The following is a 72,089-nucleotide window of genomic DNA, read 5'->3' as shown; positions in this document are numbered from 1 at the left end:
ACAACTCTCACCTAGTTTCCTTTAAAAAGTAACCTTATATTACCATGAGGCATTTGTAAAACTAGGAAACCAAGATTTGTGTATATTAATTGTACTCTGGTATGTAGAGTTTTAAGTGTTTTAACAAATGAGTCTTGTATTCGCCAGCACTGTACCATTGCTTCTCGGCCTTTTGGCTAAGATCAAGTGTAGTACCAGCATTGTACCATGGAGAATACATTGTCATCCTAATATTTCTCTTTCGATTTCTGTTATAGACTATCAGTCCTTACTCCCTCATCTCTTGGAAATAATTGAGATTTTCTCCATCCCTATGTTATATGAATGGAATCTCATGATGCAGAGACTTGGGAAGGAATAAATAAAAACTATTTTTGTTCACAGGTAACATGAATGTCTGTGTAGAAAATATGAAAAAATAGGGAAAAATTAGTCCCTCCCAAGACTAATAAGTGATTATAGTATGATTTTTGGATGCAAGACTAATATACTAAATATGATCACTTTCTTATATACTGAAAATGAACAAGTGGAAATTGAAATTAAAAACATGAGCACTGGGTGTTATATGTAAACCAACTTAACAATAAACTATTTAAGAAAAAAAAACATGAAGTCTTTCATATTAGCACCCCCAAAATCAAATAGTTATAAATCTAACAGGATAACAAAATAAGAAACTACCAAAATTTAGGGTGGCTGGGTGGCTCATTCGGTTCACCAACTGACTCTTGATTTCAGCTCAGGTCATGATCTCACAGTTTGTGAGTTTGAGCCCTGCGTCGGACTCCATACACAAGGCACCAAGACTGCCTGGATTCTCTCTCTCCCTCTCTCTGTGTGCCCCTACCCTGCTAATGCTCTCTCTCAAAATAAATAAATAAACTTTTAAAAAACCCACAAACTGTGATGCTGATGGCGTTTTTTATTAATATGGCATTAGACATAGTTTTTCTCTGATGTATTTCAAAAGAAGAGATTGAACCAGGTAGTAGAGAAACTAATGGAAAATGGATTTTTCCTGAAAAGAAAAATCAGCGTCTCATAAATAAATATATCCCATCACCAGGATTGAGGGGCCTTCGAGATGTCAATTCCATAAGATTCCTAAATTGAAATTTGCGTGTCTTCCATTACTGTTCATTCTGAATGGGAGCTCCTTTTTTCCTGTTATCTTTACTCTAGTCCAATTTTATTTATTGGAAATGAATGTGGAATGAGCTAAGTTTTCCTTTTAGTGCATAAGCTACTAGGCAACAAGGAGCCACACATGGACTGGGTGGAGAAGATCTTTTAACCTCTTCAATAGCCTGGACATTGTGCTTCTATATTAATTAATTGGGATTTAGGTTGTCTCCCTGGTGGCGGTAAATAGTAAATTTTCCATATGGAAGGAAGGTAAAATGGATATTTGATGATCATAAGCATTATAATGGAAAAGAAAGGTTAGTTGTTGTCCTAAGCCATTTCTTTTTTACTCCTGGAAACATATGTAAGCTCAATTCCTCTGCCTTCATACAATTAATTTTAACCATGTGTTTGTGTTCTTGGCCATAGAATATGAGTACAGATCATATATGCCATTTCCAAGTCTGGATCACAAAACTCTCCAGGTGATGTTCTGTTCATTCCCTTTCTTTGTCACCAGCTGGGTGGAGTGGATTCAGACCACAAGAGATGACAAAACCACTAATTGAAAGAATCTGGGTCAACTGAATCTCTGTCCAGATTTCCACAGAACTAGTGGAACAATATGCAAGCAGGAAAGCCCTCTGCCTTTTGCAGTTTGCTTGCTTTGCAGCTAGTATTATTTACCCTAACAGATACAGAGAACTTCCCATAGGTTCATCTGGAGGATGTTGTGTTGGTGGGAAGGATTTATACCAGGAAAACTATCAAATTTCTCCAATATAACTTGATTCTACAAAGATTTCTTTGTTAAATTTTTTATTGTTTACTATTTTTGAGAGAGAGACAGTGCGAACAGGGGAGGGGCAGAGAGAGAGGGAGACCCAGAATCTGAAGCAAGCTCCAGGCTCTGAGCTGTCAGCACAGAGCCCGACGTGAGGCTAGAACTCACAAGCCATGAGATCATGACCTGAGCTAAAGTCTGATGTTTAACCGACTGAGCTAACCAGGCACCCCGTACAATGATTTCTTTTTAATCCTCACCAGCCTCCAAATCATAACCAAAATGGCTAGCACCAATAAACATCACAGGTTTCAGAGAGAGAACAAATCAATGTGAATTCCATTCCATCCAGAACTTTGTGATATGGGGCAAGTTATTTAAGGGTTCTGTGTTTCTAATGGGGAAACTACCGCGTCTCTCATGGACTAACGTTAAATGGGCACTGAATGAGCCAGACTGTAGCATAGTGCCTGGAACAGAGTAGATACTCAAAACATGTCAGCATCCTTTCCCTTCCCTTCCTATTTCTTATCTCTTTTTCATTCATCTAATTGGTCAACCTTCTCCATAGAACGATTACAGCAGTTAATCTGGTTAGATTAACCAATTTTAGATTGGTTTGATTTTATAGATTTAGCTATAGTACTGAATTGCAAGCCTTTTGAGCCCAAAGATGTTATCTCATTTAGATATGTATTCGCAGAGTCTAGACTAAGGTTTGTTCCATAGAACTCAAGAGAATCTCATGAAATGTGATTCTGTACAGGAACACACTTACATGGAAGAAGAAGGCACAAATATTTATCTCTATCATCTTCTTCATAATAGTGATCAAAATATTGTTTATTCATTTTTGTGTGTTGACTCTTTTCATCTGTTTTCTCTATTAAAATAAAAGTTCTATGCAGCTGGGAACAATTTCTGCTTTGTTCACTAACAAAGACTCTGGACAGTTCAGAGCTGAGGCTCAGTAAAAGATTCTGTGGAATGAATAACTGCATGATAAGAGGAACTGACACTGAACAGAAAAACTCATCATCTGTTTGTAAAAACAGAACACAGACGACACAACATGCTAGCTCATGCTGCAGTAACACATTAAATTGAATCCCCAGTGGTTTAACACAACAAAGATAATAAAGATTTTATGTTAGTTTCCTATGGCTGCTGCAACAAACTCCCACACTCTGGGGCCTTAAAACCACACACATTTGTCTTCTCACAGTTCTGGAGGCCAGTGGTTGGAAATCCGTTTCACTGGGATGAAACAAAGTCATTGGTCTCCAGTGTCACTAGGGGAGGCTTCGTCCCTGGTGTATTTCATCTGCAGGTGGCTGGCAGCATCCCTCCGTTGTATTTCCATCAGTCTCTGCCTTTGTGATCACATTTTCTCCTCCTATTGTCTGTTTAATTTCCCTCTGCCTGTTCTTTTTTAATGTATGTGAGATTAGCATAACAAAACCTACTATTTTAAATTGTGCAACTCACTAGTATTTAGCACATTAACAATGTTCTGCAACCATCACCTTGATTTAACTCCAAAAGATTTTTTTTTTTATTCATAGAGAAGATCCTGTACCCTTGAAGACCACTGATGGTGGGAACCAGTAACCTATGGATTTACCTATTATGGATATCTCAGGTAAGTAGAGTCATATAATATGTGATCTTTTATCTCTGACTTCTTCTACCCAATTTAACATTTTTGAGGCTCATCAAAAATGTTGAGGTTGTAGCATGTATCATGCTTCATTTCTTTTTATGGCTGAATAATACTCCTGTGTACATATATACCACATCTTTTCATCCGTTCTCAATTGGGGGACATTTGGATGATTTTCACCTACTGGCAATTGTTAATAATGCAGCAGAATATGTGTATCCATGCACAAGTGTTGTTTGAGGATCTATTTTCATTGTTTGATAATATTACCAGGAGCAGAATGGCTGGTTCATATGGTAATTCTATGTTTAACTTTTGAAGACCATCAAACTGTTTTTCACAGTAACTGTTCCATTTTTCGTTCCCACCAGTAATGTACAACTGTTCCCGTTTATCCACATTCTTGCTATGATTTGTTAGTTTCCATTTTGTTTCATACACCATCCTAATGGGTGTGAAATTGTATCTCGTGGTTTTGATTTACTTTTCCCTAATGTCTAATGATTTTGAGCATATTTCCACGTGCATTATTGGCTATGAGTAAATCTTCTTTGGAAAAATGTCTGTTCAAGTACTTAGCCCATTTTTCAAAGGGACTATTGGTTTTTCTGTTAAGTTGTATGAGTCCTTTATATAGCCTGCATATTATGTCCTTATCAGAATTGTGATTTGCAATTTTTTCTCCCATTCTAATGTTTTTCTTTTCATTTTCTTGAAAATGTACTTTGATGATATACAAAGGTTTGTAATTTTGAAGTTCAATTTATGTCTTTTTTTTTTCTCTTGTTGCTTGTGTTTTTGATATAATACATAAGAAACCATTGCCCAATCCAAGGCCTGGAAATTTTCTCACATTTTCTAATGGTTTTATGTTTTTAGCTCTCATATTTTGGTCATCAACCATTTTGTGTTGAGTTTTGTATATGCTGTGAGAAGGGGTTCAACTTCAGTTTGGCATGTGGATATCCACATTTGTTGAAGACTTCTTTTCCCATTGAATAAACTTGGCACCTTTGTAAAAAGTCAATTGACAATAGGTATATGGGCTTATGTCTTGTTTCTCAATTGTATTCAATTCATCTATGTCTCCATCCTTATGGCAGTATCAAACTGCTTTGATTAATTTAAATTTGTTTTGAAATCCAGAAGGGTGAGTCCTCCTACTTTGTTCTTCCTTCTCAATATTGTCTTGGCTATTGACGGTCCCTTGAAATTCCATTTGAATTTTAATAATAGCCTTTCTCTTTGTGGTCATTAGAATTATGAGAGGGATTGCATCAAAGCTGTAGATCACTTTGGAAAGTATTGCCAGTCAGCAGTATCATATCACCCAATCCATGAACATAGAATGCCTTTCTATTTATTTAGGCCTCCTTGAATTTCAGCAATTTATTCTGTAGTTTCAGTGTACAACACTTTCACCGTTGTTTAAAATTATTCCTCTGTATTTTAACATAAGGAGGCTATTGTAAGTGGAATTTTTTCCTTAATTTTCTCCTGGGATTGTTTATTGTCAGTGTATGTAAGCACTACTTATTTTTGTTTGGTGAATAAGTTTATTGGCAATAGTTTCTTGTACATTCTTTGGGATTTTCTCTATGTCTGGCATCTGAAAATCATACAGTTTTTCTTCTTCCTTTCCAATTTATATGCCTTCTAACTCTTATTTTTTATGTAATTACTCTAGATAGAACTTTCAGTACAACTTTGAATATGAGTAGTGAAAGCAGGCATTCTTGTCTAGTATGTGATCTTACAGGAAAGATTTCACTCTTTCACATTTGAGTTATGATGTTAGTTGTTGGCTTTTCATTAGTACTCTTTATACTCTTGAGGAAGTTCACTTCTATTAGATTTCTGGTTGCTTTTGTCATGAAGGTGCTGGAGATTTATTTAAATACTTTTTCTGAATGAATAAATCAGATAATTTTATATGTTTTTCTCCTCAATCTATTAAAGTGGTTAATTACCTTGAGTGATTTAAAATTGTGTTTTTTCTAGCCTTTTAAGATATAATTGACAAATCCCATTATATAAGTTTAAGATGTGTAACGTAATTATTTGAAATGATTGCAGCGATGTTTGATTAACATTTATGACATCACATAACTACCACTTTTTATCCTGTGATGAGAAATTTTAAGATCTAACATCTTAGAAACTTTCAAATATGTATATTAGTATTGTTAATGATAGTAATCATGGTGTATGTCATATTCCTAGTACTTATTAATCTTATAACTGTATATTTGTACCTTTAGCCACCTTCACCTGTTTTCTTGATTCCTCAGCTTCTACCTCTGGAGCCACATGAGTGCCTAGGGGATGTGAATAGAGCATCACCTGCATTGGCTACAACAGGGAAATTCAGGAAAGAAAAGAAACCCATCTGTCTGCAGACCAGAATCAAATTTTTGAATGAACTTAGTAGTATTAAAGCTGAATTTACTCTCCATATTTTTTGGCCTATGTGTCATATTGTTGGTTTGTTGTAAACACAAGAAGGAAAACAGGGATTTATTTATCAACCTCTAAAAATCCAATAGCCTATAATTTAATAATAACAAGTAAAATAATGGAAAGGAATAAAATAAATGGCAGATGGACAACAAAATAAAATTTTAGAACCTGTTATAAATATCAATAATGTAAAAAATGTGAATGTATTAAGCCCACTAGTTATGGACTGAGTAGCAAATTGATACAATTAGGGAAAGGAAAGAAAATTACCACAAATGCATCTATGTGCTACTCAACAGAAGAAACTATATCCCTGTATACAATTTAATTGCTTCTTCCCTAGATAGAAGTGATTGCCTTCACAGGGGCCTGTCCCCTAGGAATTTCACATCTACAAATTTTCTCCTGACTCTCATTCATTAGGGTTTGAATTCATATCATGACTCCACATGACAATATTGTAAAGGGACCAGATTCTGAGTAGACCTTTTGGTCACCATTTATCCAAGTGAATGTTAATTTTTTTTAGTACACACACCAGTGTTTCCCCAATCTGAGTGTTGGCAGTGGCTCTGCAACCACAGTCAGGTGAAGCACCCTAAGATAATAATTATATTATTTTATTTCCAAAGGATAACCTTTACTAAGGTCCTTAAAGACCCACCATCTTTCACAGACAAAATTCTGTGAAATCATGGGACAAGTAATTTTATTGTGTCTATACCACAAATAAGGAAACTGCACACTGTGAAAGGTAAATGACTTTTCTAAATACACAGAAGAATCCATGGTAGATGCAAGACATGAGCCTGGGCTTCCCAGCTCCATGTTTATGATACTTCTTCATCTCTCCATGAACCTTGGAACTTTGGGACCAATACCTGAGATATGCTTCAAAATTTTTATACATTCTTCTAGTTGAATTTCTGATTTCAGACTCAGTTCAGGATTGCCTTTTCTTTTTTTTTTCAAGAGCAAGGTAAGCTTCTCTATTTAATATATGCTTTTAGTGAAAAATGTAATTGATGCAGAAGCAGCGGGTCAGCTACCTCTTCTGAGTTTTTGAGCTCCTATCCAGTTGTTTGGACAATTTTTCTGAAACCTTGGCTTAAGTATAGGATTCAAATGTAAGAAAGAAATATGAGAAGAAAACCACTTTAAATAGCAGAAAGTAGGATAGTATTTATGAAATTTCATGCTGCTTTCCTTAAGAAGATGGCAAAAATCTATTGTTTTGTGCTGGTCCAAGTCTGTTGGTAACCAGATTTGTGGCTGAACTGATTCTTTAGGTTCTCATTATAATTGCAAAACCTGCTCAGCTGTAACCATCAGGAGACTTTAAAGAGACAAAGTTTATTATTCACGGGTCCTGAAAACCACATGGCATCTCTGGGGCCATACAGCAAGGTCATGGATAGGGAGAGAGAGCAGGTCTGCATTCTGTTTTTATTGGTGTGGAGGATGGAGACCTAAGGTTCTGGGATTCACATTTCAGTGGTGAATTTAAAACAAAAGAGAGGGAATTTAAAACATAGCAAGAGAAAAACAAGCAGCCTGAATGGTAGGTTATCTAAATCTACCAACATCTTTAAAACCAAGGAGTCTGGGAGGTGAGAAGTTAATTCTTTATTTAATGGCTGGCAATGTGTTTATCCAAGATAGACATCACCTAACAGGCTCAGTCAGTAGAGCATATGAGATAGACATATTTGGGGGGAGGGTAATGGATAGACATTTTTGAAGGGGTATCTCTCTGAGTGGATGCCTAGGCAATCAAACCATAAATCAGGCACTTGCATTAGAAAGAAAAGAAAACTTTCTGTCGAGGCTTAAACCGCAACTATGATAGATGGTACTCTGATTGGGTAGTTGGTAAGCTTCTCCTGTTTACTACATGTAGGCTTGTTACTGAAGGGATAACCAACCAAAAAGGGTGAAATGACACTTCTTTAGACTCCAGAAGGATCATCATGAAGCTACCAAGATCTTTATTCCATTTTTACTATAATTTTCCCTACAACCTGCCCTTTTATTACTGGATCATCTAGAAAATCTAACAATGCAATGTTTGAAGCCACAGGCATTAAAATCAGTGGGATATGGGTTTGTTTCTTAAATAACTCATACAAGGTGTAGAATTTTAAACAGGCATGTAACTTCCAAAGCCTTCATTTTCTTAACTGTAAATTGGGTTGTGTGTGTGTGTGTGTACACAATTTATATCTATTCCTCTTCTGTTATTTCTATCTATTCATCCATCCATCCATCCATCCATCCATCCATCCATCCACCATCTATCCCTTCTTGATCTATCCTCTATATTCCTCTTTGGTGTTTCTCTGCCTGCCTACTTATCTGTCGTTTCTGATTTCTGTTTATCTGTCAGATAAACTAGCACATAAACACTGGGTTAAAGCTGTTAGTAATTCCCAGAAATACGATTTGGGAATGGATTTACTCCAGATATGTGACCTTGGGTAAATTAATACCTTTTGGGCTGATTATTATACACAATCATAAAGTTGGCCATGAGACCTGTGAAGCTGTGAAGGTGTCTCAGCTTCAACAGTCTCTACTACTCTAGGTAGTTTATCTATTCTATATTCTCTTCATCCCCATTGTGCAAGTCAGAATAATGCTCTCTGGTATGCCCACATCCTAATCCTGGAAATCGTGATTATGTTCTCTTACATGAAAAGGTATTGTGCGCATATGAATAGGTTAAGGATTTTGAGGTAACAATTTTATATTGGACTCTCCATATGTGCCCAATAAGAACATTCCAGTCATCATAAAATATAACGAATGCTAAACAAGAAATTATAACTTTATACTATTATTGAGTGATGGGTTCACAAACACAAATACTGTAAATTCCAGACATGCAATGTGTAGAGGGGCCAGAAAGAAGATGGTGGCAAATAGTAGTTACCAGAAAATGGATGTCCCTCAAGGACTTCGAATGTAAATAAAAAGATTTAAACCATTGTGCTTGCCCAAAAACAATCTACAGACTTGAGTCAACTCCACAGTATTTTCAACCCTCAGTATTTATGATCCAACTATGGCTGACAATAAGAATGAGACTAAGATAAAATAGGAGTCTTTCAACCCAGGCTAAAGTGTGGACCAAAGGAAGAAATTAAACAAAAGAGGTCTGTGTGAGGGTCTTCACACAGAATGGATGACAAAGCCACTTACAAGGGGGGTGTAGGACAGAGTAAGAAACACTGGAAGAAACAAAAAATCTAGGTGGGCATAGGGTGTCAAAAAACTCACATCAGAGTAAAGCTGCCAGATGTCAAAACCCACTCGCACCTAGTTCCATTCGAATTATAAGATTATGAATAGAACGCATTGAGATGGTGCTGAACACCCACACTGTGTGAACTGTTTGTCATGATTATTTCATCTAACACTTACAGAGGTAGGTTCCAATATCACCTTCATTTTACTGATGGATAAAATGAGGCTCAGCAGGGGCGCCTGGGTGGCTTAGTCGGTTAAGCGTCCGACTTTCGCTTAGGTCATGATCTCGCGGTTCGTGGGTTCGAGCCCCGCGTCGGGCTCTGTGCTGACTGCAAGCTCAGAGCCTGGAGCCTGTTTCAGAGTCTGTATCTCCCTCTCTCTCTGACCCTCCCCTGCTCACGCTGTCTCTCTCTCTCTCTCCTAGAAATAAATAAAACATTAAAAATTTAAAAAAAAAAAATGAGGCTCAGCAAACTTTGCTGAGGACCAATATCTCCCAGGTGGTAAATGGGAGTTCTTCTGTGTGAATGCATATACACATTAGCCAAATATTTCACACCCAATTCTGTATCTTCTTTTGCCTTTGTTGACTGTATGTGTCTCTAATACATTAATGTGCATTAATCTCCCTGCGTATATTCGCATACATTTGTGGATTGCTCTGCTGTGCAACCCCAAGCATTAAGTTTGGAAGAATGGATACCATGATGAAGTATAAACTGAATGAGATGAAAGTAAATTCAAATTCATTGATGACATTTAGTTTGGGAGTCATTCTGAATGTGTCTAAAGCATGGCTCTGTCAATAACCAGGTAAACTTGAATACCCAATCTTTTTGTTGCTAAGTTATTTATGATATATATGAGCATAGTAACTAATCAATCTAATGGGGATGCAGAGAGGATTGAATAAATACACATAAGCACTACTGAAGTGGAAGTTATTAGTGAACCCAAAAGATCTGATTTGGGAGATCAATCATTTCTTGGCATGTGACCTTAGACAGCTCATTATCCTTTCCTGTGACTCAATTTACTCATATAAAAAAATAAGAAGTTGAGAAGACAATCTGTGATGAACCTTCCTTTACAAAAGTCTATTCTTTTATGGATAAGTTATCACTAAATTGCATTGTCATTCCCATGCTTAGAAATGGAGAATATTTACAAATAACCTATGGTTATAATCAAATAATGCTTATGCATTTCAATTTCTGTGCAACTTTTTTTTATTGATCATTCTTTGCCACAGAGCATCTAGTGATTCTCAAATCACATCCATGAAGAATAATACAGACGTGACTGATTTCATCCTGCTGGGACTAACCAATAACCCAGAGCTGCAGTTTCCTCTCTTTATAATGTTCACGCTCATCTACCTCATCACTCTGATTGGAAACCTGGGGATGATCATGCTGATCTTGCTGGACTCTCATCTCCACACTCCTATGTATTTCTTCCTCAGTAACCTGTCTCTGGTGGACTTTTGTTACTCCTCAACAGTCACTCCCAAGGTCATGGCTGGGCTCCTAATGGGAGACAAGGTCATCTCCTACAATGCATGTGCTGCCCAGATGTTCTTTTTTGCAGTCTTTGCCACTGTGGAAAACTACCTCTTGGCCTCAATGGCCTATGACCGTTACACAGCAGTGTGCAAACCCCTGCATTACACCACCACCATGACAATGCGTGTGTGTGCTCGTCTGGCCATGGGATCCTATGCTTGTGGTGTCTTAAATGCCTCTATAAACATTGGAGACACCTTTAGTCTCTCTTTCTGTATGTCCAGGGTGGTCCATCACTTTTTCTGTGATATTCCAGCTGTCATGAATCTGACTTGCTCTGATAAACACAACAGTGAGCTGATCCTCGTTTTTATCTCAAGCTTCAATGTCGTTTTTGCACTTTCTGTTATCTTTATTTCCTACCTGTTCATATTTACTACCATTCTGAAGATACACTCGGGTGAGGGATACCAGAAGGCTTTATCTACCTGTGCTTCTCACCTTGTTACAGTTTCCATATTCTATGGGACAGTCATCATCATGTACTTATAGCCAAGTTCCAGCCATTCCATGGACACAGACAAAATTGCATCCGTTTTCTACACTGTGCTCATCCCTATGCTGAACCCTGTGGTCTACAGCCTGAGGAACAAAGAAGTCAAGAATGCATTCAAAAAGGTTGTTGAAAAGGCAAAATTTTCTCTAGGTTTTGTCTCAATGAAGTAGAGTCCACAGAAAGCTACCTAGATTTACTCCCTGCTACAACTCAAATGTTAAGGACATTTGGGATATTAGAAAAAAATATTACTCTAATATTATTTATTTCTTTAGTTGAAGAATAGGTCCAATCCTCTAAAATGCAAAATTAAAAAAAAGTAATGGTTTTTAATGAAGTTTATTTAATTCATCATTAAATATGTGCTTTTGTTGGCATATTCCATCTGGAGCTAAATAATGATAACAGCTCAACAAATTAATGCCTCAGTCATTACTGAGTTATTTGGGGGAAAAAAGTGAATTCATGTGGAAGTTTGCCAAAGAAACAGCATATTAGAATAAAATATGTAATTACATTATCTGTACCTTTATCTTCTGAGTACCAACTCTTCACATTTTATTTTAAAAATTGCATTAAAGGGGCATCTGGGTGGCTAAGCATCCGACTTCAGCTAAGGTCATGAACTCATGGTTCATGGAGCCCACTTCGGAGCCCCATGGAGCTCCATGGTGAGCACAGAACCCACTTTGGATCTTCTGTCTCCCTCTCTTTCTGCACCTCCACCTGTGCTTGCTCTCTCTCAAAAATAAACACGTAAAAATAAAATTTTAAATGCATTAAAAATAATAATGGTACTTGAGGTTTTTTGGTAATAAATGTTTTGAAATGGTTAGAGCCACTCGTTAATTTATACTTTCGTGGAGTAACCATTCATCCACCTCATTCACCCTTGGTCCTGCAGTCCTGGACAGTCCCAATCTTGCCTTGTCTCAGTATTTGCTATTTCCTCCATATGGGCTATTTTTTACACTTATTTCAGAGTGCTGGTTAAATGTTACCCAAGGAGTCTGTAGATGCCTGCCATGACACCTTTACAAGATAGTCACTCCTTTTCCGTGGACTTTTCCCCTAAGCCTGCTCTATTTTTCATAGACATTATCAACATTCAGCTCTTCTGTTTACTTATTCATCTGTTCATTTGTTTCCCTTGAATGCATAGAAAGTCATTTCATGCAATAGCTTAGTGTGATGATTTCACTGAAAATGAAGCTTTGAGCCTTATTTAAAAATAACTTTCCTGAGCAGCAAAACAGCTCCAGAAATTCCAAGTTATATAGGTGAAAGTGAGTCACAAAAACTCACTTCAAGGGGAGAATACCACAAATATCAACCTCAACTCTTGCAGAAAATTAGCAGTCTCAAAAAAACCCGCCACTTCTGTGAATAATTCTTCCTCTTTTTTTTAAATGTCCCAAACTGCTCGCTTGCCTACTTGCAGTCAACCAATCAGTGACTAATGTGTCTGAAGACCAGTTAGAACATCTCGCCCACTTCCAAAAACCAGATCTTAGTAAAACACCTGCCAAATATACACTGGCTCGGTATTTCTTCATTCTACTCAATGAATTTACTCTTTTCTAATACCCTTGAACTCCTGCTGAAATGAAATTTACTGGAAATGGTTTTCTTTGATGCAAGTTCATGAATAAACTACTTTTGTTAATGTTGTGTGGGACATAGTTTTGTGTTCGATATACTTCCGAAGTGGCAATAAAGAATAATGAATAAGAAGAAAAAAACATTCAAGCGATTGGAACAAGGAGCCAAGGAAAACAGTGGAAAATTGAATTATGCCTAGAGAAAAAAAACCAAGTCTCATAAAAAAATATTCCCCATCACCAGGGCTGAGGGAGCCTTTTAATGTCAGTTCAGCAAGATTTGTGAACTGTCTGGTGTCTCTTCAATTACTCTCTGTTAGGAATGGTAGGGTGTTTTAAAACCTGGCCTAACATTATTTGCTGGATATGACTATAGAATGAGGTAAGTTTTCTTTTTATTTCCTAGGTTGTTAGATCATGAGGATCCATTTCTAGACTGGATGGAGAGACAATTTAATCAATCCGTTAGCCGGGATGTGGAACTTTTTTTTTTCATTAAAATTTTTTTAAATATAGTTTATTGTCAAGTTGGTGTCCCTGCAACACCCAGTGCTCATTCCAACAAGTGCCCTCCTCAATGCCCATCACTCATTTTCCCCTCTCCCCCATCAACCCGCAGTTTGTTCCAGTATTTAAGAGTCCTTTATGGTGTGGAACTTCAATGGCGATTAGTTGAATTTTAGATTGTCCCCCTGGTGGAGGTGCATAAAGCGTCCTCTGGATGGAGGAAATGTAAAATGGACATTTGCTGACCAAAACATTATAATGGAAAAGACAGTTCATTGTTTTCCCAGCTATTTCTCTTTTATTCCTGAGCATGTAGCTAGCAGGCTCCAACTTTTTAAATTTTTTTTTTAAAAAATTTATTTCTGAGAGAGAGAGAGAGGCAGCGTGAGCAGGGGAAGGTCGGGGGGGGGGGGGGACACAGAATCAGAAGTAGGCTTCAGGCTCTGAGCTAGCTGTCAGCACAGAGCCCGACGCGGGGCTGGAACCCACTAACCGCAGCTCATGACCTGAGCCGAAGCCAGACGCTTAGCCGGCTGAGCCACCCAGGCACCCCGCAGGCTCCATTTTTCAGCTCTCATGAAATTATTTGAGACCCTAAAACTGTGTTCTTGTGACTGGAACGTGAGTGTAAAGTCGTGTGCTACTTTCAAGTCTGTCTCCTGAAAAACCTTCCGTGTGATCTTCTGTTCATTGTCAGTCTTTGTCATGCCTAATAGAATTGATACCACAAAACATGGGAAAACCACGAATCAGAGAGACTTTGGGTCACTGAACCACAGGATTATTTCCCATAGAACGACTAACTGAACAGTATATAAGCATAAACCTCTTAAAACCATGGCACTGAAATACTGGAATCTCCTGGTAAGGCAGCTGGTATTATTCACACTAACTAATTCAGAAAATTTCCTATAAGTCGATCTACATGCTGTTTGGAGTAAGTCAGAAGTAAGGGTCTATATAATGAGGAAAACTGTCAACCTGCTATAACACAATATAATGCCACAATTGTTTATTTGTGAGCCCGCAGTCAACTTCACTCAATCTCCAAATCAAAACACAAATGGCTAGCACACATAAAATTAGCACAGGTTTTAGAGACAGAAAATAGCTCAACTTGAATTCTATTCCAACAAGCTTTTCAATACAGGTCAAGCTAATCAAATTTTCTGAGCTTCAATTGGGGAAAATAATGCCTGCCTCACAAAATTATAAGCTGATTAAGCCAGAACATAGTACAGTGTCATAACAGAACAGATGTTCAAGAAATGTTTCCTTTCCTTTCCATTCCATTCCCTGCCTTTCTTTTATTTCCTCCTCTATATTGTCAGTCCTCTCCATATTACTATTGAGACACTTATTATCGTATTGCTTTGTACTTACAATTTCTGACTTTTGTCTTTTGTTCTATCTATGTGATGTATCACACTTAATTTGTTTGTGTTGAACCATCCTTGGATCCTGGGAATAAATCCCACTTGATCATGGTTTATGATCCTTTTAATGTGCTGTTGAATTAGATTTACTAGTATTTTATTGAGAATTTTTGCATCTACATTCACCAGGGATAGTGCCCTGTAGTTTCTTGTTTTGTTTTGTTTACTTTGTAGAATGCATACCTGGCTTTGGCATCAGGGTAATGCTGGCCCTGTGAAATGAGTTTGGGAGTGTTCCCTTCCCTTCAGTTTTTGGGAAGAAGCTGAGAAGCGCTGGTGTTCATTTTTTAGTTAATTTAGTTAAATGTTTAGTAGAAATCACCCATGAAGCCATCTAGTCCTGAGCTTTTCTTTCTTAACAAGGTTTTGATTACTGACTCTTACTCATTATTGGTCTGTTCTGATTTTTAAAAATTTTCATGATTTAGTCTTGGAAGGTCATATATTTCTAGAAATTTATCCATTACATGCCCAATTTGTTGGCATATAGTTGTTCATAGTAGTCTTTTATTAGCCTTCATATTTCTATGACATCAGTTGTAATGTCATTTATGAATTTATTAACTTGACCTTTTCTCTTTTTTTCCTGGTAAGTCTAGCTAAAGGTTTGGCAATTTTGTGTATCTTTACAAAAAACCAACTTTGTAATTACATAGATTTTTTTAACTTTTAATTTTCTCTATTTTATTATTTTTGCTCTGATCTGTTATTTCCTTTCTTCTGCTAACTTTGGGCTTAGTTTGTTCTTGGTTTTCTATTTCTTTGAGTTATAAAGTTTTGTTGTTTATTTGAAAATTTTAAAATGTCAGTATATATTGTGAAGCTTCCCTCTTAAAATAACTTTTGCTGCAATCCATAAGTTTTCATATATTGTGTTTCCATTTTCATTTTTTCAAGATATTTTTTGATTTCCCATTTGACTTCATCTTTGACCCGTTAAATGTTCATGACTGTATTGTTTAATTTCTACATTTGTGAATTTTCCAGTTTTCTTCCTGTTATTGATTCCTAGTTTCATGCTATTGTCGTTGAAAAGATTTTTTGATCTGATTTCAATCTTTTTAACTTGCTAAAACTTGTTTGTGACCTAAGATAGCATCTATCCTGGAGAATGTTCAGTGTGCACTTGAGAAGAAGGCATATACTCTTGCTGTGGGATGTAGTGCTTTGTATATGCCCATTAGGTCCATTTGATCTACAGTATAGTTCAAATCCAAAATTTTCTTTTTGATTTTGTCTTGATATTTATTCAGTGTTGAAAGTAGGCTACTGAAGTCCTTTACTATCATTGTATCGATGTTTATTACTCCCTTCAAATTTATCAGTATTTACTATATTTCCTTAATTCTCTGATGTTGGAGATATATATATATATATATATATATATATACACACACACATATACACACAATCATTATATCCTCTTGATGAGTTAATGCTTCTATAATTATGTAATGGTCTTCTTGGTTTCTTATTACTGTTTTTGACATAAAACCTATTTTTTCTAATATAAGTATAGCTTCTTCTGCTCTCTTTAGTCTCCATTTACCTGGAATATCTTTTTGCATCCCTTCTCTTTGAATTTATGTGTGTCTTTGAAACTGATATGAATCTCTTGTAGGTAGCATAGGCTTGGGTCTTACGGAAATTTGTTTTATTCATTCAAACACACTATATATTTTGATCAGAGAATCTAATGCACTTATATTTAAAGGTAAGGACTTACTATTACCATCTTGTTATTTGCTGGTTGTTTTGTAATTTCTTTCTTCCTTTCTTCCTCTTATGTCTTCCTTTGTGAACTGATGATTTTTCTGTAGTGATATGTTTGATTCCTTGTTCATTTTCTAATTTGTTTCTACTATAAGTTTTTGTTTTGTGGTTACTCTGAGGCTGACTAGAACACCCTATAAGTACAATACTCTCTTTTAAGCTGGTTACAATTTAACTTCAATTGCACACAAAAAGTCTACTCTTTAATTCTCCCTTCTCATTTTATGTTTTTGATATCTCTCTTTATATCGTCTTATATTGTGTGCCTATTAAGAAATTATCATAGCAAGAGCACTTTTCATACTGTAAAGAGTTAAAGGGCACCTGTGTGGCTCAATTGGTTAAGCATCTGACTCTTGGTTTCTGCTCAGGTCATGTTCTCACCATTCATGAGTTTGAGCCCTATATCAGGCTCTGCGCTGACAGTGAGGAGCCTACTTGAGACTCTCTCTCTGTTTCTCTCTCCCTCTCTCTCTGCCTCTCCCCTGTTCATGCTCTCTCTCTCTCAAAATAAACAAATAAAATTAAAAATTAAAAATTAAAAAAAATAAATTTAAAGAGTTAAGTAGTTATTAATCTGAATTATATTCTAATATTCTGAATCTGACCATGTACTGGCCTTTATCAGTGCATAATTCCTTTTTCTCTGCTTTCATGTTACTAATTAGCACCTTTTTATTCCAGCTTGAAGAATTCCTTTCAGTATTTCCTGTAAGAAAGTTCTTATGGCTTTGTTTGTTCAGGGAAGACCTATCTCACCTTCATTTCTGAAGGACAACTTTATTGGGTAAAATATTCTTGGTTAGCTATTTCTTCTTTCAATGCTTTGAATATGTTATCCTACTCTCTCCTGGCCTGCAAGGTCTCTGCTGAAAATATCCCAATAGCCCTGTGGGGTTACCCTTCTATGAGATCATTTTTTTCCTCTTGTTGCTTTAAACGTTCTCTCTTTGTGATTTTAGGCAGGCTTACCAGCAAATGCTTGGAGAAGACTATTTTCGTTTGAAAATTTGAGGTGATCTGTAGCAGTGGAGGCTAGTGCCGGGAATCGGGCCAGCACTGTGTGGGTGCACAGCTGGAGGGGCTAGCCCACAGGGCACTCAAAGTTGTGTGGGTCAGCTTCGGGGGTCTTGCGTGGCCTCTTGCACTTGGCGTGGATGCAGAGGCCCCCATTGGCTGGCAGTACACGTTTCAGGCTTTGGCAAGGAGGTGGGGGAGTTAGATCCTCAAATCATGAATACAGAATGCCTTTCCATTTGTTGCTGTTCTTGGATTCTAACAATATTTTGTAGTTTTAGCGTGGATGTCTAACATCGCCTTGATTAAATTTATTCCTGGGGATTTTATTCTTTGAATGCTGTCATAAATGGATTATATTTTAATTTCCATTCAGTATTGCTAAATCCATAAATGGAATTATATTTTAATTTCTCTTTAGTATTGTAACTTTTTTGTTGATTTTGTGGCCTATAACTTTGCTAATATGTTTGTTAGCTCTAAATTTTTTTGTGCAGCCTTTAGAATTGTGTAGGAATACAATCAGGTTATCTGTAAATAAAGATAGTAATTCTTGGGACGCCTGGGTGGCTCAGTCGGTTAGGTGTCGAACTTCAGCTCAGGTCATGACCTCATAGTTCATGGATTTGGGCCCCGTGTCAGGCTCTGTGCTGACAGCTCAGAGCCTGGAATCTTCAGATTCTGTCTCCCTCTCTCTCTGCCCCTCCGCCGCTCATGCTCTCTCTCTCTCTCTCTCTCTCTCCCTCTCTCTCTCTCAGAAATAAATAAGCATTAAAAAAAGATAGTAATTCTTCTTTTTCATTTTGGATGCTTTTTATTTCTTTTTTCCCCCCTAATTGCTCCGGTTAGACCTGCCAGTACAATTTTTTATAGAAGTGGTGAAATCAATATCTTTATCTTGTATTTTAACTTAGGGGACATATTTCCACAGTTCATCTTTGAATAATATTATTAGCTGTAGTTTTCTTCATAAGTGCCCTTCATCAAGTTGAGGAATTTTCACACTGTTCTAGATTTCTGAGTTTTTCTTTTTATAATAAAAGTATGTAAGAGTTTGTCAAAAGCTTTTTTTTTTTACAGTTTATTTTGAAAGAGAGAGAGAAAGCAGAGGAGGTGAAGAGAGGGAGAATCCCAAGTTTGTGGGGCTCAAACTCACAAACCCATGAGATTATGACCTGAGCGGAAATCAAGAGTCAAAGGCTTAAACCACTGAGCCATTCAGGCACCCCTGTCAAAAGCTTTTTATAAATCAATGAGATAGACCATATTCTTTTTCCTTGAGTCTGTTTTAGTGGTTCATGACATTGATTGCTTTTCACATATTGAGCCATCCTTGTATTTCTAGGACAAATCCTATTAAGTCCAACTATACAATTATTTTATTACGTAGCTGGATTTGGTTTACTGACATTTTGTTGGTTATTGTTGCATCTATATTCATAAGGAATATTGGCCTGTAGTTTTTGTTTCTTATAATGTCTTTGCCTGGCTTCATATTGAGGTAATATCTACCTCAAAGAATGCGATTATGATCCTACTTGCTGTTTCATGGGCTACTTCAATGTGAAGATACATTTTTAAAATCAAATTTGAGGAAATTCTAGACTTTATTTCTTCAAATATTCTTTCTGCCTCTTCTTTCTCCTCTCCTTCTGGAACTGTCATTATGCAAATGTTGGTACACTTGATGGTGATACACAGGTCTCTTACACTCTGATCAGTTTATCTTCATTCTTTTTTCTTCTGTTCCTCACACTGATTAACTCATTTGAAATATTTTGAAATTTACTAATTCTTTTTTCTTCATGATGAAATACTATTCAAAACCCTCTAGTAAAATTTTCATTTCAGTTGTATTTTCAGCTCCAGAATTTATATCTAGTTCTTTAATGATCATTTCTATATTATTATTGATATTCTCTAATGCTGAGACATAATTATCCTGGTTTCTTTTACTTCCTTGAGCGTACTGAAGACAGTTGATTTAAAAATCTGTGTCCACAGAACAGATGAACATAAAGGAAGGGAAGCAAAAATAATATAAAAACAGGGAGGGGAAAAACATAAGAGACTTAAATATGGAGAACAAACAGAGGGTTACTTGAGGGGTTGTGGGAGGGGAGATGGGCTAAATGAGTAAGAACATTAAGGAATCTACTCCTAAAATCATTGTAGCACTATATGCTAACTAACTTGGATGTAAATTAAAAAAATAAATTAACTTTAAAAATTAAATAAATAAATAAATAAAAATCTGTGTCCAGTACAATTTTTACTGTGTCCAATAAGTGCAATGTCTATGCCTCTTCAGGAAGTTTTCTTTTAATTTCTTTTTTTCCCCCATGGATGGGACGTACTTTCTTGTTTCTCTTCATGTCTCAGTTTTTGTTGAAAATGGAATACTGTGCATATATAGTGTGCTAACCTTGGGAATTCAGATTCTTCCAACTCAGGTTTTTGTTATTATTGTTATTTTACTTATTGTGGGTTGTATTTGTTTGTTTCATTAGCTTTCTAAACTATTATTTTTGACTGATGGTTTGTGTGTGGTGTCTCATGCCTCTGTTGTGGTAACTGGAAGTCACTTACCTGTTTGACGTAATTTCCATAAACACTATAGCTTAGTCATTTTCATGATTTGACATTTATCTGGTTGTTATACCTTTTGGCATTTTCCATATACCTCAAACCAAGTTTATTCTGATAGTTTGGCTCATTTTTTGTTTTTTGTTTGTTTTGTTAGTGTTTCTATGGAGTTACAGGCCCTTCAAATCCTTAGACTTCCATTTTTGTGCCTTTCTCTTATAAAGACACTAGTATTGCCTTTAGGGTCCAAAAGTTAACCATGATTATATCCCAAGTTTATGCCCTTAAGTTAACCATAATTGCAAAGTCTTTGTTATATGGAAAGCATAACACATTCCAGTTGACAAGATCTGACATTTGGGGGTGATAATTCAGTGTATTACAGATTTGCTTCTCACATATGATAGTGCAAGTTCATAACACAGGTTGTCTGGGAAAGGGCAGGGCCTCTCCATGTGGTCGCTCAAAAACACAGTTAGACAGTTTCCACTTAGTTAAAAATATACTTACCATCTGACCCAGCAACCCAACTCAGAGATAATTACCCACTATGAGAACTGGGTGTTATATGGAAACCAACTTAACAATAAACTATTTTTTTTAAAAAAATCTAGTTCAAAAAAAATAAGCAAAAGTTTAGATACACTTTATTCTTAATTCTGAGACACTAGATGGGACACAGGTGTCCCCCAACTAGGAAATGCATAAACAACCTGTAGTGTCCATATAATGGAATAAAACCAGTAATGAAACAAATTTTACTGCTGCTATGTTATGGGCTGAATTGTGTCTCTAAATTTTATATGTTGAAGTCCTAACCCCCATTACCTCGAAAGATGATCTTGGTCAAAAACAGGGTCATTACAGATGTAATTATTAAGATAAGGACCTACTGGAGCAGAATGGGCTTCTAAGTCAATATGACTGGTGTCTTTATAAAAAGGGACAACTTGGAGAGACATACACACAAGGACAACACTATGTGAAGAGGGACACATCATGTGAACACAGAGAATGGGAAGTGATAGCAGAAGACAAAGAGTACCAAAGATGGCCAGCAAACCACCCAGCAGCGAAAAGAAAGCTATGAAACAGATACTCCCTTACAGCTTTCAGAGAGAACCAACAGAACCGCATTACTGGCAGCTTGATCTCAGATTTCTAGCCTCCAGAAACGTGAGATAAATAAATTTCTGTTATATAGGACATCCAGCTTGTGGTACCTTTTTAGGGCAGCTCTAGGAGATTAACATAGCTACCATTATGGATGGGTCTCAAATGCACCACGCTAACTGGAAGAAGCCAGAGTCAGAGGTTACATGTACTAAGATTCACTTTAAATCCTAGTACATGTTTAAATGATTCGCTTTAAATGACCCCCCTACAAAGGCAAAACAATATGGACAGAAAATGGTCTAGTGGTCACCATAGGGTAGGAAAAGGGTTGATGGCAAAGAAGCTCAGAGATTTTGTTTAGATGACGGAACTCTTCTATGTCGTGATTGTGTTGGCAGTGATGTGACCAGATAAATTTGACCCAGTTTCAACAGTTGTTCAAACTACAGTATTGAAAACTATAAATGTTACTGTTTGTAAATTACATGTTAATTAGAAAGCAGGGAGTAAAACAAAACAAGTAATACAAAAACATGTGTGCACCCTCAACATATCCAACCAAGTCCCCATAGGAAAATTAACTGATACTTTCCTAGGAAACTGAGATAAGAGCTACAGATGCCCTCCTGAGGGACATCCCCAGAGACTTTACATCTCTGTAACTGGTTCCTGATCGCTATGAAATAGCCTTTAAAACTCCCAGCATGTCTCAATATGATCTCATTTTAAAAGGACCCGACATATGCTGAGCCCCTTTGGCCATCATATATTCATTTGAATGTTAGTAGTCATTAGGACATGCAGCACTTTCTTCCCACCCCCAAATCCTCACCTGAGGATTTGTCATGAACTTCCAGTGATGGCCAGGGAAAACACCTCAAGATGAAAATTATATTCATTGACTTTAGAAAGATAACCCCTCTGACAGGTATATTAGAGAGCCTCCCTCATTTGCCATTCACAGAAGAATTTCTTATATTATGTGGGAGAAGTAATTTTCTGCTTCATTTTAGAGATAAGAAGACAAGAGAGAGCCCTCCAAAGGTACACAAAGATTGCATGGGGGATTCAGCTATTCAACATAAGTTCCTGGCTACATGTTGCATTCTTCCCTTCATCTTTATTTATATTAAACATCTTGGAACTATTTGATCAGCACCTGATAAAAACTATCTCTCACAGTATGTATACATCATCCCGTGGCTGAATTTCTGATTCCAATCTAACTCTTCAGGATTGACTGTTCCTTCTTTTCCAGCAGCAAGGTAAGCTTCTATGTTCTACATACACTTTTAGTGAGAAATGTAATTCAAGCAAAACCAATGGCGCATCTATACATACTATGAATTATTTAAATACAGAAATAAATTTCTAAAGCAGTGATATGAGGCTAGACACATGCATCAAAATTTCCATCAGTAAGTAGTTTACTGATCATTGTGAAACATTATCATGCTGCTCTTCCTATTTGAAAAATAGAGGCACCTGGGTGGCTCAGTTGGTTAAGTGTCCTACTTTGGCTCAGGTCATGATCTCATGGTTTGTGGGTTCAAGCCCCGCATCAGGCTCAGTGCTGACAGCTTGAAGCCTGGAGCCTGCTTCAGATTCTGTGTCCCCCCCCCCCCTTTGTCCCCCATACTCATGCTCTGTCTCTCTCTGTCTCAAAAAACAAATAAAACATTAAAAAACCTTATTTAAAAATAGATGGATATATGATGCTCTGATTGAGTAGGTGTTAATTTCATCTTATTCACTATCTGTTAAAAGAATTAAGGAGGGCATCAGTGATCTAGCGATTAGCAAGGGACAAATGTCCTTCTAAAGGCTTCCAAGTCCATTGAAAAGATTAAAAATATGATTCCTACACAAGATGACACTCAAGTAAACAGTTTGAAAACATGAAATTGGCCAAAACACAGATCTTCAGGCTAAAGACCAACAAATTAGGAACATCCACCCATTGATCCCTGTGATTCAACTGTGGGATAACCATAATGAAAGAAAGAATGAGTTTAAGGGGACACTTTCAACACAAACTAAAACATGGATTTTAAGAAAGAAATTAAGCAAAAGAGTGGCAGCCATGCAGCAGATGAAACAGCCACTCATGTAGGCAGAGGAAGAACAGACTGAGAAACACTGAGGACACAGAAGATTCCAGTAGAGCAACCAAGTGTGTGATATAAAGCATATTGAAGAGGGACACCAGCAGACTAAACACTCATCCACACTGAGTTTGTATGTCACTCCTGACCTTTTTTAAGCCAACATAGAGGCTATCATTCCATCCTACTAATAAGACCATACCTTACACTAATCAGGTTGTACTAAATACTCTGCATTTTGTTTATTTTGATTTTTATATATTATATACTATCTCATTTAATTCTTACAATATTCTTACAATAACACCTTGAGTGAAGTCTCGTTATTATTTTCATTTTGTAGATGAAGAAAAACAGGGAGTTAGGTTAGGACCAAAGACTCCTCAGTAGTGAATGCTAAGACTGACATGAGCCTGGTCCCAGAGCCCAAGTTTTATACTCAATGCCATGCCCTCCCCAGACTGTCTCTGCTGATTGTCCAATCCCCTACTGCTACAGTTATTATACCACATGCACCATGCACATGTCTCTCGATTACTTCACTGTGAAACCCCAAGCACTGAGTTCATGACACTGGAGATAGAGTGATCATGAACCGAGTTAAATTCAATGTGATTTAAATTCAGGTGAGACCAGCAGACTTGGTACTCACTCTGCCTGAGCACAAAGTTTGGCTTTGGTGAAAATAATTTTGCAAACTTAAAAATACATTACTCAAGCTCTGTGCTTCATACGTTAAATGGGGATAACAAGTAATCAATCTCATAGATTAGTTGAGAATAATAAATGAATATTCATAAAAAGTGTCTAGAGCTGTGTCTGACACATAAGAACCATAGATATGAGCATTTACTAGGCTCAGAAAAACTGAATTGACATATGGATTCATTCAAGATGATTCATCATAATCAAGATATTACATTTTCTACACCACTGTTTACAAATTCACAAAATTGAAGAGTTGGAAAATAATCCATGAAGATCTTTCAGCTTTAACAGTGTCAAACTCTACAGATAATTTGTGCTTTAACTTTTAGTGTCTAGCCCATACTTTAGATCTGGGGAATTGTACAACACAAATTCTTGCTATAATGAAATATTGTGTACAAATGTGTGTGTGTGTGTGTGTATACACAAGCAATATTGAATGAATTTCACTTCAATCTCTCATTCGTTTATGACTTTGTTTCTTTATTTCTCATCACTACAGGGCATCTTGTGATTCCCAAAGAACACCATGGAGAACAACACAGAAGTGACTGAATTCATCCTGCTGGGACTAACCAATGCCCCAGAGCTGCAGATCCCCCTCTTTGTCATGTTCACCCTCCTCTACCTCATCAATGTGGTTGGGAACCTGGGGATGATGGTGTTGATTCTCTTGGACTCCTGTCTCCACACTCCCATGTACTTTTTCCTCAGTAACCTGTCTCTGGTGGACTTTGGTTACTCTACAGCTGTCACTCCCAAGGTCATGGCTGGATTACTTATAGAAGACAAGGTCATCTCCTACAATGCGTGTGCTGCTCAGATGTTCTTTTTTGCGGTCCTTGCCACAGTGGAGAGTTACCTGTTGGCCTCAGTGGCCTATGATCGCTACGCAGCGGTGTGCAGACCCCTCCATTACACCACCACCATGACGACAGGTGTGTGTGCTCGTTTGGCTATAGGCTCCTATGTTTTTGGTTTTCTGAATGCTTCTGTGGATGTTGGAAACACATTCCATCTCTCCTTCTGTAAGTCCAATGTGATCCATCACTTTTTCTGTGATATTCCTGCAGTTTTGTCTCTCTTGTTCTGATAGACATGTCAGTGAGCTGGTTCTTGTTTTTGTAGCAAGCTTCCACATCTTTTTTGGTCTTTTGGTTATTTTGATTTCCTACCTGTTCATATTTATCACCATCCTGAAGATGCCTTCAATAGAGGGATACCTGAAAGCTATATCCACCTGTGCTTCTCACCTCATTGCAGTCTCCATCTTCTATGGGACAGTCATCTTCATGTACTCCCAGCCCACCTCCAGCCATTCCATGGACACAGACAAAATTGTATCTGTGTTCTATACTATGGTCATCCCTGTGCTAAACCCTGTGGTCTACAGCCTGAGGAACAAAGAGGTCAAGAATGCTTTCAAGAAGGTTGTTGAGAAAGCAAAACTGTCTCTAAGCTTCACCTCTTAGGGTTGTAGGATCCACAATGACCCACCTTCATTCTGGTTGGGTAACTTGCTGTTTACAGCCTACATTGCAGTTAAATTACTGCTGTGATACTTTCCTCTTCAAAAGCCCGTCACTAAAAAAGATGAAAAAGAAGATGATCCAGTTGTGTAATATCTGGATGGAAATAGCCATGAGGACCTTAAAATGTTTACATCACTCTTATCATGAGGCTTATTAATTATATGTGATTTATTCATATGTTCACATTTTTCCCACCGTATGCCAATGCAAGTATATTTGTGAAACTCAGCCCAAACCCATGAAGAGAAGTGCATGCAAGGGTCCCTGGTGTGCACATACACTCAAGAGGGGAAATTTGTCAAAAGAGGTAGCTGGAGTATGGCTAGTTTTTAATAAGAAAGTTAAAAATAATTAATTGTGAATCAGAGTACAAATTAATGTCTAGCATTTAAAATTTTTTTCTAACACCCAGTGCTCATAGAAAAAAATTTTAAATGCTAGACATTAATTTGTACTCTGATTCACAATTAATTATTTTTAACTTTCTTATTAAAAACTAGCCATACTCCAGCTACCTCTTTTGACAAATTTCCCCTCTTATGGAAGCCAACTTGACAATAAACTATTAAAATAAATAAATAAATAAATAAATAAATAAATAAATAAATTTAATTTAATAAATTTTTTTCTAGTTTAAAAAACTATTATAAGAATCCAAAATGAAGGAAGAAAACCTGACATGGATTTTTTAAAGAAGTCTGTGCTTTTTTTGTTAGAACATGTTTTTTTCAGAATCACATATGTGTAAAATCTTGAAGGAGTTCATCTTTATGTCTTCAGAAAGTCATTTGGTAGAAGAATGGTCACATGATAACTTTCAAAAGCAGGAAGACCAGAGTATCAGAAAAGGGGATCAATTGATTAAATATAGCAGTTTCTCCATTTTTCTGTAGGAATACCAACTCCCCAACTGTGTAAGATAAATGCACTGAGTAATGATAACGTTAGCTATTTTTCTCTCTGGAAATACTATGAAATGGCTAGTGTCCCTCACGCAAGGATACTTTAGTTTCACATGAGCTATGTCATGTCCTGCCACTCTCCTGATTCCTCTTTCCTCTTCCCTCACACTGAGCTCCCTGCTGTCCCAGGACAATCCAAGCTCAATCCTGCCTCAGGGCCTTTGTACCTGCTGTTGCCAATGCTTAGAAAGCTCCCTCACTTCCCTGAGGTCTTTCCTTAAATTTTACTGTATCATAGTCACCCCACCCCCTATGGATACTGTTCCCAACTTACTTAATTCATCATAGTTCTGATCAGTACTCAACTATTTCTATTTATGTATTTGTCCCTTTATTTATTCACTTACCTTTCTACCTAGAATGTACACTGCACAAGAAGAGTACCTTTGTCTTCTCTACTAACAATTTCATCTCCAACATAACATATAGCCTGTTTCACACTAATTCCTCAGTAAGCATTTGTTAAATTATCCAATAAATTAATTAAACTCTGAGTCCAACTGTTAACATGTTTGGACCACTGATAATTTAGCTCATTATCTATTACATAATTCTTCAGAAAAGAATTTTGGAACTTTCTATAAGACACAACTAGTTTTGGGGCACCTGGGCGGCTCAGTTGGTTAAGTGTCTCACTTTGACTCTGGTCATGATGTCACGATTCATGGGTTCGAGCCCTGCATCCCTCTTCTGCTCATGCTCTGTCTCTCACTCTCCTATTTCAAAAATAAGGATTAAATTTTTTTAAAAAAGACACAACTAGTTTTTCTTCTATTTTCTCACTCATTGCTTATATTCCCCACTTTTGGAAAAATTGATGTTTTGAAAACTACATTGTCTAATGGATAATATATATAACATATTTTAAATTAAAATTATCTCATTAAGTGGCAAAGAAGACATGAAATTAATTCTACCTACTAAATCACACACAAAGTATATACACTTTCTCAATTAGTAGAGCTTTAGAATAAGTCATGAAGTCAGGCAATGAGCATATTTCCACTTTATTTATTATTTATATTTTTTAAATACTACGTTAAGTATTCTAGTAGATTTACCTCTTCATACAAATTTTTCAGTCAGTTTACCAATATTTCCAAAATTCTTCCTCACATTTTGATTGAGGAAGATTGATTAAGTTGAATCTGTCTGTAAATCAAGATGAGAAAATTGGTATGTTAAAGTCTCCTAACCCATGAACATGATCTGTCTCTCCTCCAGTATAGCCTTTACTGGATTCTTTTTAAAAAATTCTTTTAATGTTTATTTATTTTTGAGAGACAGAGAGACAGACCATGAGCAGGGGAGGGACAGAGAGAGAGGGAGACACAGAATCTGAAGCAGGCTCCAGCCTGTGAGCTGTCAGCACAGAGCCCGCAAACCACGAGATCATGACCTGATCATGACCTGACCCTGACCTGAGCCAAAGTCGTACGCTTAACCGACTGAGCCAACCGGGCACCCCTACTTGATTCTTTTCATTGGTGTTTTTGTTTTCTATATTCTGGTATTGCACATATTAGATTATTCCTAATTGCAAATTAATGAACTAAGGGGCTCTGCACACAGTCTGATCCCTCTGCAATGATATCACGCGGGACCATGTTGGGATTTCAGAGGCTAATGAATGAGAATGAGTACAGAATTTTAGAGACACAGTTCTCAGAGGGACAGGACCCCTTTGGGGACATCCAGAGGCCCTCATCCAACCTATCTACAGAAGAAACAATTTAACTGCATCTAGGCACTTTGCTTGAGTTGTTAAATGAGCACACAGATACCTTTGGCTCATGTTGTCATTTCTTCACTTTTCATTTTTGAAAGATGTAAGTTGTATAAAATAAAGTTAATACATGTCAGTATGTTCGTTCCTGAGAGTTTGGATAAATGTATACAATACACCACTCAGATCAGCATAGAGCAAAGCCCCACCCACCTGAAAATGTCTCCTACTTCCTTTGTAGTTAACCACCCCCCCCCGTCCCCTAGACCATCATAACCTCTGGTTTGCTGATCCCCATATAGTTTTGTTTTTCAGATTATCATATAAATGGAATGATGCAATATGCAACCTCTTGAGTCAGGCCTCTTTCACTTAGTATAATGCAATTAAGACGCATGCGTTTTCTTGCCTGTATCAGTGGTAGGTTTCTTGTTGTAAAGTTCTTTATTGAAATGCAATTTGTATACCACAAACTCACCAAAGTATACAATGCACAGGAGTTTAGTATACTTACAAGTTTGTCCAATCATCATCCTAATGAATTGTTGAAGACTTCCATCACCTCAGAAAGAAACTACATACCCAGCTAGCAGTCTATGTCCATTGCCATGCAACCTCTTCCTTCTGGCTCTAGTCAACTATCAATTTACTTTCTATCTTTAGAGATTAGCTTAGTCTATATATTCCCATCCTCCCTTATGTAATAATGTGATCACTTTTGACAGACCTCTTCCTCTTGTCATAATGGTTTTGAAATTTATTCATATTGTAGCAGGTGCCAGTATTTCATTCCTTCTTGTTGCCTAGAAATACTCCTCTGCAAGCATAAACCACACTTCGTTTATTCACTCATCACTTGATGGACCTTTGGGTGCAGAGAGTGCTAATGTTTTAGGTATGGGTGCTCACAGAACAGCCTTGCAGCTGGTGTATGAGGGAGGCACAAACAAAGATCTGGGGGCCCATGTGTGGGCACTCCTGTGGCAATGGTGGCTCCAGGATCCTAGGTGCAGGTGCTTGTTGGGTGTCTGTGCAGTTGAAGTAACTATAAAATAAGGAAGAAAGAAATTCAACAAGACCTGAATAAGTTGAAAAACATCCCACGTTCATGGGAAGGAAACTTTAGATTCAGTTTATGATGTCAGTGTGACCCAATGTGAACCAGAAATTAAATATAATTCCTTTCAAAATTCTAGTAGTCTTGGGGTGCCTGGGTGGCTCAGTTGGCTAAGTGTCCGACCTCGGCTTAGGTCATGATCTCACGGTTCCTGGATTTGAGCCCCGTGCGGGGCTCTGTGCTGACAGCTAGCTGAGAGCTTGGAGCCTGTCTTTGGATTCTGTGACACCCTCTCTCTATGACCCTCCCCTGCTCACACTGTCTCTATCTCTCTCTCAAAAATAAATAAAACATTAATAAAAATTAAAAAAATTCTAGTAGTCTTTATGGTCAAGACTACACCAGCAATCTTGAAATTCATATGGAATTGGAAAGGGCTCAAAATTGCCAAAGCAATCATGGAAAACAAAGTCAGAGAAATCACATCTCTTGATTTTAAAACAAGCTGCAAATTTATAGTCATAAAGCAGCGTGGTACTGAAATAAGCAATGAATCACCGGGTTCTACTCCAGAAACCAATACTACACTGTATGTTAACTAACTTGAATTAAAAAAAAAAAAAAAAAACAAGTTAAAAAAGATAGACTAATCAATCAATGGAACGGAATTGAGAGTTCAGAAATGTATCCATATATATATGCAGCCAATTGATTTTTGCAGGGACACCAAGTCCACTGAATGTGGAAAGAACAGCCTTTCAACAAATGATATGAGACAATTCGATTTTCATACATAGAAATTAAGGTTGTATCCTCACTTCCCATTATATACAAAAAGGGAACTCAAAATAGATCAGTGACCTAATACAAGAGCTAACCCATAAATTTTTAAAGGAAAACATAGGGCTAAATTTTCATGACTTTAGATATAACTATAGGTTTTAAATATGACACTAAGAGCTGAAGCAAGAAAAAAAATGAGATAATACAACTTCAACAAAATAAAAACACTTTGAACATCAAAAACATCAAGAAAGTAAGAAGACAACTGACAGGTTGGGAAATATATTTGCACATCACGTATCAGATAAAGATTTGATATTTAGAATGTGTAAAGAGCTCATACAACTCAATAATGAAAAAACAAACAACACAATTTAAAAATAGAAAAAAAACTTTAATATACATTTATCCAAAAAGATACACAAATAATCAATAAACCTGTGAAGAGGTGTTCAAAATCATCAGTTATTAAGAAATGTACATTAAAAAAGAAATGTAGATCAAAATCACATTGAGATACTACTTCACACACACTAGAAAGGCTGTATTTTTTAACACTATATATATATTTTTAATTTTTTTAATGTTTTATTTATTTTTTATAGAGAGACAGAGCGTGAGTGGGGGAAAGGCAGAAAGAGAGGGAGACACAGAATTCGAAGCAGGCTCCTGGCCATGAGCTGTCAGTACAGAGCCCAATGCAGGGCTTGAACTGGAGAACCATGAGATCATGATCTTAGCCAAAGTCAGACATTTAACCCACTGAGCCACCCAAGCACCCCAAGACTATATATATGTATATATATATTAAAGAAAACAATAAGTGTTGATGATGTGGAGAAGTTGGAACCAGTGTATGTTGTTGGTAGAATATAAATGGAACAGTCACTGTGGAAACCAATTGTTATGTCCTCAAAATATAAAACAGATAAATACCATATGACCTAGAAATTCTACTCATAAGCATATATTCCCCAAAGTTGAAAGCAGGTACTCAGATACTTGTATTCCAATGTTCATTGCAACATTAATCACAACAGCCCAAAAGTGGAGACAATGTAACTGTTCATCAGGAGGTGAATGGATAAACAAACTGTGATATATTCATACAATGGAATATTATTCAGTCATAAAAATTAAGTTCTGATACATGTCAAAACTTGAATGAACCTTGAAAACACTATGCCAAGTGAAATAAACCAGACAAAAAAGAATGAATATTAGTATGATTCCACTCATATGAAATACCTACTATAGGAAAATTTATAGATAAAGATTAAATTAATATGAAGGAGATTAAAAGTGGGAAACTACTGGGGCATCTGAGTGGCTCAGTCGGTTGGGCGTCTGACTTCGGCTCAGGTCATGATCTCACGGTTTGGGCCCCGCGTCGGGCTCTGTGCTGACAGAGCCTGGAGCCTGCTTCGGATTCTGTGTCTCCCTCTCTTTCTGACCCTCCCCTGCTCATGCTGTCTCTTTCTCTCAGAAATAAATTAAAAAAAAAAAAAAAGTGGGAAACTACTGCTTAATAGGCAGTTTCTGTTTAGGGCAATAAAGTTTTGGAAATAATAGATGGTAGTGATGGTTGAACAGCATTGTGAGTGAACTTAATACCACTGAATTGTACACTTAAAATATTTTAAATGGTGAATTCCATGTTATATATATGTATGAAATAAAAATATTCAAAAAAGAAAGCAGTGAGACAGTGTAGTACTGGCATAAGGTTGGAAGTACAGATCAGTAGACTAGAATTGAGAATTTAAAACTATCTCCATGGCCAACTGATTTTTGACTAAGATGTCAAAACCAATCAATAAGGAAAGTATAGTCTTTTCCACAATGGTGCTGGGACAGACAACTAGATAGCCACAGGCAGAAGAATATGGACCCTGACTCACACAATATACAAAATTTAACTCAAAGCTCACCAAAGACCTAACTGTAAGAGATAATTCTATAAAACTCATTTAAGTAATAGGCATACATCTTTGGACCTTGGCTTACTTTAAGAGTTGCTTAGATATGACACTAAAAACACAAATAACCACAGAAAAAATAAATTGTAATTTATCAAAATTTACAAGTTTCATGCAGCAAAGTGCATTATCAAGAATGTGAAGGGGTGCCTGGGTGGCTCAGTTGGGTAAGCACCCAACACTTGGTTTTGGTTCATGTCATGATCTTGGGGCTCATGGGTTCAAGCCCAACAACTGGCTCTGTGCTGACAATGCACAGCTTGCTTGGGATTCTCTCTCTCTCTCTCTCTCTCTTTCCCTCCCCCACTTGTGTGTGCACAAGCACGCATGCACACACTCTTTCTCTCTCAAAATAAATAAATAAAATTCAAAAAAAAAATGAAAAGACCACCCCAAGAATGGGAGAAGATATTTGTTGTTCACATATCTAATAAGGGACTAATATCCATAATATATAAAGGACATTTACAACTCAATATTAAATAGATAAATAACCGGACTTAAAAATGGGCAATGTATCTAAATAGACATTTCTTCAAATAAGGTCTCCAATGACCAATAAACACAGAAAAAGATGCCCAACATCATTAGTCACTAGAGAAATGCAAAAAAACCCCACAATACCCCACTATATACCTGGCAGGATGACTATAAAAAAGAAAATGGAAACAATTTTGGAGAGGTTGTGGACATACCGTACTTGTGAGAATGAGGAATAATACCTGCTATGGGAAACCATTTGGTGGCCCTCAAAAAGTTAAATGTAGAGTTTACTATATGACCCAGCAATTTCACTTGTAGGTTTATGCCTAAAAGAATTGAAAACATACATTTGGACAAAACACTTGTACATGAATACGTATAGCAACATTATTCAATATTGGGTTTAATTTTATGGTGATGGAAGTGTTCAGAAATAAGATACTTGTGATGGTTATAAAATATCATGAATATAAGCCACCAATTGTAGACTTTAAAATGGTGAGTTTTGTGTTATGTGAAATATATCTCCAAAAAAATATGGCAAATAAGGAGAATGAAACTGAATAAATACCACATACAATAATTAACTCAAAACATAAACCTGAATGTTTATAGCTACATCTCTAAGACTCCTGGGAGAAAATATAGGAATAAATCTTTGTAAACGTTGGTTGGGCAAAACCTTTTTACATACACCACCAAAAACATATGAAACAAGAGAAAAGATATATATATATACATATATATATGTATATATGGATTCTATATATATATTGGATTTCATCAAAATTAAAATATTTGTACTTCAGAGAGCACCATCTAGAATATGGTAAGTCAGTCTACAGAGTGAACAGAAATATTTGAAATCTTATACCATGTAAAAATCTAACAAAAAGGAATGGAATAATGATACATGCTAGAAATGGAATGAACCTTGAAAACATTCTAAAGTAAGCCACTCACAAATGACCACCTTTTCTATGATTCTATTTATAGGAAACTTTCATACAATGCAAAGCCATAGAGACAGAATTAGATTTGTGGTTTCCTAGGATTCAGCTACAGGTGGAAGGAAATGGGAGTAACTGCTAATCAGTACAAAGTTTCTTTCCTAGATGATGAAAATGTTCTTTAAAATGACTTTTTTGGGGCCCCTGGGTGACTCTAGCTCAGGTCATGATCTCAGAGTTCATGAGTTCAAGGCCTGCGTCGGGCTCTGTGCTGACAACACAGAGCCTGGAGCCTGCTTCGGCGTATGTGTCTCCCTCTCTCTCTGTTCCTCCCCCACTTATTCTCAGTCTCTGTCTCTCTCTGTCTCTTTCTCAAAAATAAATAAACATTAAAAAAACTTAATTGACTTTGGTGATGCTTGTACAGCTCTAATTATACTAAGAAATCATTGAATTATATAAACCTCAGTGGGTGAATTTTATATAATTATGTTAATTATGTAACAATAAAGCTGTAATTTTAAAAAGAGGTAATACGGGGCACCTGGTGACTCAGTTGGTCCAACTCTTGATATCTGCTTAGGTCATGATCTCACGGTTCATGGGTGTGAGCCCCACATCAGCCTCTGTGCTAAGCGCTGAGCCTGCTTGAGATTCTCTCTCTCTCTCTCTCTCTCTCTCTCTCTCACTCTTTCTGCCTCTCCCCAAATCACATGCTCACTCTCTCCCAAAATAAATAAACATTAAAAAAAAGATGTAATAAATTATAAGGCAACTAGTACTCAAGGATCTATTGAAAAAAAAGCCACATAGACAACAAAACATGAATATCTTATTATCTGTTGTATTAGACAGGATAGACTACATGACATGCAGTAGCAAATCAGCCCACAAGTCCACTGATTTAACACAGCAAAGATTTATTTCTTACTTCTGCTATTACGTGTGTGTCACAGGTTATCCAGAAGAGTCTCTGCATGTGTTCATTCAAACACCGAGGCCAATGGAGGCGTTGCCATCTGTAGCCACACCCTCTGGAACATGCAGGCTCCTTGGCCACCATGGCAGGTAGGAGGCATTACATACTTGTGCACTAGCTTGTCTATACCTCAACCCAGAAACGGCACATATTACACTTCTTCTCCAGTCTATTACATTGAACTAGCCCATGATTCTATCTCTCTGCAAGGGGCAAGGAAATGTAGGGAGCAAGTATAATGTTTGGTACCACTAATTTGTGCCATGTAATGTATCATGTTTTACTGATGATAAAATAGTAACACTTAAGTTGGTTGATCTCTTTTTAAAAAAATTTTTAGATTTACTTATTTTGAGAGAAAGAGAGAGAGTGAGCAGGGGAGGGGCAGAGAGAGAAGGAGAGAGAGAGAATCCAAAGCAGGCTCCTCACTGTCAGCACAGAGCCCAATATGGGGGTCGAACTCACAAACCATGAGATCATGACCTGAGCTGAAACCAAAAGTTGGACGCTTAGCCAACCAAACCACCCAGGTGCCCCAAGTTGATTGATCTCTTGATGTGTTACAGACATTTCATTTCATCTTTAGGACTGTCCTATGAGGGATGTATAGGATTATCCTTGTTTTTATAGGTGATACTTTAAAGCTTTGAAAGACTGAATACCTTGGCCAAGGTCACCCTGCAACCGGTGGCAGAACTAGAATTTGAAGACAAGCCCCATGACTGCTGAGCTCAAACTTGCAGCAGCGGCACTGGACTGCATTGATAAAGGAGAGATAATTCTGCCTGCTGTTTGCGGTCACAGATTACTATGTGGAGGGAGGAATGGATCCATATTCTTAGTTCTAAAAATAAGGAGGGAAATCCCCCCAATATCCTCAAAGCATCTCTGTACTGGTAAGAGAAATGCGTATTTTGTTTAAAAAAAATAAAACATTCCTAAGGACACTTGTAGGCCTTTAAGAAAAATGTGGCTATTGGAGCGCCTGGGTGGTTCAGTCGGTTAAGTGTCTGACTTCAGATCAAACTATGAGCTCACAGTTCATGTGTTTGAGCCCCGAGTCAGGCTGTGCTTGGACAGTATGGAGCCTGCTTGGAATTCTCTCTCTCCCCCTCTCTTTCTGCACCCCGCACTCACACTTTCTCTCTCTCTCTCTCTCTCTCTGAAAAATAAATAAACTCAAAACCCAAAGATAAAGCTATGAGAAAGCTTGCATGAGAGTAATGACATCACCTAACCCAAGAGTTTAGTGAGGTTTTTATTTTTGTTGCCTGGCCTGGATGTGGCACTTCTGATTTGCTGACTGGGGGCTCCTCTCTCTAAGCTTCCATCCCCGTGTGTCTTCTAGAGCACTCTCAGCTCAAATACACCCAGACGTCATCTGATACCTCCTGTCAGGTTCAGGTCAGAAGGACCAATCCTGGATCCGGAGCCTCCTGAGATACTCACTCACAAGACAATAAATGTCCCCCTGAGATTTGTGGAGTGAAAAGGTCCTTGTGTTGGCCCTGGTATTTGTAAGAGCACAAGCCCAAGTGCTGTTCCACAGCACCGCGCTCCGCAGATGGGGAAGGAACTTCTCTAGCATGATGCTTTTCTGGATGCGGACTTCCGGTCGACAGTGTGGCCATGGAGGTTTCGCATCCTCCCTGCCTTGCACCCTCCTTTGTCTGTTCCCAGGACAGAAGTAAGTATCAAGAAAACAAACAATCGTAACCAATTAGAATGAAAAGGGGCTCTAGAAGGTCCAACCATGTTCATTTCACAAATATGGAAAACAAAGCCCAAAGAGGCGAAATGGCTAGATTGTAGACCCCTTGTTAGCTTATCACTCACCATTCTTTCCACCGATTGTAATCAGATATCTTAAAATGAATGGTTGAGGTCATAGAATCACAAAAGGAGACCATGCCTCCTTATCTCTTTTATTTAGAACATGCTAGAAGAGCAGCCGTGCAAATATCATGGCTCCTTTTCTAAATCTCAGGGGTTGTAGAACTTTCAACATCTGTTTGGGCATCTAGAGTGTAAAGTCATTTCCTTTAGCGTCCAAGTTTGGACTTTCAATATACGGGGCTGAATACCCCGTAGTAACCGAGAGATGAGAAAGCCAGTGGAAAGTAATGGTTCAGATGGTTTGATTGAAATGCTAGCATCTTTTGTGCTTTTCTTTTTTTTTTTTTCATAGTTTATTGTCAAGTTGGTTTCCATATAACACCCAGTCCTCATCCCCACAAGTGCCTTCTTTTGTGCTTTTCAAAGAACCTTCGTGTTTCCTGTCACATCAGAGCAGGAGAGCAGCCTGCAAGGGAGAGAGACAGGGGTTTGCATCTTGTGAATTAAAAAGATAACAGTCAGCAGCAGGTCTATACCCGACTGATTTATCGACAGAACTAGGATCAGAATTGGGCTTGTATTTGTGGAACAATCATAACCACACCCCTATACCTCAAACTCCTGGATCAAAAAATAACTGTTTTGTGTTCTCTTTGTAGCTACAAACATTATAGACATGAAATTTGGTCAATATGTTGGTCATTCTTGGTACATCAGTGAAATACAGAAATTAACTTGTTTTTTCAAAATATGCACATATTTGTGCATTTGGGGCAAATCTAGCAATTCTAACAAGCACAGACATTGAGGAATTGAGGAACCAGTCTCAGGAGCAAGTATCTTCATTGTCAGTAGGGTGTTCTGGCATATTCTGGACACTTCCATGATCATTTTGTAATACTTTATACATGCTTTTATAAAATCACTGATCACTTTTGGGAGATAATTTCCAGAGCCAGCTGACACTACCCCTTAAAAAAGTCAGGAACCATGGAATCATGTGATTCATTTTATAATACCAGCTGCTGGTACAGAGGTGGCTTATGGGCAAAGCCAGCTATGGGGAGAAGAAGAAAAAGGGAATTAACACTGCATGCTTTCCATGTGCCAGGGATCATGTTAGTAGGGCTCCCTAAATCACTTAATTTCACTTTTCAGCTGCATAAAATAGATACATTGGATATCATGAACTGGGTGTTTCACAGACAATGAACTGAGGTTTGCAGAGTATAAGCAGTGTTCCCAAGGCCACATCCCATCTAGGGTGCTAATCAGTGAGCGACACTTATCTATTATACTTGGTGTAAATAGTCACCTTTGGCTCTTCTTCTTAATGGTTGTATTATATCTATAACCTAACGCATTTTTTCTTCTCTTTCCTTTAGAATTCAATCCTATCTGTCTCGTTTCTACCAATTACTTTTGCACACCAATATCTAATTGAGATTATGATTGTGCCATGCATTTTACTAATTACTGTCTGTTTATAATTGCCTGTTTATACCATTGTGCTTACCAATTCATGCTTTTATCCATGGTGCTTCTTCTGCCTGGTATAGTAATAGTGGTAGTAACAGCTTGAATTACTTGAGTTCTTGCTGTTTAATTGACCTTATTTTAAGTGTTTTTTGCATGATCTACGTTATTCTATTCATCTACCTCAAAAGATGAAAATTGTTATCATTCCCACTTGAAAGATCCAGAACCTGAAATATAGGAAATTTGATTAACTTGACCCACTATTTTGAGAAGGTTGCCTAGTATTATGGATTTTAGACAATATTGCCTGGGTTCAAATCCCCAGTTATACTACCAAATTTGCTACTTAGGCAAGTAACTTACTTCTTTAAGCCTCAGTTCCATTTGAAATAAAAAGGGGGTAATAATAGTATTTCCCTCCGAGTTACTAAATGTACTCAATGAGTTAATATATGTGAACAGCTTGGAACAGTTTCCTGACACAAAGACTACAGAAGTATTTGCTATTATAATAACTAATAATTGTTATTATATTTCTGAAGTCTCCAAAGCCACAACTCAGGAGAAATCATCTCCAGAGAGGTGTTTTGAGTCCCTGTGTTGGGCTAACCATATATCTTTTCTACTTCCAAAGTCCCCTGGGTGTACATAACCTCTACTTTAGAAATACATTATGATGAACATAACTTTTGGATAACAGGTCTCTCCCACTTGACTATTCTTAAAGACAGGGCTATATCATACCCATCCCTCAATATGAAGGATTTTTAATCTAGGAGAAATGAATGTGAACGATTCCAGAGTCAGAGTGTCTCTTGGGTCATGAGGGCTTCTCATATTGTAACTATGGCAGCCACAGTCAGCTGTTAACCAAGCTGCCATGGGAGGTGAGCACAACCAGACCCCCCAGATAACATGGATGGACACCCATGGCTTGGTCAATGGTACAAAGTCCTTAGGTGAAGATGAAAGTAACTCTTCCATCTCCTTCACATTCTCCCTTCCATGAATAAAGCAAAGTCATAGGTAGTGGTAAGAGATAGAAAACATCAACCTAGGAGAAAAATAAGGATCATGACATAGACAGAAAACAATTACAGTTTTGCTTCAACCTTTTGAAAAACTGTTCCTTCTTTTTGAGAGTTACTGAAATATACCAAAATATTTTAATGTTTATTTATTTATGTTGCAGAACAGAGAAAGTGCAAGGAGGGGAAAGGCAGAGAAAGAGAATGAGAGTAAGACCGGGGGCCGGGGGGGGGTGGGGATCCCAAGCAGAGTCCACAGTGTCAGTGGACTAAGCATCCAGTTGAGGACTCTCTTGAATTAGAAAGTGAAGAGTGGGTGCCCCTAAAGCAGGGTCCTGAATCACTGTAAGTCTTCAGCTGTTATGAACAAGTCAATGAGGGGCCCCTCAGAGATAAGAAATGTATTTGATGTTTTATTTTTTTAATGTTTTATTTCTGAGAGAGAGAGAGAGAGAAAGAGAGAGCAGGGGAGGGTCAGAGAGAGATGGAGACACAAAATCTGAAACAGGCTCCAGGCTCTGAGCTAGCTATCAGCACAGAGTCCGACGCAGGGCTCAAACCCACAAACCACGAAATCATGACCTGAGCCAAAGTCGGACGCTCAACCGACTGAGCCACCCAGGCGCTCCAAGAAATGTATCATATACCAATGACTGAGAAAATGTTTGATGAGAACTTGTTGTATCATATACCAATGACTGAGAAAATGTTTCTTTTCTTTTTTTTTTTTTTGTTGATTAAGATTTCATGTACTTGTAATAAGAGTGCTTGCACGATATGGCAAGTAGTGAAAGGGAGTCTTATTGGCTTAGTGTAATAGAAGATACTATACAACAAGCAAACTGAAATGTACCTCCGTCCCCTGTGGCAGCCATCAGCAAGGACATGTCATTGTCCTTCCACGTAACTTCTAGATGAACGGCCTTGCTCAACTCACCCCGACCCCAGTGCACAGTCCAACTTGCTGCATGTGGGTTCCTGCCCTTGACAGAAAGCTGACACATGTGGGGGAAGGGATTCTATTCACAGTCAGTTCCCATGATAGAGATGAAATAGCATTATCTTGTGTTTGCTCATCTTATCCCAGGCACCTCTCACTATGATTCCCAAAAGACTTTGATGGAGAACATTTCAGAGGTGATGGAATTCATTCTTGTGGGGCTAACAGATGCCCTGGAGATGCAGGTCACTTTGTTTACAGTCTTCACTATCATTTACTTCGTCATTCTGGTTGGGAATGTTGGAATGATCATGTTGATTCTGTTGGACTCTCGTCTCCACACTCCTATGTACTTCTTCCTCAGCAACCTCTCCTTTGTGGACTGTGTGTATGCGTCAGCTGTCACTCCCAAGGTAATGGTGGAGTTTCTCACAGGAGATAAGATCATATCCTACAATGCATGTGCTGCACAAATGTTCTTCTTCTCAGCCTTTGCCACTATTGAAAGTTTCCTTCTGGCCTCAATGGCCTTTGACCGCCATGCAGCAGTGTGCAAACCCTTGCATTACACCACCACCATGACAAGAGCTATGTGTACCTTACTGACCACTGGCTCCTACATCTGTGGACTCTTGCAGTCTTCCATTCATGTTGCCCTCACTTTCCACCTCTCCTTCTGTCATTCCAATGTAATTAATCACTTTTTCTGTGATATTCCCCCAATGCTGTCTCTCTCTTGCTCTGATATCTACATGAATGAGATTGTGCTCTTCACATTGGCAGCATTCAATGTCTTTTTCACTCTCTTGGTTATCTTGAACTCTTATCTATTTATTTTTATTGCTATCCTGAGGATGCGCTCAGCTGAGGGACAGAAGAAGGCTTTCTCCACCTGTGCCTCCCACCTCACCACTGTTTCCATCTTCTATGGGACAATCATCTTCATGTACTTACAGCCAAGTTCCAGTCATTCCATGGACACAGACAAAATGGCATCCGTGTTCTACACTATGGTTATCCCCATGCTGAACCCTGTGGTTTACAGCCTAAGGAACAAAGAGGTCAAGGGTGCATTTCAAAAGGTAGTTGGAAAAGCAAAGTCTTCATTGGGTTTAGCCTACTAATTAGAAATAACAATCAAATCATATGACATTTCTCTTGGACTTCTAGTATCTAAGAATATTTTATTTTAATTCTTTCTTGTCTTTCATTTCTCTGAGTAGTTCTTTTGCACATAAGACTGGTTTTGTTCATGCTTTGGGAATATGATTGAGTAGAAAAAAAATTAGATATCTTTTTCCAGAAAGAGGATGGTGCTTCTATCTTAAGATGAAGATTACAAGCCTAGATACTTTAAGTTCCACAGTACATTGATTTGCAGGTAAATTTCCTAAGTGTATAATGCCAGAATTACATTTTTAACCACTAGAACTCAAAATAATTCTGTGGTTTTTGTATGTAGTATAGAGCCATAGTTCTCAGACATTCATTCTCTTAAGAATTACTTTGAGGGTCTCCTGGGTGGCTCAGTTGGTTAAGCATCAGACAGCTCCAGTCATGGTCTTGTTGTCCGTGAGATCTGTGAAGTCCATGAGTTTGAGCCTTGTGTGAGGCTCTGTGCTATCAGCTCAGAGCCTGGAGTCTGCTTCCGATTCTGTGTCTCCTTCTCTCTCTGCCACTCCCTTGGTCACATTCTGTCTCTATCTCTATCTCTCTCAAAAATAAATAAACATTTAAAAAATAATAATTACCTTGATGGGGCTCCTGGGTGGCCTGGGTGGCTCAGCCAATTGAGCGTCCAACCTCAGCTCAGGTCATGATCTCACCATTTGTGGGTTCAAACCCCACATCAGGCTCTATGCTGACAGCTCCAACCCTGGAACCTGTTTTGGATTCTGTATCTCTCTCTCTCTCTCTCTCTCTCTGCCCTTCCTCTGCTTGTGAGCTCTCCCAATCTCTCTCTCTCTCTCTCTCTGTCAAAAATAAATAAATAAAACATTTTTTAAAAAGAATTACCTTGAGAGATGTTGAAATGCATAATTCCAGGGGCTAATTCCGGATAATCTTATTTAATATATTTCTGGTAGAGCCCAGAAATCTGCAGAATTATCCTCCATTATCCACATATACCTGGATCCTGAACTTAGCAAAAATGCCAGTGGTGAGTTTAGATAATGAGGGATATTATGTGAGCTTACTGTATTTAATTCCTGAATTTCAGAGAGAAAAGCAGAGTTCAGAGGGTGAAAATATACCCATCCCTACTCCTTACCTGCATTCAGATAAAGTTCATACAAGAAAGTCTGGATAGGAAAGTCTGCCTACATTCTTAACAAGCTTTCCCTGTATTTCACAGAGGTTGGTGTGCAGGTCACACTTTGAGATTTGTTCCCTGAGACCAGTGTTTCAAAAGCATCATAGAAAGACCAGCAGCATCAGCTTCACCTGGAATTTTTTAGAAGTGACAGTTATAGAATCCCCCACCTCAAACCACAGAATCAGAAACTCTAGGATGATAGCCTAGTTATTTGTATCTTAAGAAGCCCTTCTGATGATTCCAAAGCATGCTTGGGTTTGAAAGCCATTGGACTCATCCCAGAAACACTAACCTAGAACAGTGATTCTCAGCCTTGACTGCACATGAAAATAATCTAGAGATTTTTAAAAATACTGCTGCCTGGACCCCAGCTCTGGAGTGTAGGATGTAATGGATCTAGGGATAAGACCTGAGCAGCAGGAGATTGTCAAATGCAGTCACTTCCCCAGAGCCTGATATAAGACGGGATTAAGACCCCCCCCCCAAAAAAAAGATGACATGTATTTATTTATCATCTAGTATCTACTCATTATTTGCATATGTGAGCTCATTCAGATCCCTCTGAGGTGATCAGCCATGTAAATAGGACAAAATGGAGGCTCAGACACAACAGATGGTGGCAAAGTGAGAATTTTGAACTCAAGTCTGTGGGACTCCAAAGCACATCCTTTCCACTTTACTTCAGTTAACAATTGATTAATGCCATAATACTGTGTAGTGGGCATAAAGGATACTAAGATCAAGAATTATTTGGGGCACCTGGGTGGCTTAGTCGGTTAAGCGTCCGACTTTCTCTTAGGTCATGATCTCTCGGTTTGTGGGTTCGAGCCCCGCTTCGGGTTCTGTGTTGACTGCCAGCTCTTAGCCTGGAGCCTTTTTCAGAGTCTGTGTCTCCCTCTCTCTCTGACCCTCCCCTGCTCACGCTCTCTCTCTCTCTCTCTCCTAGAAATAAATAAAACATTAAAAAAATTAAAAAAAAAAGAATTATTCTATCAAAGACCACTAGTCTTCTCAGTATAATACAATTATCCTTGTAATACATCACTAGGACTCAAAGAGACATGAAAAGTCACAATAATATTGATCTAGAGTCTCCTTGGAACTGTTTAAATATTCTTTAATGTTGGCATTCTGAAGACCTTAAATTCCTACTGCTCATCAAAGTTCTAAGTAGGGGCCTATTAGACCACATACATTTTTGAGGTGATCAGACATACGTAAAGGGGACCAGAACCCATGTGTTCCATCCATGCATTGCTGCTGCTTACAATACAGTCCTTGCTATCTGGGAAGCCCTATCATCGCTATTTTCCAGAAGCTTCATACTACACATTCACTTGGATAAAGACACTTAGCTGGGAATCCTACATGCTCCAGTGAACATCTTCTTTTAAGAAGGTGGAAGACCACGAACCTGAAGATCCGATGTGCTCACCTTCATCAAATCCCAAATGTCTCATTGCCTTACAGGGAAGAAATAGGAAAAGGCAGTAAAGGGCAAATGTGTACACAGAAAGCATCCATGCCCTGATCTTTAAGTCTTGGAGGGCTGGTGTAGGCTATTAGTCACAAGAGCTATGCAGCACTTTCAGCAGGCAGATTTAGACAGTGATTTAACCAGGTCCACCACCCTGTGTTGGACAGCAATGGGATAATGTATGGATTCATCTCTCAATTATCCTTCTGTAATTTTTAAATAAAATCATAATAAATTTATATAATCAAAAGTTTCTGTCAGATTGTTTCTGGAAATAGCAACGGCTATAGACGGAATGTGTGCCCCCAAATTTCATATATTACATCCTAACACCCCGTTTGATAGTAGTAGGAGATGGGTGTTTCAGAGGGGACAGATTAGGTGTCTAGTGCATGTGATTAGTGCTCTTAAAAAGGAAAATCCCACAGAGTCCTCTTGCCGTTCCACCATGTGATGAAATAACAAAAAGATAGCTCTCTGTGAACCAAGAAACAGGTTCTTCCTCATCAGACATGGAATCTGCCTGAGCATTGACCTTAGACTTCCAGCCTCCAAAACTGTAAAATATAAATTTGTTCTTTATAAGCCACCCAGGCTTTGATATTTTGTTACAGCAGCCTGGGTGAACTAAGACAGAAGCATTAGGAACAGATGAATATACTCAAACCCTCCCCCGACCTATTAACCATGACTTTGACTTTAACAAGACACCAAACTTCAGATCAGCAGTGAGGGGGATTCTTCTTAGGTGAATCCCAGAAGAATGAAATAATATCCTCAGCCACTCCAGTTCACTGAGGCCAAGATGTAGTGTTCTACAAGTTAAAAGGGATCCCTGGACCTGGCATCTAATGGGAACTGCATACTCCTGAGGACTGATCTTAGCTCATACATAAGGCTTCTCTCCTCTACCAGGCTTGGTTTTTACTAGGAACCATTAAATGTTTATTCAATGAGAAATTAAACTAATGAGTGAGGAAATATGTGAATAGATGATTACATGAGTGAATGAATAAATGAGTGAATGAGCTGAGATTGAATAAATGAGTCAGCACCAAGCTGGGTCCTTAATGGCTAATTATAGGATTCAAGATTTGCTTATTTTATGAGCCCAAATAGAGGACATATCTCAGATCACCACCACAACATTCCCTCTTCCCTCATCCTATGGAAGTACAAACCATTTTCACTAACTAAACTCATGCTTCTATCTTAGGCTCAAACCACCTGTCGGCCTGCGAGATTTTGAGGCATTCCAGATGATTGTGAAATTCAAGAATTTAAAAATGATTAATTTGAGTCTAACATATGGAAATAATAAATAACAGTGTAGCCAACCATTATAAGAAAATTTCTACTGGTAAATATTGAATAGAAAAAAATAATGGCCCAATTTTTTCTATCTTCTGGCCTGACAGCCAGAAAGAAAAGCAAAGGGGTTAAGAACTGGCATCCACTGAAGGCTCTTTCTCTGGTAGCATAGATTTACTCTCCCTACATGACTGTGAAAGTCTTTACTCCTCATGGGAGCTTCATAGTTTGAGTTGTCTCTCCTTACAAAGCCAGACTGCAAGAACAAGACTGTTTTATTTTTTCTCTAAGGAATTCTTTTTTTAAGGAATTCTGATTAGAAAGACAAATATCCAGAAAAGAAGTCACTTAATGGCCTTACAACCATAAAAAATTGTTTCACAAATTCTCCATTCTGAAGGAGTGTTTTTAAATTGTGCTAGTAGTTGAAAAGAAAGAAGAAAGAAGGAAAGAAAGAAAGAAAGAAGAGAAAAGAAAGGGAGGAAGGAAGGAGGAAAGGAAGAAGGAAGGGAGAATGAGAGCAAGGAAGAGAGAAGGAAAAAAGAAAGGAAGGAAAGAAGGAAAGAAAGATGACAGAAGGGAGAAAGAACGAGAGAGAGAAAGGAAGGAAAGAAATGAAGAAAAGATAGAATAAAAGAAGAAAGAAGAAAGAAAGAAAGAAAGAAAGAAAGAAAGAAAGAAAGAAAGAAAGAAAGAAAGAAAGATGACAGAATGGAGAAAGAGGGAAAGGAATGAAAGAAATGAAGAAAAGATGAAAGAAAGAAAGAAGGAAAGAACAAAAGAAAGAAAGAGAGGAAGGAAGGAAGAGAGAAAGAGAGAAAGAAAGAAACAAAGAAGATAGGAAGGAAAGAAGAAAGCAAGAAAGCAAAGCAAGATAGCAAGCAAGCAAGAAAGAAAAGGTACTAATGCAATGGCTAAATCAAAAGTCTCTGACAGACAATCTGGATTCAAACTATATTAATAGTGCCTCAGTCACCCTGTCTGCAAATGTGCATAACAATAGTAACTGCTTCAAAGAGTTAGGGTAAGATTTAATGAGATAATACATTTTAATGTACTTAGTATGGTGTTTGGTGTGCTATAAAGAAATAAATTTTAAAATTATTTTTATTATACCTTAAGCAAAATTAATAGAGACAATAGTGGACCATCACATCTCTCTGCCCCGCCCCCCCACCACTTCATAACCATCTGATCTTATTTCTCCTCTCCTGCAGGTTTTATAATTTTCTGACCCCACCCTGTGTTTATATACTTCATCCAGCTGAAGCATTTTCCTAGGGCCAAGAACCATACTGGGAAACCATAACAAAGACCAATTTCTCTGTCTGACTCTGTTTAACCCAACCAGTCAAGATAGGTTTAATATTTGACCCCAGCCACAGAATGGTCTCATTCTTCTCTCTTTGGAGTGCCCAGGAAATATATTGAAAATGGTGGATTTTAGTGTCCTTCTCATCATCAGTACTAACATACAAACTTTAAAAGGTCAACTAAGAATGAGATTAGTGCTATTCTTGAGACACATGTACCCAAAACACATGCGCACACTACAAATCTTTTTATTTCTCAAAGCTTTCTGTGAGTACTTCATAAAACCAGCCATTTCTAACGTTCTAGTGAGAGAAAGCCAGACATGCTTCATGATACCATGTATTTTATTAAAATTTTATGTGATACCATAGCATTTTATTGATGGCTTCCCCAAGAGAGTGCTATTTGCTAAGAATGGGGCTGGAGGGTGAAAAGAGGGAGGGTGAGACAGAGAAGATGCTGAGCACGTGTGGATGTGAGGGAATATTTCAGTAACATCCTGTCGGGAAAGGAGTTGCTCCTTTGCATTGTGTGAAAACCCTTCCATAGAGGTCTTGATGAATCCATCAAGAATAATTTATTCCAACTCCAAATTCTACCATGCGTGTGAGTGTCAGCATCATTATGCAGACAAACACTTCTGAGCTTGTTGATGGGGATAAATTGGGGGTTAGTTGGGGCACCTGGGTGGCTCAGTCAGTTGAGTGTCTGACTTCGGCTCAGGTCATGATCTCATGGTTAGTGGGTTCGAGCCCCACATCCGGCTCTGTGCTGACAGCTCAGAGCCTGGAGCCTGCTTCAGATTCTGTGTCTCCCTCTCTGCCCCTCCCTCAGTCACGTTCTGTCTCTATCTGTCTCTCAAAAATAAATAAATGTTAAAAAATTTTTCTTTAAATTGGGACTTAGAGCATTTGGAACCCCTTGAAGGTCATTATTTGCTACATGATAGTCAGTGTTGTTCCTTATGGACCCAGTGAAATTTCATCAGTAATTATCCATTTAACATCTGAGGAGAAAGTAATGAGAAAAATCTTCTTACAAACTATAACTACATAGGAATTATATACCTTATTTTAAAATATACATACTTTTAGGTTGCCTGGGTGGCTCAGTTGGTTAAGTGTCAGACTCTTGATTTTGACTCAGGTCATGATCTCACAGTTTGTGAGATCGCGCCTCACATCAGGCTTGGCACTAACAGCGTGGACTCTGCTTGGGATTCTCTCTCCTGCACGCGCTTTCGCTCTCAATCTCACTCTAGCTCTCACTCTCTCTCTGCCCCTCCACTGCTCGCACTTTCTCTGTCTCTCAAAATAAATAAGTAAATGTTAAAAAAATAAAATACATACTTTTGCTCAAAGGTATGACTGGACTTATAACACAACCATGATAGGCTGAAAGTATCCTGGCAAATTACTTGGGTAAAGGCCAAAATAACAAGGCTGCTCATGGCAAAGGCATTCAAATACACATTACCAAACCACCCACTTGCTTCAGGCATGAAATTAAAAACATAAGAACAAACATATTTCATTGTAAATATAATGACCAACTCAGTTATCATCATGGAAATGTGTAGAAATGGGGCAGAGCTCAGCAGAAAGAAATATGATATGATTGACAAAGGAAGTGAGGAAGCTACCAGTGATAGTGAGATGCTCTTCTTCCATATATTCTCTATTCCTTGAGAGAGAAGTAGAAACTGTAGACTTTTGAGGTGAGGGGGGACGATAAACGTCATCTAGTCCAACCATGCATAGTATAGATGAGGAAATTCAAATACAAAAATCTTCAAAATTTGCCTTAGTTGACTTAGCATTTAAGTGGCAAACTCAGACTAAAATTCACATTCCCAATTTCCCGGGTGAGGATACTTTTATGTAGTCTACTCCTTCTGGGAACCCTGAGCTGGCATGAATGTTTCCCATAGACCAAATTTGCCAGAATACTCATCCTTAGGTTCCTGTGGGTTGGGTATCGATAGGAATGAGGACACCACCTTGTGGTCCCCAGAAAACAGTTGTCTGTGACTATGAAGGTGCCCATTAACTTTGTCACAGCTGATCAACCCAGGAAATTTCCTCCCAATATTTTTTAGTTGAATTTGGTTTAAGAAAGGCCACTGGGGAAATTCCTCCTCTTTGGGACCCATTATTTTAAGACACCCTATAAAGCATTAAATTATCTGGCTAAATCAGGCAAAAATGGACTCTGAGTAAAGAGGAGAATGCAGAAAAGGAGTCTGGTCCTTCCATGTAGGACTCTGGCTTAGAATAATTCTGAAGTACACCCACTTTCCTTGTGCTCCTCTTTATCTTGCCCTATCCCAAGAATGGCTTTCTAAAACCTGACGCTTCCTGAACACCAGTACATCTTTGCCATACACATTCAGATATTACAAAAACATCACCTACCGGTTACTTTTCATTTCCAGGGGATTCTACATCTCTGGATCCATGTATTTTTATTTCATTTCATCCTTAAAGAACAGAATACATGGGGTTAGGAAGCATTCTGGAAGTGCTCCCTTAATCATCAATAGGCAGAAACAAAAAATTTGTGCCTTTATGAATGTTCTTTGATGGCCGACGAATGAAGTGAATCGCAAAGAGGTAAGGAAACATCTTAAGAGACTTTACTTTTTAAAAACTAATGGCTATTTTCCCCCCTAATTGATCTTAACTTGCTGAGTGTAATGGTTTTGGGCAAGGATAGGCAAACTAGGCTATAGACCAAATTCAACCTCTTTTTGTGCAGCCCTTGAGCTAGGAATATGTTTTGTACTTTAAGAGAAAAAGAATAAAGAGAGAGAGAGAGAGAAAGAAGATTGGTAAGGAGGGAGGCAGAAAGAGAGAGAAGGAAAGGACAGGAAGGAGGGAGGGAAGGAGGGAGAGAGGAAGGAAGGAAAAAGGGAAGGAAGGAAGGAAGGAAGGAAGGAGATACGCAAGGAATACGCAAGGAACCCATGTGGCCTACAATGCCTAAAATATTTTCTATCTTGTCCTTTATAGAAGAAGTTTCTTAATCCCTACTTTATCATGCAGGGAGAAATTCAAAGTGCCTGTAAGAAGGGTTAAATAAATCAAATAGCTTAATGGTTTGGATATAATTATCCACACTTCCCAGATGAGGACAATCGGGCTTCCTTAGACGGTGGTTTGTCCAACATCATGTAACTCAGAAGTGGTGAACTCGGGGTCCAAACTTAGGTCTTTCTTTTCCAGATCCAAAATGCTTAGGCTTGAATCACAACTCCACCACAGACCAGCTGTGTATCTCATACTAGTTCATCTTTCTCAGTTCTTGAACTGTAAAATTGGCATTAAATATGACCTACCTCATGGTGTTGTTGCAAGGTGCATCTGAATTAATACATGCAGAGAGTTTAGAAGTGTGCCTTCACATTATGACACAAGCAATTATTATTATGTTTGAATATGCTCTCAAGGCACATAAAAAAGCTTTCGTGAAACACCGGAGAAATAAGTTTTAAAAAGCTAAATTTATAGTCATTTCTGCATATCAGGATTCTAAGAGCCTTTTAATGCTTATCTCTCTTGCAGATCACAAAGAGAATATTTAGTTTTTCCCAAATGTGCTTGACTATGTATATATGTATCCATGTACCTATTAATCTATTCATATATATATATATATATCTTTCTATGTAGGAGAAGGAGTATTTTATAGCTTTGATATTCTAGAAAGATTACATAGGAAACTCTCACTTAGAGGAGTTTTTCCCAAATTCTGTTAAACATCAGGTCTCCCTTACATGGTTAAGGACACACATCATTTTTTATATTTAAAAAAATATTGTCCCCAGAGCTAAGATTTCAGTAGATGTCAGGTGCTCAATAAATGCTAGCTAGCTTTCTTGTTTGCTTGACGGTGCTTAACCTGATGCAGGTGCCAGAGTATTGTAGCTGAGATATACTCACAGTTCTGCAGTAGTTTATACAAATAGCACCTTACCCATAGGTGCAGAGAGAAGGAGAAACAGGAATTCTTCCTGGATAATTGCTTCCTGAGCAGAAACCTGTAGAAATTAGCTAGGAAGAAAGGAAGGAAAAGTTATCCAAGCTGGCAGACTTTCAGTGATTTCAGGAAAGACAAGATAGTTGTAAAGGGATTGGACAGGGTGAGCACTGGGAAGAGAGGAGCTCCTCTTAAAAGCTAGACACACTAAGTGAAATAAGCAGTCACAAAGAGACACACTCTATGTTCCCGCTTATATGATGTAACCAGAGTAGTCAAAGTCATAGACACAGAGGGGCGCCTGTGTGGTTCGGTAGGTTAAGGGTCTGACTTTGGCTCAGGACATGACCTCATGGTTCCTGTGTTTGAGCCCTGCATTAGGCTCCCTGCTGTCAGTACAGAGCCTGCTTAGGATCCTCTGTCCCCTTCTTTCTCTGTCCCACTCCCTGCTCTCACACTTTCTCTCTCTCTCTCAAAAATAAATAAACATTTTTTAAAAATCATAGACACAGAGAGTAGACTTGCGGTTGCCAGGGGCTGGGAAGGAAGAAAGATGGGGAGTTATTTAATGGTATAGAATTTCCCTTTTGCAGGATGAAAAAATTTCTGTCAATAACGGTGTTTAGTTGCACAAAAATAAGAATATACTTAAAAACCATTGAACTATACACTTAAAATTATTAAAATGTTAAGTATTGTGTTATGTATATTTTACAATAGGAAATATTTGGGAAGGGAAAGAGCTAGGCACCGCCCAAGGCGTTCTGTGTATATTTTTACTAACATGCACACGGACATTGCAGATTGTCAGCTAAGGAAACAGCTTTGTAGGTTTACTTATTGAGTAAGTAAAATTTCAAGGCCAGAGAGCTGGCATGTGGCAGAGCCTGGATTCAAATACAGGCGAAAGGACCTTAAAGCCTGTGCAGTTTTTCAATTACCTCAAGAATTTCCTTCACAGTGCTCAGTGGACAATGTGGACAATGGCGGGGACAGTTTGGAGTAGCAGAGACTTTACTCAGGCTTCTTCATACTTTGTAGGAGATTGCCTCCCTCTCTACATGTATAGGCTCAGAGACTGAATATTTATATTAGACCCTCCAACAGAATTGTTCCAACAAATCGGTCTTTCTGGGTCTTTGGGACATCTTGTCAAAGTTGCAAAGTAATCGATCCAGACTGAAAGAGTAAAATCCAAGAACCGAAGAGTGTAAGGTAGACTCTACCTTCTAATAACTAAATCTTGCTGGGTCAGGGTCTCAGTTTTGTCCTTATCTGTATGTTCTTCTAACTCCTTTATGATTTGGCTTTTATTTATTTATTTTTTAAATGTTTTATTTATTTCTAGGAGAGAGAGAGAGAGAGACAGCGTGAGCAGGGGAGGGTCAGAGAGAGAGGGAGTCACAGACTGAAACAGGCTCCAGGCTCCGAGCTGGCAGTCAGCACAGAGCCCGACTCGGGGCTCGAACCCACAAACTGCGAGATCATGACCTAAGCGAAAGTCGGACGCTTAACCGACTAAGCCACCCAGGGGCCCCTGATTTGGCTTTTAAAGAATATGCTTTCTGACCACCCAAACTAAATGTCAGTATGTTATATTGGTTTCTAAAAATTAACATCAAAATGAATATTAGTCCATTATTCCATACTGTGATTATTTGAAAAATAGTTTGAGTTAACATTTAGTGAATATTTATAGGGACTGACACCATATTAAGCGCTTTTAATTTATTTTTGCTATATTGTCAAAGAAACCCTATAGGTTAAGTGCCTTTATTATCATTTCCATGTTATGGATTTTAAAAATTGAAGTATTTGGATTTATGTAAAGCGCCCATGATGACTTCGAACCCTGGTATGTTTCCGATGGCAGAAAACATGCTCTTAGCCAAACTGCTATGCTGCTGTGCCTTTATCATGAATTGGAGACTCATATATTCATGAGTATTTTCTGTCTTATTGACCTCTCTTTTCCTGCATGTATTTTTAATTGATTTAATTTTGATATATGACATGTTATCATTCATGCTATAATTTAATATTTAATGCAAGCTTCACCCTACTCTATTCTCACTTGGCTGTTCTTCCAAATAAACTTTAATCACATTTTGAAATACACGCACATGCACACAAAAGTATGCACATATACACACTCAAATTATCTTGTGATTTTTAAATCAGAATCCTACCAATTATATGCATTATTTTAAGATAGCTAATACTTCTAAAATATTGAGTTTTTCCATCATAAAAAAGCTATAATAGCTGCCTTAAATTTGTCTTATGATTACATTTTTTGACATTTTATATTTGTGTGGCTATTGGGATTAGAATGTTCTAAGTAGTTATTGCTGGTATGGAGAAAAACGTTTGTGTTTTACATAAAGTAAAAGCCCTTTCATCCAATGCAATCAGAGCCAGAGCTTGATCAGATAGTTGAAAGGGCAATTACCAAAAGAAATCATTTTATTATTATTTTTAATGTTTATTTTTGTGACAGAGAGACAGAGACAGAGTGTGAGCAGGAGTGGGGCAGAGAGAGAGAAGGAGACACAAAATTCAAAGCAGGCTTCAGGCTCTGAGCTGTCAGCACAGAGCCCAACTCAGGGCTTGAACCCACAAGGTGTGAGACCATGACCTGAGACAAAGTCAGATGATCAACCAACTGAGCCACCCAGGAACCCCCCAAAAATCTAATTTTGAAATGTTGTATATTCGTTACAGTCTTTAACATATAATTGCATAAGCATATGCAAAACATATAACTACACATTTTTACCCCAGCCTCCTGACATATGAACAAGCCATTTCTGTGTGTGTGCTTCTGGTTGACTGGTTATTACAAACTTAAGTGTTTCTTACATGAACTCTACTCACAGGTCACCATCTGCAATTTTAAAAATCAATGTCTTTGACACACAATTAAAAAGTAAAGACATTTGTGAAAAAATGCATGCTCCTTCTTTTTCTGATTTCTCCCTCAAACATTTACAAGAGCTCTGTCCATTTTAGTTAATTCAAGAGTAAATTATTACTTGTTCGCAGCTCACTTTTCTCAAATATTTCCAAAACATTACAATTGATTTGCGTGGAATAAAGTCTTTTTTGTGTTCATAGTTGAATATTTAGTACATTATTCTGTCACTTGAACAATATCAAGTGTACTTGGCTTATTCACAGTTGGGAACAAAAACAATTGATTTGGTAAGCCAAAAACCTCAACTGGAGGGTGTGTAAATGCCTAGATGTACATTTGGATGTGAAGATTACTCGCCTCGAATTAATTCAGTGTGCTGTCAAGACCCAACGTGATATTTCATAGAGGGAAAGGGGAACAAGGTGGTTACATACAAATCAGTTAACTATTGGCTATTTAAGACATTCTCTTATTAGTTCTAACAATTTCTCAGTTGGCTGCCCTGGGGTTTTCACGGAGACAATCAGATGCCTGTCATCTCTTTTGGTTGGAGATTGTGATTTATTTCATATTTTAGAATTTCCAGAAATGTTTCAGATAAAAATAGTGGTAGTTTTTTTTTTTTTTTGAATGCCTTTGGGACTTTTAATGTCTTTTTAAATGTCACCATTGATTATTTTTTTTTTTACTATTTTTTTTTTTACAAATAGTTTATTGTCAAATTAGTTTCTACATAACACTCAGTGCTCATCCCCAAAGTGCCCTCCTCCATGCCCATCCCCCCTCCCCCCCACATCCATCAGTCCTCAGTTTTTGTCAGCATTCAAGAGTCTCTCATGGTTTGCCTCTCTCCCTTTCCCCCACCATTTCCGCCCTTCTTCTCCCCCTTGTTCCTCCGTCAAGTTCCTCCTAATCCTCCTATACGTGCAGAGAAGGACAAAAATAGTGGTAGTTTTTATATGGCGCTGAATTTTTGCCTCTTAAAAATATTGTTTCTTAATCTGAACATCTGTATCTTTTAATAGGGGATATACCCCCAACTGTATTTATTGTCCTTATTTTTGGTAGCTTCAAGCTCTTATTGAAATTCCAGTTAGTTAACATACAGTGTAATATTCATTTCAGGTGTAGAATTTGGTGACTCATCAATTACATACAATACCCAGTGCTCATTACAACAATTGCCCTCCTTAACCCACTATTTAACCCACCTCCTCTCTCACCTCTCCTCCAGCAACCCTCAGTGTGTCCTCTATAGTTAAGAGTCTGTTTTATGGTATGACTCTCCCCACTCCCATGCTCATTTGTTTTGTTTCTTAAATTCCACATAATGAGTGAAATCTTATGGTATTTGTGTTTCTCTGACTGACTTATTTTGTTTAGCATAATATTCTCTAGCTCCATCCACGTCATTGCAAATGGCAAGATTTCATTCTTTTTTATGGATGAATTATATTCCATTGAACATATACACCATATCTTCTTTTGGGCTCTTTCTGTAGCCAGAGCAATTTTGCAAAAGAAAGGCAAAGCTGGAGACATTACAATTCCAAGCTTCAAGCTATACTACAAAGTTCTAACCATAAGACAGTCTGGTGCTGGCACAAAAACAGACACATAGATCAATAGAAAAGAATAGAGAACCCAGAAAGGAACCCACAACGATATGGTCACCTAATCTTTGACAAAGCAGAAAAGAGTATTCAATGGAAAAAAAGACAGTCTCTTCAACAAATGGTGTTGGGAAAACTGGACAGCAACATATAAAATAATGAAGCTGGACCACTTCATTATTACATCACACACAAAAATGAATTCAAAATGGATAAAAGACCTAAATATGAGACAAGAAACCATCAAAACCAAAATAGAAGAGAACACAGGAAGCAACCTCTCTGACATTGGCTGTAGCAACTTTGTATTAGATATGTCTCTGGATGCAAGGGAGACAAAAGCAAAAATGAACTACTGGGGCTTAATCAAGATAAAAAGCTTCTGCAAAGCCAAGTAAACAATAAAAAAAATAAAATAAAAAACAACTGATGGAATAGAAGAAGATTTGTAAATGACCTATCTCATAAATGACATCCAAAATCTATAAAGAACTTATCAAACTCAATACCCAAAAAAATCCACAAATAATCCAGCTAAAAAATGGGCAGAAATTTGTAACAACGTGGATGGAACTTCAGGGTGTTATGCTGGACGAAGTAAGTCAGGCAGAGAAAGACAGATACCATACGTTTTCACTTATAGGTGGATTAGGAGAAACTTAACAGAGGACACAAGGAGGGGGAAAAGAGTTGGGAAGAGGGAGGGAGGCAAACCATGAGAGACTCTTGAATGCTGAGAACAAACTGAGGGCTGATGGGGTGGGGGAGAAGGGAAGGGGGGTGATGGGCATGGAGGAGGGCACTTGTTGGGATGAGCACTGGTTGTTATATGGAAACCAACTTGACAATATGAAAGGAACTATGAAACTATGAAACCAACTATGAAAGGAAAAAAATGGGCAGAAGACAAGACACACGGATGGCTAACAGACACATGAAAAGACGCTCTACATCACCATCATCAAGGAAATATAAAACAAAAATACAATGAGGTATCACCTCATACCTGTCAGAATGACTAAAATTAACAATACAGGAAACAACAAGTGTTGGCAAGGATGTAGAGGAAAGGGATTTTGCACTGTTGAGGAGAATCCAAAATGGTGCTGCCACTCTGGAAAACAGGATGGAGGCTCCTCAAACAGTTAAAAATAGGAGCATCTGAGTGGCTCAGTGGGTTAAGCACCTCATTCTTGATATCTGCTCAGGTCATGATCTTGTGCTCCTGGGAACAAACCCCACCTCAGGTTCCTTACTGGGCGTGAAGCCTGCTTGAGATTCTCTCTCTCTCTCTCTCTCTCTCTCTCTCTCTCTCAAAAATAAATAAATAAACCTTTCAAAAAGTTACAAAAAAAAATAGACTCACCTTACCATCAGGCAAGTGCACTACTAGGTATTTACCCAAAGGATACAAAAATACTAATTCAAAGGGACACATGCACCCTGATATTTAGAGCAGCATTATCTACAATAGCCAAATTATGGAAGGATCCCATATATTTATTATCTTAACTGATATATTTCATCCTGATTCTGACAACAGTTTTTTAGGTGGAGGGGAGACAAAAAGAGACATAGCATGAGCAAGGAAGGGGCAGAGAGAGAGAGAAGGAAACACGGAATCCAAAGCTCTGAACTGTCTGCACAGAGCCTGATGCAAGGCTCAAACCCTCAAACGAGAGACGATGACCTGAGCTGAAGTTGGACACTCAACTGACTGAGCCACGCATGCACCCCATGACATTCTTAAAATATTACTATTCTATAGAATTCTGTACCCATTTCGTTTTCCTTTTTTTTCTTTTAATAGTTTATGGTCAAGTTGGTTTCCATATAACACCCAGTGCTCATCTCAACAAGTGCCCTCCTCCATGCCCATCACCCCCCATCCCCTCCCCCCCACAACATCAGTCCTCAGTTTGTTCTCAGCATTCAAGAGTCTCTCATGGTTTGCCTCCCTCCCTCTCCCCCACTGTTTCTGCCTTTCTTCTCCCCCATGATCCAAGAATTCAGCAAAGTTGCAGGGTACAAAATCAACATACAGAAATCAGTTGCATTTTTATACACCAACAATGAAGCAACAGAAAGAGAAATCAAGAAACTGATCCCATTCACAATTGCACACACACACACACAAAAACCCCATAAAATACCTAGGAATAAACCTAACCAAAGATATATGAGATCTGTATGATAAAAACTATAGAAAACTTATGAAGGCAATTGAAGAAGACACAAAGAAATGGAAAAACATTCCATGCTCATGAATTGGAAGAATAAATATAGTTAAAATGTCATTACTACCCAAAGCAATCTACACATTCAATGCAATCCCAATCAAAATTGCACCGGCATACTTCGTTTTCCTTTTTGAACGATAGCTTCCTTCTTTCATTTTCTCTTTAAACTTGGGAAAAGACATATGTTTATATTATATATATATATTTGGAAAAATACATTCTCTTTCTGCTTAATAGTAAAGTGATTCATATTAAATTTTAAAGAATATATAAAGAATAAACTTTTCTAACCACCACATCTCAATAAACACTTTAATCATATAAAGTCTATATATAAATCACTCTTTATACAGTTTTACCTCCTTCTTCTTTCTCCTACCCATTTTTTATAGTTTTTATATCAGTTGAAAGGTTTTAGGTCTGGATTGCTATTAAAAATTCTTTTTCATAATAAACTTCTTAAGAATTATATTTGAAACACCCATTCTTTATAAAACAATACTTGAAATAATTATTTAGACACAACAGTGTTTTACTATGTTTCACTTCTCACGACTTTTACATCACAAAATACACAACACTTAATTTTTAAGTTTAATTTTTTTAACAAACTAGAGGATTTGAGTAAGTGAGTTATTTTTTTCTGCATGAAACATGCCTTTATTTTAACTCAGGCAATAAAACAACTCAGCAAAGGAAGATTCAGCACCTTCTGTTCTTCTTTTTCAGGAGCCATGTTGGCTAGGAGCGCAGTCCTCAACCAGTCCGGCCCCACTGAGTTCGTGTTCCGAGTGTTCACCACCGTCCCCGGATTCCAGGCCCTCCTCTTCCTCCTCTTCCTCCTCCTCTACTTGATGATCCTTGGTGGCAACATGGCCATCATCTGGGTGGTGTGCACACACAGCTCGCTGCGCACCCCAATGTACTTCTTCCTGTGCAACCTGTCTTTTGTAGAGATCTGCTACACCACAGTGGTGGTGCCTCTGATGCTTTCCAACATTTGGGGGGCCCAGAGGCCCATTCCACTGGCTGGCTGTGGGGCCCAAATGTTCTTTTTTTTTACTCTTGGTTGTTCTGACTGCTTTCTCTTGGCAATCATGGCATATGATCGCTATGTGGCCATCTGCCACCCACTGCACTACACCCTCATCATGACCCAGAAGCTGTGCGTCCAGATGGTGGTGTGCGCCGTGGGCCTGGCCCTCCTCCTCTCCCTGCAGCTCACCTCCTTGATCTTCACTCTGCCTTTCTGTGGCCATCTGCGTGAAATCAACCACTTCCTTTGCGACGTGCCTCCTGTCCTGCGGCTGGCCTGCGCGGACATCCGTGTGCATCAGGCCGTGCTCTATGTGGTGAGCATCCTCGTGCTGACCGTCCCTTTCATTCTCATTTCTGTCTCCTATGTGTTCATCACCTCCGCCATCCTGCGCATCCGCTCTGCCGAGGGCCGCCGCCGGGCCTTCTCCACCTGCTCCTCGCACCTCACCGTGGTCTTGCTTCAGTATGGCTTCTGTGCCTTGGTCTACCTGCGTCCCCAGTCTAGTTCCTCTGTGGACGAGGACCGCCAGTTTGCCCTCATCTACACCTTCGTCACCCCCTTACTCAACCCGCTGATTTACACCCTTAGGAACAAGGATGTCAAAGGTGCCCTGAAAAAGGCCATGGGTAGCAAAGGAACAGCTGAAGCTCTCTGAAGTTTTAGGGGGACTTGAAATACATACCTGAGCATGTGACAACATGAAACACTTACCCACAAATGCCAGATTTATATTTATTTCTCCAAAGTTTGGATTTTCGTTTATTCTGTCCCTAACACGCTTGTTTGCTACAGTTCACTTTCATGTCTTTAAAGTTCTCTGAACCTTTAAAACTCTGAAGATTGACATGGTTACTGTAGCCTATTAATCACTTAGCCACTGATTAAAAGTCTACATTTGTTCTGAAGCAATGTCATTATCTTTGAAGCTTCTTCTTGAGAAGCAATGGTATTAGCTGATTGCTTGAAAGATGTTCAAAAGCATATCTCACCTAAAATGCCTTATTCTTGTTTTGTCTTTAGAGTGTGTCAGGGTTGCCTGGGTGATTCAATTGGTTAAGTGACCTATTCTTGATTTCGGCTCAGGTCATGATCTCCCGGATCATGGGTTTGAGCCCTGCCTTGGGCTCTACACTGACAGAGAAGAACCTTCTTGGGATTCTTCTTTCCCTCTCTCTATCTGCCCATCCCTGCTTACTCTCTATTTCTCTCAAATAAATACATAAGCTTAAAAAAATCCTTTAAAGTATGACAAGTAACAACCTGGTTAATGTACCTGTTTCCTTCATCAAGCCTCTTTTGTACATTACAACATTCTGTGGTTGGGTCTAATCTATTCAATCCCACATTCAATCCAGGAATGTACAAGGAAGCCAGCAAAGGTGGTGCAGAGTCAGTTTACTCTGAGAATTAACATGTGTTGAGAACAATTTATGCCAACATACGACCCCCTAAATTATGGGAAAACAAGAGTGGGTCATTAAGGGTCATGACCAAACTCTCCAGCAGTCTGTATTGAGTCTGTATTGCTCAGCATTCTCCACAGAAACAGAACAAACAGGATAGAGAAAGCACTGTTTGCAAACAATTGGCTAACATCGTTGTGAAGTTTGGCAAATCCAAAATGTTTACCCTAGGCCAACAGGTTGAAAGTTCCAGCAGGCATCAGTTGCCATCCTGAATTTGAAGACAATGGAAAAAAGAATCCTTTTCGCTTCTGGCTATCTCAGCCTTTTCTCTCAAAACCTTTAAGAGATTAGATGAGTCCCATCCCCGTGATGGAGGGTAAGCTGACCTACACAAAGTCTACTTACTTATATGTTAATCACATCTAAAAAACACCTTTGTGGCAGCATCTTGACTGGTGTTGGACTCAACAACTGGGTACCATAGCCTAGCCAATTGACTCATAAAAGTAACCATCACAATCCACCTCTTGTCAAGTTGGCATCCATACTCATCTCCTTAAACCATACTTTATCTCCAAATAAAGACAGTAACACTCATATTTCTACTTAACCTGATACAATTATTGTGTACATAACCAAAAATGTACTAATCCTTTCCCCAGAAGAGCACACAAAATCTTTGGGTGATGTTCACCCTTATCCTTTATACTCTAGCTTAAATACTATGATGCAACATTAATAATGCTTAAATACTACAATGTAAGGTTAATACATTTTATGTTAAATTGTAATGAGATAAGAGAGAAAAGAAAATACACACACACACACAAACATATTCATTCAAAAAATAAAGAAGAAACACACATAACAATTACAGTCCTCATTTTATGCAAATGATTATGTGCTCAGAACTGGTGTTTATAAACCCCTTCTTCCAAAACCCATTCTACATTTCCTTTTTCCTTAGAAAGTATCACAAGATTGTCATGGGTTTTTATGTAGTGGAGTGACTCAAATTTCCCTTCCTAAAAAGTCTGGGACTTTTACAGTTCTGCTTGAATTGAATTGTTGTAGTGGTCTGTTAATTTTAACCACATGGCATGGTGGTACTAAGACATACCCCAAAGGATCTCCTGTATTAAAAACATAGTCTTCAGGGGCGCCTGGGTGGCTTAGTCGGTTAAGCGTCCGACTTTCGCTTAGGTCATGATCTCGCGGTTCGTGGGTTTGAGCCCCGCGTCGGGCTCTGTGCTGACTGCCAGCTCGGAGCCTGGAGCCTGTTTCAGTCTGTGACTCCCTCTGTCTCTGACCCTCCCCTGTTCACGCTGTGTCTCTCTCTCCTAGAAATAAATAAAACATTAAAAAAAAAAAACCATAGTCTTCATTACCTCTATTATGGAGCAACAGTCCAATTTCCCCTTAGTAATCAGGATCAATTACCCCAGTCAGTACAGTAACACCTTATTTACCTGTTGACTCAGGGCCATGAGGAACCCAAAGACTGGCCAGGTGACAGTCTTAACTTCCAGTTCAATAGAATCATTGTTATGTCTCCTGGTGGAATCATTCCCCCCATTGGTACAAAGATCTCTTGACCAACAAAGCATAAGATCATGGGGACAGAAAGGAATAGTTTTGCTAGTGGATAACCAGGGTACCTCTCCCATTTTCACCCACTGATTTGCAAGTCCTGGCTATGGGATAAGTATGAGTCCTGGCGATGAGAGAAATACTACTATATGCTGATTTAGAATACATAAAACTTTCTGGAGAAACTTTCCCCAGCCCTGAAAGGTATCGTCAGCTAGCTGGTGCTGTAATTATCTTCAAAAGGTCATTCATTACTCCACCAAGCCAGATGCTTCCTTTGATCACCTGTCCTCCATAAGCACCTACTCTGACTAAGGTCTCCTGGAATTAGTATCAGTTCATAGTCAGTGTATAGTAGTCTTGAAAATTCTGGTTATTTCCTTTCCCCCAATGTTGCTGAAGGTCTATAGGTCCCTTTGGGGAAAGCTGAAAAAAAAATTAACAGCATACATTTTTGGCAGCATAGTAGGGTCCTTCCTCATGAGGACACAGCCTCCCCTTCAGTCAAGGGGTTCTAGGTTTGTAAACTAGTTCAAGTCTGGGAATTGATTCTTTGTTTTATGATCCAAGTTATACATTTGTTCACTTGATCTGGAACTCTTCCACTTATACATATCAAGTAAGAATGTAGTAGATTTCTCATTGTTTCATTTCTAGGAGCACTGTGATCAACTAGCCAAAGCCATAAGTCTCTGTGAATTAGACTATTCTGATTACTGCTTTGATTCTGTGCATTATAGTAACCACAGCCACCCTATCTTTGACAATTAAGTACCATTGCTTGGCCCTCGCCACCCTGGGATCCAATTATTTCTAGTGCATTTAGGTTTCCCAAGTTAGAGGCAGCAGATCTCACTAAAATCTCTGACAGAGAAGGGTGCCTGGGTGGCTCAGTCAGTTAAGTGTCTGACTTTGGCTCAGGTCATGATCTCACAGTTCATGGGTTTGAGCCCCACATCGAGCTCTGTGCTGACAGCCAGCTCAGAGCCTGGAGCTTGCTTTGGACTCTGTGTCTCCCTCTCTCTCTGACCCTCCCCACTCACGCTGCCTCTCTCTCTCTCAGAAATAAATAAAACATTAAAAAAGAAAAATAAAAAAAAAAAAGAAATCTCTGACAGAGTGAAAGGCAATCACACAGCCTTCAAAAATGTTGGGGCTCCCCTTATAAATTTGTTTCTCACAATCATGGTGAAAGGTGTGTCTTCTGAACTCTCCTGGGGTAGGTAAGCAGGTCTTAATGACAAATCCACTCTAACATCTAATATCCTGAAGCTTTTCAATTATTTTTCTCTACAATATATGAAGGCAGTACTCGTACTTCAACTCATTTTGGTGTAGCCCCCCTACTGACCCATGTTTCAACCAAACAATCAAATCGTTAGAGCCCTAACACTCCAAGTTGCAAAGTTAATCTAGAATCTATGCTTTGTGGACCCATGTTGATAAATTCAGCCTGATCCAACTTTGTGTTCCTTCCATCATTAACTCATACATTTTAATATCCACTTCCTACACAAATTTCCCAAATTTTTAAAAAATATTTTTTATTTATTTCTAGGAAAGAGAGAGAGACAGCTTGAGCAGGGGAGGGTCAGAGGGAGAGGGAGTCACAGACTCTGAAATTGGCTCCAGGCTCTGAGCTGGCTGTCATCACAGAGCCTGACGCGGGGCTCGAACCCACGAACTGAGATCATGACCTAAGCAAAAGTCGGACGCTTAACTGACTAAGCCACCCAGGCGCCCCGTAATTTCCCAAATTTTTGTTTGTATAAATTAGGGGAAAAAATCATGTATTTCTTTTATGATGTAATGCATCTCTTTGTAGGTTAGACTTTGTACCCCATCTTTCAAGGCCTGCTGGCACTTGAGCCTAGTTATAGGTCCAGAAACAAAGAGGAATGGTGGGAGTGGATCCTATGGAGAAACAGTGGTGTCTCACAGGGCAAATCCCTTGGGGAGGCCATTATAGGTAAGGCAGGATTAATCTCCTCAGAGGCAGTGGTGTGGCTTGTTCTATTGCCAAAGAAGACACATCACAATTTAGGGGTTCTATGTCCCAGGATTCATCAGGATTATCCCATATATCTCCATTCCAATGTTCAGGATCCCATTCCTTCCCAGTTAATGGCTTCGAGTATCAGGAGGAAACCCTGCGAGACTAGGAATCCAACTTACATTGTAAACCAGCCACTCACAGAATGAGATTCTGGGTTTGTTTTTCAGCAACCTCAGCTCACAACTACAGAAAACATTGGTCTCTTTCAGGCAGACGTGGAAGTTTTCAGGTCATTTATGAAATACGTGAGCTGAGAATCTGAGTTGCCAGGCTCAACCTTTTCTTTCCCACTTATTCTAGTGCATTTAGAAGCAAACAGCCAATTTCATTATATTCATCACTTTGACAAAAATATTTGAAGGTATCATGTGCATGGTCACCCAAAACCTTGCTTCCATAAGTACTGACTTAGTTGTAACCAGTGGTAATATTTTGCATTTCTCTGTGGCTGCATCACACCATAGACTCTCAGTGTTCTCTTTACAATTTCAAGTGGAGTCTTTAGTGCCTTTAAATCTTATCAGATCAGTGAACCAATTCCACAAGCCCCAAAACCAATTCCGAAAACTAATCCTTAATATTCTGTTCCTCTAGAACCACTCTTGGTATAAAAAACTGTAGTAAACAGGGGTCTCTAGGAAGCAGAGCCAATAGGTTGTATGAAGAGAAAAAGGGAAAAAAAGGAAAGCTTATTTTGTGGAATTGGCTCCTACCATTGTGGGTCTGGTGAGTTCAAACTCTGCAGGGTAGGCCAGCAGGCTGAATACCAAGGGGGTAGATAAAGTTTCAGCTTGAATGTGAAAGCAGTCTAGAGGCATAATTCCCTCTTACTAAGGGGACCTCAGGTTTTTGGTTTTTTTTTTTTTTTCCTTTTAAGGCTTTCAACTGATTAGATGTGGCCCACTCACATAACAGACGATAGTTTGCTTTACATAAGTCCTACTCATTAAATTGTTAACCTCACCTAAAAAATATCTTCACAAGTAACATCTAGACGTGTGTTTGACCAAATATTTAGGGACTATGGCCTAGCCAAGATAATACATAAAAATGACCACCACAGCCTGGGAAATGACAAAAAAAGGCTCTGATATAATTTTCAGTCTCAGTGGTATTATTTACATTCGTATATCAGAAATATGTGAGGGAATCCTTTTAACAACACTGTATTCACTAAAAACTCATCATACGAAGTATTACTTCAAATTATGCAATCATTTAGTTCTTAGAGATATATTCAATTTCAAAAAATTCTCACTCTGATTAGTTTTAATCTTTAGAAAAATATTAAATCCTTGGTCTGAGGACTTATTCAAAGCAGTGTGATGATCTTTTAAAAATAGATACTTATTCTCTACTCACTTCCCTTGGGATCCTGAAGAGCCACCTGGTTTTAATGCTCAATAGTCAGTGGACATTATTAGACGAAATCAGAAGAGCCAGGTTAGTCCTATTTTTGCCCCTGACTTTTTGGATGCTATACAAATCAGGCCGCTTCTTTACATCTCATTTTCTTCAAGAAGGTCTCTGAATGATGGGATTTCCAATATCCATATGCCTGGGTATGCTTAAATTTCAATACTTTTTATTTTAGACATGTTGAATTTTTTTTTCTTCCAGCTTTGAGTTCTTTACTACTTCCACTGCATTTCCCTGTGTTTGAATCGTTTATTTCTCCCATATTTCATGGATTGCTTCTTCTCATCATTCATGTTTCTGGTCAAATATCACCTCCTCAAAGAAGCTTCTGATGATCTTCCTCTTCCAGTCACTTTCTAGCCCTTTAACCTATTATATGTTCGTGATGGGACTCATCACTATCTGATAATACCTAACTGACCTATTTACTATGTTTATTGCCTGTTTCACTAGCGACAGCATAAGCCTCATGAAAGCAGAAATCTTGTTTGTCTTATCCATCTTGGTGCCCAGACTTAGCCTAGTGATGAGCAGATCATAGTACATAAATATTTGTTTCATCAGTCAATCAATGATGAACCAAACTTTAAATGACTGAACCCTAAGTTGGTGTCATTATCAGGTATCAAAAAGAACATATCAAAAGTATGTTCCGGGGCACTTGGGTGGTTCAGTCGGTTAAGCGTCTGACTTCAGCTCAGGTCATGATCTCACCGTTCGTGGGTTCGAGCCCCGTGTCGGGCTCTGTGCTGACAGCTAGCTCAGAGCCTGGAGACTGTTTTGGCTTCTGTTTTTCCCTCTCTCTCTGACCCTCCCCTGTTCACGCTATCTCTCTCTCTCTGAAATAAATAAAAAACATCAAAAATATTTTTTTAAAAGTATCTTCCATTGTGAAAGAACTAATAAGTCAATGGAGATAAGGGAGAGAAATGCAATAAGGGTAAAGATATTAAAATTAGCAAGTTTAACTCTGCAAAGTGATATCTGAGCAGGGACATGATCAAACCTTTAAGTCTGTATGGTACACTGAGTGAAACATGGTTTCTTCAAATTCTGAAAGATCACAGTGAGGGAGTTATTTAAAAAGTGACAGAGGAAAGTTAAATGTCTGTCTAGTGTTCCCCGTCAATTCATTCCTTTATATATAACCAAGATTACCAGAGTCCCCTTTTTCATAGAAAATATAATTTTTTAATGTTTATTCATTTTTGAGAGAGAAAGAGAGAGAGAGAGAGAGAGAGTGTGTGTGTGTGTGTGTGTGTAAGTGAGTGGGGGACAGGAAGAGAAAGAGGAAGACATAGAATCTGAAGCAGACTCCAGGCTCTGAGCTGTCAGCACAGAGCCTGATGTGGGGCTTGAACTCATGAACCATGAGACCATGACCTAAGCTGAAGTTGGATGCTTAATTGACTGAGCCACTCAGGCGCCCCTAAAGTATAAAATACAGTCTCAGCGCCCCAGGGCTATAATAATTTGGGACCTGGGGTGACCCAGCTATGGCAGTCTGGTGGGAGTCAACTCCTTGAAACAGGAGACACAAATGACCTTGATTAGGGAATGTCCTATTTGCTCCGGAAATTATATTGGATGCTGCGATGTTGATAAAGGGTTTAATATTGGTCTTCACTTTGACAAGCTCACTGCATCTTCCATTGATGGGAGATCCCAAGTGCAAGGACAGTTTTGGATTGGACTCATTATCTGGCAACAGGAGAGATCAACAATCATCAAACCACCCCCTGGGAGAGACAGAATTTATGGGGAAAGACTCTAGATAGCAAAGCAATTTATCCCTTCTACAAATTTTCTTGGGAAGGTTACTAAAGCCTCCATCCCACGGGGAAGAACTTTCTGGGTTCCTGGTCCTTTCTTTCTCCACCAGAGCGATCAGGCCTCACCTGCTCGCTTCTGTCTCTTATAATAGGACTGAGGAGACTGGCTCTGTACACCTCTCCCCCTTCTCATGATAAAGGTAAGAACTTTTTTTCTAACTCCTTCTAGATTTACAACAAACCAGGTATGCACTGACACCAGGCTAGAAAAGCAAGTATTAACTTTATAAGTAGAGACTCTAGGATTGTAGAGCACATTCAGCCCATGGCTTACAGTGTTCCTCTGAATTCACTTGGAAGGACTATTCTTCTGATTAAAACAGTAATAGCTAATCTTAGCCTAAAAAATATTGAAGGAATGGCTACTGTAAGTTTGGATAAGGTTTAAGGATTAATAAAAATCCTTTTCTTGTAAGGAATATCATTTAATCCTCTGCTATGAAGTAGGTATTATTAATATTCCTTTAACAGATCCAAAGAAAAGAGAGAAGAATTAACATTCATTATGCAACTTAATAGGTTTCACACTTCAACCAAGGATTCTAAATACTTTATCCCATTTAATTCCATCACAACTCCATTAGATGAGTATTATTATTTGCATTTTCTAAACAAAAGGAGACAGACATTAATGTGAGTTGATCTGTCCCAGTGACATTGCTATTAATAATAGCTTGAGGAGCGACCAGGTGGCTCCATTGGTTAAGCTTCCAACTTTGGCTCAGGTCAGGATCTTGCGGTCCATGAGTTCGAACCCCGCATCAGGCTCTGTGCTGACAGCTCAGAGCCGGGAGCCTGCTTTGGATTCTGTCTCCCTCTCTCTCTGCCCCTCCCCCGCTCACACTGTATGTCTCTCTCTCTCTCTCAAAAATAAATAAATAAATAAATAAATAAATAAATAAATAAATAAATAAAAGCTTGAGATTCCACCTGGGGTACGGTATTGCCAAGTCTGCTAACCCCCTTGTTTTACACAATGCTAACTCGACAATTTCAGCCACTCTAGTCTAGGCATCTTGCATTTCCAGAACGCACATGGACAAGGTTTTCAGGACACTCTTGCCACGTGGAGCTGGCCTGGTGGGAGCGGTAATAAGGAAGATGCAGATGTGCTGGGGATGTGGCCTGTAGGCACTGAGATAGGTGTGGATTCAGGAGCGGGTGCCGCCCGGGGCAGATTTCTGGGCACAGGCGGGGGTGCCCTTCTCTTGTGTCTCTACTGTGCAATGTGTTTAGGAACAACTTGGAATAACAAGTTGATGATGTGTGATTATAAGTTTCACTCTCTTTGAACCATACAATCCACTTTTTCATCTGTCCAGAATATCGACCCCCTTACTCTGCCTATCGTTCTTCTCCTAATTAATTCTATTTTTCAGATCGAGGCTTAAATATTACTTCCTCAAGGAACCCTTTTCAGAATGCCTTAATCACAAACTATGCCAGAGCCACATGTTGTATAATCTTGTAACACCTTCTTTACTGCACTTAGTCAGAGATTTATCTACATAAAATTTTATGGTATACATGCAAGTATATTTTTATATTTTATATATAATATAACATAATATAATATAGAAAATATAAAATATATATTCATATTTATAATATATACCAGAATCTGGTATATATTTATATATAGTTATATATATATTTATATTTACATACCAGATTCTTTAACAATGTCTCTCTTTAGCATGTACAAGTGCTTGGTAAGGGAGCACCATTGTATGTGGGGTTTAGCGCTTACTCAATAAAAATAAATATGAGTGACTGCAGAAAGGATAGTTAAGATGTAGAGTCACAAATTGAAGATTTTTTAAAATGTCAGTCTCAACAGACTAGAGCAATGAACCACAGTTAAAGGGATGATGAATATGTTTTGCTTCTCTGAAAATGAAAAAATAATGTTTACAGTTTTATCATCCAGGGAGCTACATCAGTCCATGTCTGAGCAGACTATTAAAACAGTGAAATATAGTGGATGAATCTAATTTTGGTTAGACTGAAGCAATAGACTGCCAATGGGCAGATTAGCTGATACTCAGATCTTTTTGTACTTGACCATCCCTGTGATGTGTCCCATGCAGCATATTTCTAAGTAAGTTATTTAAAATTAGACCATTTCCAGGGCACCTGGGTGGCTCTGTCGATTGAGCATCTGACTCTTGAATTTAGCTCAGGACATGATCCCAGGGTCATGGGATTGAGCCCTGCGTCAGGCTCTAGGCTGAGCATGAAGACTGCTTAAGGTTCTCTCTGTCTCCCTCTGCCTCTCCTCTGCTCGTGCTTTCTCTCTCTCTCAAAAACAAAACAAAACACAACAACAACAAAAATGAAAGCATTTCCAGAGTTAAAACTGAGACATAACACAACTATGTCGTTCAAGGAACACCAAAAAGAAAATGGGAAGAAAATTTAGGGCTGCATGATAAAAGCTCTTAGTTCCAGAAGTGTTTCATTAAAAAATGTCCCCATGACATGGAACAGAATGAAATGTAGAGGTTACAGAGGCAGGTTTCCGGCATTACAAGAAAAGAATTTTAGGGAATTATGCTATCCAACAACAAAACAAGAAAGTCAGGAAGTAATGAATTTCCGGAGGCCTTGAAGGGGACCTGATGTTCAGGTGTTGTATGGAAAATTCAAATATCTGACAGAGGACTGAACTAGGTAATTTCTGAGGTTCTCTCCAGCACGAAGAATTCGTGCCCTATAGATAATTCATTTGTAAATATTTTATTACAGATCTTGGAGAGCACTATTATAATGACAGCAGTGCGGCTATCATAAAATGTTCTAAAGTCATCATTATCACACAGATTCCAAAGCCCTCTATCAAACGTAAGTGGGAAACTAGCCCTAGATGTGTTTGCTATAGCCTTCTACTTGTTATGTTCCTGAGGGACAGGATATTTTCCACAGGGCAGCCCTAATGTTCGTTACCAAGTTGTTTTCCATGGAGGCTTGCTCTTAAACAGACTATTTGATTATGAAATCACCTTAAAAGTGAAAGAGAAAGTGGAAAAAAAAGTATAAATGGCATGCTTTGCTTAGTATATTTATCCATACAACATATATTTATCAAATGTCTATAATTTGTACATTGGGCTTGGTGACATGAGAGATGAAAATGTAAATAAGGGCAGATGTCTGCTCTTGAACTTATGAATAATAATGATGGTTATCTGTTATTGAACTGCTCTTGCGATGGGCTATGCATTGCGGTAGATACTTTACACAATGATCTCTTTTAATCCAACCAAGAACCCTTAGAACTAAGTATAATTATTATCCCCATTTGTAAAATAAAGGAAGTAGGACTCAGAAAAATTATATATTGCCCAGCATCGCAGAGCCAGGACTTGGGATTATTGAAACCACATCATTTAATTTCAAAACCGATTTTCACAAGGATGCACTCCCTCTACTAGTGTTTTAATAAAATGTTGAATAGGACACGTGATATTAAAAATCATTCAAAGCATGACCGAAGTTCAGGAGAAGAAAAGAGAATTAATAGGAACTGGACACTGGTGGTCAGCAGTTGGAAAAACAACAGACTCGTTCTTGACCCAGGTGCTCTGAATATTTGGGACAGTCTGGTCACATTTTTCCCCAGGCTTGTGACATGGAGCTGGGTCTACGTGCACAGTTAGTACTGGTGTGGTGCTTCTGGCTTAAGATTTTTCTTCAAAGCTCATCATAAATAATTAATGTTGAGGGGCGCCCGGGTGGCTTAGTCGGTTAAGCTTTCACTTAGGTCATGATCTCGCGGTTCATGGGTTCGAGCCCCGCATCGGGCTCTGTGCTGACTGCCAGCTCGGAGCCTGGAGCCTGTTTCAGTCTGTGACTCCCTCTCTCTCTGACCCTCCCCTGCTCACGCTGTCTCTCTCTCTCTCTCCTAGAAATAAATAAAACATTAAAAAATTTAAAAAAAATAATTAATGTTGAAAATGGGAACGCTGAGGAACACCTGGATGGCTTAGTCAGTTGACTTTTGATTTTGGCTCAGGTCATGATCTCACGGTTCATGGGTTGGAGCCCCATACTGGGCTTTGTGACGACAGCACAGAGCCTGCTTGGGATTCTCTCTTTCCCTCTCTCTTTCTGCCCCTTCCCCATGTGCTCTCTCTCTCTCTCTCTCTCTCTATATATATATATAAATACATAAATATTTTTAAAAATGGGCAAGTTGAAACGAGATCATATGTCCCCTCTTTTCGACCTTCTTGACTATGAGTTGATCTTGGGAAAATAGCAGAATGGATGCCCTTTGAGAGTTTTGTCTGTTCATCACAAGGTGTTCAAGGAAGCAAGAAATCCAGGAGGCTGGATTTTCCTTCAGCTCCTTAGAAGAGAAGAGAAATAGATGGGAGACTGACTTTGTCTCTCCTATTCACCCCAGACCCACAGGAAGATTCTTAGATCTCCAACAGCTTATGATCACATAGTTCCCCATACTGCCACAAGCCAGGAGGAGCCCTATGATAAAACTCCCTGTTTCCTTCATGTCCTGCACTTCTTTTGATTAGGAATGAATAGAGAAATCAGTAGTGGGAGGCTCATCCCTGACACTGTCCATCTCAGACCTATGTGAGCTCTTTGTCCATGGGCATTGTTTTTTTCCTTCAATTTCCATCTTACGACTAGATTTTCAGTGGTACAGCCATATATACCCGAGGCAATCCCTCAGGAGGCATTATAAATAAATGTGTGAATAAATAAATGTGTGAATGAATGAGTTAATGAATGAGTGAATGAATGAATACCTTCCCACCCTCACCTTAATGACTGACCCCTGCTTTCAAGAATTCCTTGACACTTTCTTGTGAATTAATTAATTTTCATTCCGCTTCTACTAAAAATTGTGTCAGGTGCTACAAACTTCCTCTGCTTCTTTTCCTTAAAAAATTTTTTTTATACAATTCAGGCCAACTCTTGGCACTTAGAAATTAAGTTGTAGATATTTATGTGAAGAGACTTGGTAAAAGAGGAAAAGAGAGAATTAGTCTTAATAATTTTAAGTTTCTAACTCCAGACTTGATCAGATGAGAACATGGCTCAAGAGTGTGAACTAAATATATTGTTGGTCTGATTTTCCCTCCTGCTTTGTAACTCTCAGCAGAGAAACTTCGTTAGCTCAATGACTTGGAGAAATCGCTCAGTGTTGATGGAATTTGTGTTTCTGGCCTATCCCTCTCACCCAGAGCTCCGCATCTTCTTCTTCCTTGGGGTCAGCCTGGTTTATAGCTTGATCATCGGTGGGAATGTCCTAATTGTGGTGGCCATCCAGGCAGAAGCCCGCCTGCACACGCCCATGTACTACTTCCTGGGCAGCCTCTCAGGAATAGAAATATGCTACACTGCTGTGGTGGTGCCTCACATCCTGGCCAACACCCTACAGTCAGAGAAGACCATCACCCTGCTGGGCTGTGCCACTCAGATGATCCTCTTCATTGGGCTTGGCAGCGCCGACTGCTTCCTCTTGGCTGCCATGGCCTATGACCGGTATGTTGCTATTTGCCACCCCTTGCAGTACCCGCTCACTGTGACTTTAACCCTCTGTGTCCACTTGGTCATGGCCTCCGTGCTCATTGGCTTGTTCCTGTCCTTACAACTGGTGGCCTTCATCTTCTCGCTGCCATTCTG

The 72,089-nt window shown here is 38.5% G+C and overlaps 5 protein-coding genes and 1 pseudogene across 6 annotated transcripts in view; all 6 read left to right on the top strand.

The window, feature by feature from the left end:
- Positions 1-156: 156 nt before the first annotated feature.
- On the top strand, positions 157-305 carry LOC120240396 (annotated as a pseudogene).
- Positions 306-10,561: 10,256 nt separating this feature from the next.
- Positions 10,562-11,515, top strand: LOC120240316 (olfactory receptor 5B17-like). The gene is given in 1 exon segment (XM_039245034.1): positions 10,562-11,515. A coding segment is annotated over 1 exon segment (951 nt). The 5' UTR covers positions 10,562-10,564.
- A 13,208-nt stretch (positions 11,516-24,723) lies between these two features.
- Positions 24,724-25,666, top strand: LOC120240357 (olfactory receptor 5B3-like). The gene is given in 2 exon segments (XM_039245072.1): positions 24,724-25,271; positions 25,273-25,666. Coding segments are annotated over 2 exon segments (942 nt in total).
- A 9,011-nt stretch (positions 25,667-34,677) lies between these two features.
- LOC120240349 (olfactory receptor 10Q1-like) lies at positions 34,678-58,843 on the top strand. Of its 2 annotated transcripts, none has more exons than XM_039245065.1 (2): positions 34,678-34,734; positions 57,825-58,843. In XM_039245065.1, exons 1-2 carry the CDS (start codon positions 34,728-34,730, stop codon positions 58,787-58,789), a joined length of 972 nt encoding a protein of 323 aa, XP_039100996.1. In that variant the 5' UTR covers positions 34,678-34,727; the 3' UTR covers positions 58,790-58,843. The 2 variants fall into 2 exon arrangements, with proteins under 2 accessions (XP_039100996.1, XP_039100995.1); XM_039245064.1 differs by lacking the exon at positions 34,678-34,734 and adding an exon at positions 36,256-36,332.
- LOC120240351 (olfactory receptor 5B12-like) lies at positions 40,108-41,052 on the top strand. The gene has a single exon (XM_039245066.1). The coding sequence runs from the start codon at positions 40,108-40,110 to the stop codon at positions 41,050-41,052; it is 945 nt and encodes a 314-aa protein (XP_039100997.1).
- Positions 58,844-71,583: 12,740 nt separating the features above from the next.
- LOC120240302 (olfactory receptor 10W1) overlaps positions 71,584-72,089 on the top strand; it is a 945-nt gene continuing 439 nt past the window's right edge. The window contains exon 1 of the mRNA XM_039245018.1: positions 71,584-72,089. This exon is cut by the window's right edge and continues 439 nt beyond it. Within this exon, the coding sequence (XP_039100949.1) occupies positions 71,584-72,089 (506 nt within the window).

Source organism: Hyaena hyaena, unplaced genomic scaffold (assembly GCF_003009895.1).
Source record: "Hyaena hyaena isolate Hyena2069 unplaced genomic scaffold, ASM300989v1 scaffold_252, whole genome shotgun sequence".
Taxonomy (NCBI): Eukaryota; Metazoa; Chordata; class Mammalia; order Carnivora; family Hyaenidae; genus Hyaena; species Hyaena hyaena.
This window is presented reverse-complemented; position numbering and strand designations above follow the sequence as displayed.

Bases quoted from the DNA above. Each gene is read 5' to 3' on its own strand.
- LOC120240349 (XM_039245064.1), top strand. From the start codon at position 36,275: ATGGAGGTTTCGCATCCTCCCTGCCTTGCACCCTCCTTTGTCTGTTCC. The intron at 36,333-57,824 runs GTAAGTATCAAG...CTTCTTTTTCAG, and splicing joins TGTCTGTTCCCAGGACAGAA to GAGCCATGTTGGCTAGGAGC.
- LOC120240351 (XM_039245066.1), top strand. From the start codon at position 40,108: ATGGAGAACATTTCAGAGGTGATGGAATTCATTCTTGTGGGGCTAACA.